General features: G+C 45.0%; 2 protein-coding genes across 3 annotated transcripts; one reads left to right on the top strand and one right to left on the bottom strand.

The window, feature by feature from the left end:
- Positions 1-13,993: 13,993 nt before the first annotated feature.
- STOM (stomatin) lies at positions 13,994-39,207 on the top strand. The gene is made up of 7 exons (XM_065418593.1): positions 13,994-14,105; positions 25,148-25,251; positions 26,200-26,272; positions 27,815-27,897; positions 32,854-33,057; positions 33,802-33,936; positions 37,304-39,207. Exons 1-7 carry the CDS (start codon positions 14,045-14,047, stop codon positions 37,496-37,498), a joined length of 855 nt encoding a protein of 284 aa, XP_065274665.1. The 5' UTR covers positions 13,994-14,044; the 3' UTR covers positions 37,499-39,207.
- A 2,526-nt stretch (positions 39,208-41,733) lies between these two features.
- GSN (gelsolin) lies at positions 41,734-63,333 on the bottom strand. 2 transcript variants are annotated; one of them, XM_065418879.1, is made up of 16 exons: positions 63,132-63,333; positions 62,042-62,196; positions 60,383-60,544; positions 59,801-59,950; positions 59,153-59,242; positions 57,647-57,779; positions 56,525-56,613; positions 55,528-55,743; positions 53,333-53,466; positions 52,569-52,659; positions 50,896-51,066; positions 49,764-49,938; positions 48,441-48,565; positions 43,673-43,750; positions 42,865-42,925; positions 41,734-42,118 (listed from the first exon to the last, which is right to left on the bottom strand). In XM_065418879.1, the coding sequence occupies exons 1-16, from the start codon at positions 63,322-63,324 to the stop codon at positions 41,949-41,951; spliced, it is 2,193 nt and encodes a 730-aa protein (XP_065274951.1). In that variant the 5' UTR covers positions 63,325-63,333; the 3' UTR covers positions 41,734-41,948. The 2 variants fall into 2 exon arrangements, with proteins under 2 accessions (XP_065274951.1, XP_065274949.1); XM_065418877.1 differs by lacking the exon at positions 63,132-63,333 and having other exon boundaries at positions 62,042-62,154.
- Positions 63,334-71,482: the final 8,149 nt, after the last annotated feature.

Consider the following 71,482-nt stretch of genomic DNA (forward strand, 5'->3'; position numbering starts at 1 on the left):
GTGTTAAAAGAAAAACATATAAAGGTAGGTTAAAAGAGAGAACAGGGCAAGAAAAGGGAAAAGAAAGCCCCTTTGCAAAGGGCAAAGATAGACAGCACATGGTTGAGTCAGAGAGAGAGAGAGATCTTACCCTTCCAACTGTTCCTGGGGAAAGAGGCAACTTCCAAGGTTCACAGCCCCTCAGGCTAGTTATCTCCACCTTTGGAACGGACCAATCTGATGCTGTTCTACAGCTGCATCATAGAATACATTTTCCTGAACCAATCCTACAGTCCCAAGATTTTTAAACAAGAGCCATCTCCCTCCCCCATCCCTTAACTGCCTTATTCTTATCTAAAAAAACCAGCATCTTTCCCACCATGTAGCCCTTTTACATGGGGGCTTTAATAAAGGTTAAAACCATATGCCCTTCGTAACAAACAATTTTTAAAAGATTTCCCCTATGTTTTAGACTAACATTGGTCATTAATTAGTATGGACAATTTGAAGAAGCGTGCTTTTGCAGAAAGCCACTGTCAGCAAAAACAGCCTCTGTAATGTAATAGTGGATCAGAGATAAGAAGGCTGCTTCTTTGCCTGCTTTTCATCAAATACAAGTGAAAGTTATATTAAGTTTTGTAAAGGAATAAACACTTTAAAAGACAAATCTATATGAAGACACATCCCTTTATTTAACATTTTTACAAGTGTGTTTCAATTAAAAAAAAAAAAAAAAAAAAAAAAAACACCCCAGAGTGAAAACCACAGAACCTTAGTAACAGCTAGTTTATATTCCCCTTATTCTGTAACCCAGTGGATCAGAGAGAAGTTTATTTTCCCCCAACACACACACACTTTTTAACAAATCCATGCAAAAGTTATATTAAGCTTTCATTTTCTTAGGACTTTTAGATTTAAGTATGAATTTTTCTGTTGCATTATCAGAATGTCTTTGTTTTTAAATGTTTTTAAATGTTTGCAAATTGTATGCTGAGACACAGGTACATGCATGCAATTTCCCCACCCAACTGTGGCCCTCGGGCCAAAAAGTTTGCCCACCCCTGTTCTAGGGGTGCAGTGTCTTCTAAGTTTCATATACTCATGCTATGGCAGGGTTCTATGTAACTAGGCCTTGCATGTTGTACATAGTTGGTAAACACAGTTATTTCGATCTCACCATGCCTGTGTGGTTCCAGGCCATAAACTACAATGTTGGTCTGAAAAGGACTGTACCTGAGATAACATCTAGGGTGAGAAGTTAGTATTTGTAACTAGATCCTTAGTGTATTAAGTTAGCCTTGCATATTTTGAGTTATTTTACTTAGTAACTTACCTTGTTCTGTCTGTTATTACTTGGAACCACTTAAATCCTACTTTTTATACTTAATAAATCACTTTTGTTTATTAATTGACCCAGAGTAAGTGATTGATACCTGGGGGAGCAAACAGCTGTGCATATCTCTCTATCAGTGTTATACAGGGCGGACAATTTATGAGGGTACCCTGTATAAGCTTTATACAGAGTAAAACAAATTTATTTGGGGTTTGGATCCCACTGAAAGCTGGGTGTCTGGGTGCTGGAGACAGGAGTACTTGCTAAGCCATTTTCAGTTTAGTCTGCAGCTTTGGGGGCGTGGTTTAGACCCTGGGTCTGTGTTGCAGCAGGTTAGCATATCTGGCTCAACAAGACAGGGTTCTAAAGTCCCAAGCTGGCAGGGAAAACGGGCTCAGAGGTAATTTCAGCACATCAGGTGATAGTCCCAAGGAGGTCTCTGTGACCGAACCCATCACACTGTAGACCTGAGTTTTAATAAGAAGCATGGAGTGATGGGAAGCAGGAAACACCCTCAACACTAGCATTCTGGGACTGGATCTGGAACAGGGATGGGTATGTTTAAGATAATATTGCGTTTTGTATATAGTATTAGATCTGGCTACATGAATTTAAGGGCTTAAAATCATCTTCTAACAGTTACTGGGTTGCTTTTTAAAAACATTCTTCCTAAAATACAAATTGGCAATGATTTTTTAAATGATTTGCTTTATTTTTTTGTAAATCTTGAATGTTAATAAATATTCTTATTTTATCAAAAATTGTTAGTTTGGTTATTATGTATTTCTGTTAAAAGGTGTTTTGGAGGTGGATGGTGACCTGTACGACCAATTACCTGTAAACTATCACCTGATGGCTGTCTGTCCTATGTGCCATGAGTTTTTGGGTCACAGTCCATTTCTGACTTAACCAGGTGATCACACCACAAGACTCTCCATCACAATTGATACCCTTACTGGCAATCTCATGGCAGAGGGAACAAAATTTAATAGTCATGGAGACTGAACTACTCTGTCATGCCTAAAAGTGGTCACTCTAGGGCAAGGTTGAAGCACTTTGGCAGTAAGTGATGTAGGGAAACTTGCACTGCTATGGCCTATGCTATAGCTGTTCTCTGGACATCACTTTGAAAAGATGTTATAATATGGCACCTTTAGCCAGCATCAAATTCAGTTTTTTAAGAAAATTAAAATAAACAGGCACTGGTGACTGGTCCTGTTTAACCTGCCATCTTATGGGAAATGGCAGAGGAATATTTATTGCATTACACAACAGTACCATCTAGCTGTCAGTCTGGAAAAGTACACAACGTTTGCTGGAGATTCCCAAGGCCCAATCTTGGGAATTAATTCTGCACCAAAAGCATCCTAGTTTTCCCCCTCTATGCAGATAAGTACTGCACCCAGTGAGAAAATTTTACAGTATTCAATATTATATGCAATGCAAAATGGATGTCAGTACAGTGCTTTGAAATAGCCTGTCCTGCACTGTTAACATGCATCATTGTTTATGGCATCCATAAGGTGACCAGATAGCAAGTATGAAAAATCGGGACAGGGGCTGGGGGGTAACAGACAAAGCCCCAAATATCAGGACTGTCCCTATAAAATCAGGACATTTGGTTACCCTAGATCCATGGCCGAAGGCCTCTGTTGAAAGACTCAGAAAATGTACTATGTAAATGACAGGCTTTCATTGCTCAACCTATATCATAACAATGGGTCAATGGCATCCAGTGTGATTTCAGGTGTGTGTTGCTGTGAATTGTCCTAGTCTTTGAAAATGCCATTAATGACTAAAATAAGCTTTGTATAAATACAAGGTCATAATTAAACCTTGCTAGCATTCGAGTCTTAAGCTTGGGCTACATTACAAAGTTAGCTTGACCTAATTCAATTTGTTTTGACATAATTTTGCATGCATCCACACCTAACTTTGTCTCCTGCTGAAATAAGCAGCCCATTTAATTGATGCAATAACACCACCTCCCCAAATGACGCAGAGCCAAAGTCGATTTACTTCCAACGATGATGTGCTACTGTAGGCACCGCATTACCTCTGTTGACCGTAGCAATCCTGCAGCTATCTGATAATACCCCTGCCCCCGAGACAGGGGTCACTCCAGTAATAATTTTGACCTCTGCTGCCCAGGGGTCATACATACCAGATGCCTGCCTGACCTTTCAAAGACTCAGTGTGATTTTGAAATGTTTTTTCCTGGTTGCTCACGTTGGTGAGCATATCTACTAACACACCTTTGCTAGCATCCACCACGTCAGCTCCATGCACACAAAGCTACCAGACACATTCCTGCCTAGACATCATGGCTCTGTGCAAGCCCAGCTAAGGAGCAGCTGAAGGTTAGAGACATCCATGGGCCATGACAGGGATATGAGCAGCAATGCTGGGTGAAGGCGAAGGAACTTCATCGGGCATATCAGGAGGTGAGTGAGGGCAACAAGTCTTAGGGCTGCCACAGTCTTGCCACTTCAATGACATGCATGTCATAGTTGGGGACCCCACCAGCACTCTGAATGTGACTGCAGACACTTTGTGAGAGCTGGGCATAGTGAGCTGATGGAGGAGGGGGAACCAGAAGGGTGGCTAAACCATGTGATGATCCAGGAATCACCCAACTCCGCCAGCGACAAGCCAGTCCAACCAGTCAAGCCTGGATGAGCCCAGTGATGAAGGAGAAAGGAGCTCAGGTAAGTGTATAGATACTGTATTCTTTAAAAGCATCTCTGTTTCCCTTTTTGGTACCTAAAACCTCCATTCCCTCCTGCCCTTCTTCCCAAATTTAAAAATGGCATCCATCCCATCCATCGTGTTTAGAGAACAAAAGCTTTTACTTTTGATTCCTCACTTTACTTTTTAAACAAGCACTGGGAATACAGTTAAAGTTAATAATTTGGAATGAATGTATAGTTACCACTTCAAGCAACTACTACATGTTAGGAAACACTAATCTTGAATTTATATCAGTCTAATTTACACAGTCCACAACAGATCACTGTCCTGTGCTCGGTTAGAGCCAGAAGAAATAGCCCTGGGTGTGTGGCTGTTTGAATTCAAAAGACAGACTGTCCACCACATTTCTGCATGTTGCCCCAGTAGCCTTTGCCTCAGAAAAATTACATAATACACAATGTGCAGCAATAATGATAGGAACGTTTGTCTCGCTGAGATCCAGTCTAGTCATCAAACATCACCAGTGAGCTTCTAATCTACCAAAAGCACATTCAACAGTCATCCTGCACCTGCTTAGTTGGTAGATGATTATTCCTTGGCTTGGGAGCAAGGGGTAGGCTGGGTCCCCCAGAATCACCATTGGCATTTCAACATTGCCACTGTTAATGTGCCAGTCAGGGAAGATTGTCCCTGCTTGCAGCTTTTAAAAAAGTCCTGTATTCTTGAAGATGCAAGCATCATGCACCTTCCCTGATCAGCCCACACGGATATCTGTGAAGCGTCCCCAGTGATCCACCAGTGCTTGAATAATCATGGAAAAGTACGTCTTTCTGTTGATGTACTCATTGGCAAGGGGTGAAGGTGTCAAAGTAGGAATCTGCATCCTATCGATTGCTTGAAATCTATCTATTATTCTTGCACATTGCTGAGAGTCACAGTCTCTGTGCAACATAATATACTTGATGGCCTTGCATGCTTTGATGACAACAGCCTCCACTGTGGATTTTCCAACTCTGAACTGATTCCCCACTGATCAATAGCAATTTGGCACTGCAAGATTCCAGACTATGATCTCTACTTGCTTTTCCACTATCAATGCAGCTTGCATTCCAGTGTCCCTGCACTGGAGAGCTACGGCAAGCTTGGCACGCAAATCCAGGAATGTGCCTTTTGCATCCGAAAGTTCTGCAGCCACTGCTTGTCATTCCAAACCACCGCATTACGATGTGATCCCACCAGTCAGGGCCCAGAAGCACCAATTCACCATGTTGAGTTGCTTAATGAATGCCAGCAACAAGCTGACATTTTGATTCACTGTGTCCATTATCCATTCCTTGTGCTCAGGCATCCCATTTTCATCACTGCACCACCAATTGTAGCACAAGTTATTGAGGTTCCGTAGATGCAGGAGAATCTTTCATTTTGTATCAGCAACGGTCATGAGAATTGTGCTGAGCTGTGCAGGGTCTGTGCTTCTGACAGAGAGATAGCAGAGACAGAGAAGCAGCATGTGGGATTGTGCAAATTTTTAAAAGTGTGAAAATGGAGATGGAACAAGCATTATGGGATGGAGAAAGTGGGACTGTGGGAACTGACTCTAGTTCCTAGAAACCTCTGTGCAAATTGCTGGTATTTCACAAAGTACGTGAAAGTGACCCACAAGACATTGTGCTGGATGGTGGCGCAGGGCATACTGGGATACTTACCGATGGTGCACTGCATCTTCTGTCGACAACCACTCCTGGGTCAGGACACACAGCACTGACGCAAACAGCCATGTGCAATATACAAAAGTCAGCAGCATCTTAATCCCCTTTAAAAGGATTAAATTAAGGTGAACAAAAGCCACTTTACTTCTGAAGGAGAAAGCCCACACAGGGATTTAATGCACTTTAAGTTCACACCTACAGTTAGTTCATCTTAACTTTCCTGAGTGTCCCCATGCAGACACGCTCAAGAACAAATTTCCCTACATTTGGCTAATACCATAAAACTTACAAAAAGATCAGAGTTCAAAAAGATGTTGTGATTCTGTCAAAGGAAAATGCAGGGGGGCATTGCTTAGAGGCTAAGTTATAGATGATGTGCACTATATATGACAGGTTTCAGAGTAGCAGCCGTGTTAGTCTGTATCCGCAAAAATAACAGGAGTAAAATTTGTTAGTCTCTAAGGTGCCACAAGTACTCCTGTTATTTTTGCACTATATATAAAATTTAAAGATCAATTTATCCTACCAGACTAGCTTACTGGTTTTATGTACTGCCATTTGCAAATCATAAAATATTTGGCGTACAGCAGAACCCCGTTTATCCAATTATTGGGACCAGGGCCAGATTGGATAATCAAAAATTCAGATAAACTGGAGAATGGGAAAGTGCGAAGCTGCAGTGCCATCTAGTGGCCATAGAAGAGATTGCCCCCTTCTGGACCTGCGTGCGCTGGTTGTTCTGTTAATACAGAGAGGCAGATAATGGAGGGTGCTACTTTATATAGGGCACTCATATTATGTGTCTTGCAACAATATACAATCAAAATAAAAAATACTACCCACATTGAATTGCATCCCTCCTTAAAGATCCTTTTTATTAGCCTTCCACCACTGTTTCCTACATACTGTAATGATTACATATTAACATAAAGTAAGAAGGCAGTCACATGATCTTTTGCTTTTGTAACCCTTGTCCTTCCCAAGCCGTCCCAGCCTTTGTTGGTGTCCCTTTTTGTACACTAAGGGTATGTCTGCACTGCATACACTAAGGGTATGTCTGCACTGCATACACTAAGGGTATGTCTGCACTGCAATTAGATACCTGTGGCTCGTTCATGCCAGATGGCTTGGGCTAAGGGGCTGTTTAATTGTGGGTTCAGGCACAGGCTGCAGCCCAAGTTCTGGGACCCTTCCACCTCGCAGGGTCCTACAGGCCGGGCTCCAGCCTGAGCCCCAATGTCTACACTGTAATTAAACAGCCCCTTAGCTCAAGTCTGAGTCAGCTGGCATGGGCCAGCTGCAGTTTTAATTGCATGTAGACATACCCTAACAGATTGTACACTTCCTGGGGCACCTTGCTTTTTTATATTGAGCTATAAACCATCACACACCTACAGTGCTACAGAAACACCTTATTACATATATAGGTATTGTTATTGAGTGATATTGCAAATGTTAAATACATCCATTTCATGTATTAAAACTCTTCTGCCTTTACTCTGTATGCCCCAAATCATGCAAACTCTTACTGATGATGGAGGCGGTGGGGGGGAGAGAAGGGCTCATGATGAGAGTGGGATGAAATGTTGATATAGCTCAGTGGTTTGAGCATTGGCCTGCTAAACCCAGGATTATGAGCTCAATCCTTGAGGGGGCCATTTAGGGAACTGGGGTAAAAATCTGTCTGGGGATTAGTCCTGCTTTGAGCAGGGGGTTGGACTAGATGACCTCCTGAGGTCCCTTCCAACCCTAATTTTTTTTTAATGGGGGGAAGGATAGCTCAGTGGTTTGAGCAGTGGCCTGCTAAACCCAGGGTTGTGAGTTCAATCCTTGAGGGGGCCATTTAGGGATCGGGAGCAAAAAGAAAAAAGCTTGGTCCTGCTAGTGAAGGCAGGGGACTGGACTCGATGATCTTTCAAGGTCCCTTCCAGTTCTATGAGATAGGTATATTTATTACAAAATGTTCAACAGTGATAGTATCATCAGGCTCATTCTTACAAGGTATGGTCTTGAGATACAGAATCCACATAAAAACCTTGTATGGACCCAAGGTTGATGAGAGTGCCTGCTGGTTGACGAGAGTGCTGCTGTGCAAAAAGCACTACTTCTGAAATGCAGCTGTAACTGAGACGAGACCCGATACCACTACAGTATAATAGTAGCAGCAACACTATGCTATAGTTTAGGGACACACAAAGAAGAATAAGGAGTCTGGTGGCACCTTAAAGACTAACAGATTTATTTGGGCATAAGCTTTCGTGGGTAAAAACCTCACTTCTTAAAGAAGAACACTATTTCTAATCAAAGTAACAGGAATTTCAGCAAGAAGATTGCACACCAGAGCCAACACCTCTGAACTAGCAAAAAGAGCCATGGGATCTTTAATGTCCACAAGAATTCAGAATCTGTATTATGCCACATCCAGGTCTAAAGTGCCAATTAACTCTATGCTTAGCACTGTTTCATTCCTTACTCAGAAAGGACAAACATCATCTGTGCCAGATAGCAAGTCTTTTAGGTGAACACTGGAAGTGAAAAGCTTTCACTAACGCTCTTGTAAATCAGCTCCCATAATACTGTATTTGTTTAGACCTGAGTTTTCTGGGTTGAAATTGATAGTAGTAACAGCTGTAATAAACTCACTTGAAGCTTAGCAATTCCAGGAATACCTGCCCCATAAAGGCTTCCCCCACATCATACAAATAGGCTTCTGGATACCAGTGAGTGAAGAGTAGTAACATTGGTGGCAAAATCCAATACTCTATAATAATAATATTAACCAAGGGGAGCTTCCTTCTCATACCCCTGTCTTCCATGAATCTCAGATTTTTAAAAAGACCATTTTTTCCAGTCTCAGAGCTGTTAAGTGTGTTAGGATTATTTAAATGTAGATGGTGCAGGTAGCAATGCCTATACTTAAGGTTGCTCAAAACTTTGCAGAAGACCCTCTTTTCAGTTGCCAAACTTTAACCATTTAAGCTGATATTTCCATGTCAGCGGGCTGCTTTGGAGTGAATTGTTTTGGAAAATTTCAGCAAAAACTGTTCAGCTGCTTCTCAGACTGAGATTAAGGAAAAATACATTGTTTTGCCATGTTAAAAAATTCTTACAACCATTTTGTTGAAAAATTCTAGTGCCCCCATGACTGGAAATTTACCATAGTGACAGGGGTGTGCCTTTTGTTGCCTCCATGAAAATCTACCCAAATGTGACTAAGTTATGAGCCTCTGAAAATTTCAGTTCACACATGCTCAGAGATATGCTAGAGTTTAGCAGCCAAATTCTCTGAGCATTCTGTCTGAACTGAACATGCTTAACGCTTCACATTGCCTATGTGTGACTGGACTGAGTATGCTCCATCCTGGGGCTGCCGGGAGGCAGAACATGACTTTCCTTGCAATTGCTCCTCCAGCTATGACACTGGGTACTGGAAATGCAGCAGGGAGACTGACTCTCTGGTGGCCTCAAAGTCCCCTCCTCCCCCCCGTGGCACCCAGGCAGCACAAAGAAAAAGGATGACGCACTCTTACAGTACCCAGACAGCATCTAGGACTCGAAAGCAGCCTTACTGGAATGCATAGGAGTGAGCAGAGCCGGCGCTTCCATTTAGGGTGCCAGGATTTGGGGGGGCAGCAATTCAGCGGCGGGGGGTCCTTCCGCGCTCTGGGTCTTCGGTGGCAATTCTGTGGCGGGTCCTTCACTCGCTCTGGGACCCGCCGCCGAAGTGCCCCAAAGACCGGGAGCACGGAAGGACCCCCCCCGCCTCAGAATTGCCGACGATGACCGGGAGCGCGGAAGGACCCCCGCCTAGGGTGCCAAAAACCCTGGCGCCGCTCCTGGGAGTGAGGTTAGAGAGGGGTCTGAAGCCAGAGGGTGGATAATAGGAGATGGGAGAAAGGGACAAGAGCCACGGGTGAGGGAATAGATAGGAATGGCGGGAGGGGAAGGAAGCTGGGTGGACTTGTTGATTTTCAGGGTACTCTGCCAATTGTTTTGATTTTGGGGAGATTGTTGAATGCTTTAGTTCACACAGTCAGATTTTAATACTAATTAATATGTCCTTAAAACATATATACTTAGAGAACATGATAGATTCTTTTTAAAATTGAAATAAATTTATATTTGTAAAAATCAGTTTTAGAGAAAACAATTCCTACTTACAAACATCAGCAGCCTTCTTCAAATGAATCTAAGGAGAAAGGATAAGTGGAAAGAAAGACCTATGTATAGATAGATGGAAGTAGCTGGACATGTTTATTATTGCATGCCTCTCTTAAGTATGATAGGTTTAGGAAGGATGAAAAAAACATGATATTTGACTAATATGATAACATAAATCACCGCTACACAGTTTAAAGAAAAAACATATACACACATAAACAAACTATTGATTAGACTGGTTAACTTTCTAGCAATTACATGGATGTAATGCATGGTAGGGGACACTCGATGGCAGCAACCATCCACAGAACAATACCTTTGTGTTCATCCCCAAGTTTTTCCATCACCAGTGAGTACCACTGAAGTGAATGGCAAAATTCCCATTGACTTTAACAGGAACAGGATGAAATCCTCTTTAAGAAATCAGATAAAAGGCTTTCTACTCTAAAATTCTTGAGCAAAATGCTGAAATAAATATATATTAGTTTGTAGCTAAATGCATGAGATGTTAGTGAGACTCCATACAACAGCTTGATACTTTAGTGTTCATGAAGTGATTTTTTTAGCTTTACTAAGGTGAAAATGCCCAAGCCTTAACTACTGATATAGAGGGGCTAGCAGTTATCTGCTTACTATTCATTGCTGAAACTTGGTCTAAAGTAAACCATGAGCTCACAGTATGTATTCCTTGTATTTCAGGGGCATCCTCCTTTACCTCTTAACCTACTGAGATTACCATTAGGAGTTGGCCTTACCACTGGACAACACTTTCAGCACAGTGATCCCCCTATAGCAGAGATAGCTCTATTTTCTCAAAAGAGATCAGCACTGACAACTTGTCAGAAGTCCAAGGCACTGCACTTAATTTGTACAAACAAAATAGAGAAGACTGCAGTCTCCTTCATCTTTAATATGGTGGTGTAGCCTCTTGATACTAAATGCCTTAATATGCAGTGTTCCAGTCTGCTGTAAGATCTGTTCTGATCAAGAAGCAGTAATGTATGTTGGGACTTCTGGTCTCCATATTAAAGATGAACACAGTCATAGAACTCTCTGCCCTAAACTGTTAGGCATCTGACTACCTCGTGTTGATATCCTGCTGTAGCTGCTCTCCGGATAAAGAGACATACAGTTTCCAAGGTTGTTTGTCTGACATCTTTTGCAAGAAGAACTACAGGTAAATTTACACAACAGTAAAATGAAAAACAAAGCATAGAGGCACTACCAGCTTGAGAACCTCCCTAGGTGACAACACCTATGAACATATTAATTCCAGCTCTCCACAGACAATATTCTTAAGCATATTAGTAGTGGTGGTCAGAAAAGGGAGATTTGAAAAAGTTTATCAGGACTCAAGGACCATAAAATAGATTTAGTCTTTGTTTTCATTTATCCCTGATTTATTCTGAGGATTTTTTGCTACTTAGAGCTAGTCTGGAATCTGCTAGCAAAGTGATGCAATTAGAAATTCATGCCAATAGATGATGAGAAGGGCTGTTTATCAGGCGTCTTAGGCCCGGTGGGAAAGAGTTTTACCATTATGCTCTTGCAGTGATGCTGTTCATATCATCTTGGGATTCACTTGCTTCTGAAATAAGGTTGCAGTGGACAAAAAAATCTTTCATTTTAACTAAAAAAGAATGTAATTTCCCTTGCCCATAATATAGAGGAGAAGCTTACATATCACTTACCATGCATTTGTTTTACTTAGCTACAAATCGCTCTACATAAACAGGAAACTCTAGTCCCCATGGCTTTATTAATCACATAATGGAAAGCAAAAGCCAGGGCATTTCCAAGGGAAGATTCAAACAAAGAGGAATTATTATATATTATAATTCACATTAAGCTTTTGAATCACACTAGTAACACCTAGCTACTATATAGCACTGTTCATCCATATATCTCAAAATACTTTCCAAAGGAGCTAAGTATCATTATCTCAGTTTTGCAGATGAAGAAAATGAAACAAAGTTACCCAGTAAGCTAGTGATTATAAGCTGTAAATATAATGATGCCACACAATAAATATATGTGTATGTTCGTTCCCCACTTTCATAGCTGTGGAAAACGTTTATTCCCCATAATCCAAGAGTGGTTAAAGAATAGTCACAGGTCACATATAGCCCTCTAACAACTTCTAATGCCAGGACTCAGCCTTGAATGTTTACAGGTGTGACACCTTACACAGCAACGTTGCTACAGTGCAGCAGCTGAGTATGTAATTACCTGCTTCTGTGGCTCTATTGTTGTTACCATGGGAGGAATCTCATAGGAAAGCTGCAATGGCTCTGTTTTCTGCCAAAAAAAGGGGGGGGGAGGATATAGAATCAGCACTTTACTAGGCTAAGCAAGCAGTGTCTCCAGCAGCATCTCAGTAAGAGAGAGAAGCAGCAAGAGCCCCATGGGCCACTTAAGGCCAAGACCCTATAGGTGGAATTTTCAAAAATGCTCAAGCTACCTTAACTCTCCTCCCATTTAAGAAAATGGTAAACTCTTTTTCCCTCCCCCCCACCCGTCCGCTGACTTCAACAGGAACAGTGTTACAATGCTGAGCACTTTTTTTTGAAAATCCTATCCTAAATGGCCATGGACTCTAGGTAAAAGAGAGACTGAATGACCTAGAGCCCACTCCCAGTCCCCACGAAACACCTTACTTCTAGCAATATCTCCCCTGAGCCCATTTATCCCTCCACTGGAAACAACATTTACTATTAAACACCCAGAAATTTTCATATTCAAACAAACTAGAGGCTCACTTACCTTCCCAGGGAATTTCACAGCCTGTTTGCTTCCAGTGCTCTCATATTCTCTTTGGATTGGTTGGTTTCTTCTCTGTCCTCTCCCTTTCTTATCTTTTCACCTCATGTTCATGTCCCTGATTCTGCTCCTCTCACATACTTAAGCTTACACCCTGTCCAATTTAGCTCACTTTTTTCACCCCTCGTCAAGGGGGCTCTGCTGTTGTCACTGCACTTTCTTAAGAATCTCTCCTCTTCTTATGGCCCAGTGCCCATATGCCTCTCCTCTTCCCTTCCCCTTAAGGCCCATTTTCCAACTGCCTCATCCGTGTCAGTGCCTTACCATGCCCTATGGTCCCTTCAGTCCATTTCCCAGATAACTCACCAGCTGTCACCTCCCCCATCACATCCGAGGGCCCCTTTGCCCAATTCCAACCCAGGGAATCGTAACCACCACAGAACATTCTGGCCTGAACAATTCCATCCCTTCCCACGTCACAGGGCCAACGGTCACCCCAAGTGCACTGCCCGCAGTGTGAACAGTAAGAGGGGGTATTAATCTACCCTCACATCTCAATAGCAAAATGATTCTTTCTGGCTGCTCCCTGCAAACCTGACTCAGCCCTGCCCTCCCTTCCACCCTGCACTGGGCACCGACAGTGACTATCCAACACGAAAAGTGAAAAGCGGAAGAGATAACTTTTAACAGAGACATGGCTTCAAACCCAACCCCAGAGCCCCCAGGAGATGCCTCTCATATCCCTGACAGCCCCATATTCCTGTGACTCATATCTCTGCCCCAATATCCCTGACACCCCCATAACCCTGTGTCTTGTCAGTCTCCACCTATACATGCCTCCCATATCGCGGTATCTGTCTCCCCATGTCCCTGCCCCTCATATCTCGGTATCTGTCACCTCATATCCCTGACACCCCATATCGCAGTATCTGTCTCCCCATGTCCCCGCCCCTCATATCCTGTATCTGTCTCCCCATATCCCTGCCCCTCATATCCTGTATCTGTCACCTCATATCCCTGACACCCCATATCGCAGTATCTGTCTCCCCATGTCCCTGACCCTCATATCCTCTATCTGTCTCCCCATATCCCCTCCTCCTATTGCCCCCCCTCCCTGACACCCCCATGTCCCCCTCCCCATATCCCTGACACCCCTGTGCCTCTGCCACTCCATAGCCCCGCACATCCCCTCACCGCAGGGGGAAATGCGGGGCTCCCCCCCAGGGGAGCCGGAAACCAGGGGGCCCCGCGCTCCGCCCCGAGCCCTGGGGGCCCTGCTGAGCGGGGCCGGGGCGGGGCCTGGCGCAGGGGGCGGCCCCGGGGCGCTCAGGGCGGAGGGAAGCGCGGGGCTGGCGGCTAGGGTGCGGTCACTCGGCGGAGCGGAGGGTAGCGGTTCGCAGCGGACGCGGCTATGGCGGACAAGCAGGGAGCGAGAACTGACCGCAGCCAGCGGGTCCCGGACACCTTCAGCGGTAAGGCGCGCGGCGGGCAGGAGGCGGGAAGCGCCCCTCAGGGCCCAGCCCGCTGCTGGCAGAGCCTCGCGCTCCGCGCCCCTTCCCTCAGGGCGCTGCCTGCCCCCTGGCCGGTCAGGAGGGGCCCGTGTGACCCCGGGCCCCGCTTGCCAGGGCGGGTCTCGAGGCTGCTCACTGCGGGCCCGAACAAGGGCAAAGTTCGCTTCAGACTCTTCGCAGCTTCCCGGGCAGGGCAGGGCACCCCCCGTGTCCGGTTACCCAGCTCGCCCGTTCCCTTTCCTTCGGCTCCCACCCCCGCTACGGGCACCGATACATCCTGCGCGCAGCTTCTGTCCCAGCCAGGTCCCCCCCCCCGTGCACAGGAACAGCTCGCGCTGGAGCTTGGGGCCGGGGCAGGCTTGAACTTGCCAATGTTAGTTGGACATATTCCTGGCGGTACCATCACATGACCTCTTTAATTAAACATTGATCATTAATTCCTGGAGACTCCAGGACAGTCCTGCAGGGTTGGCAACCCTAGGTTGGTGGCCTAAAACAAGACAAGCTAGACAAGCGCCCAGTGTCACCACCGTACAGTACAACCTCAGAGTTAGGAACACCAGAGTTACGAAATGAACAGTCAACCACACACCTCATTTGGAACTGGGGTGACCAGATATCCGGATTTTATACAGACAGTCCCGATATTTGGGATTTTTTCTTATATAGGAACCTATTACCCCTTCACCCCCGTCCCGATTTTTTCACATTTGCGATCTGGTCACCTTAACTGGAGGTACACATTCAGGCAGCAGCGGGGGGGGGTCAATACAATACAGTGCTGTGTTAAACATAAACTACTAAAAAAATAAAGGGAAACAACATTTTTCTTCTGCATTGTAAAGTTTCAAAGCAGTATTAGCTCAATGTTCAGTTGTAAACTTTTGAAAGAACTGTAATGTTTTGTTCAGTTACAAACATTTCAGAGTTATGAACAGCCTCCATTCCCAGTGTTCGTAACTCTGAGGTTCTACCGTATGTCCAGAAACAAAATGTGTGGCACAGGCCTCTTATAAGATTGGCTACTCAGAATGGGGTACACAGCAAAAATGGATGAGGAGGAGGTTTGAAATTGGGTTAAATTTTTAAATAAGTCTAAAGTTTTCACAGTTCCTTGTATGAGGTGTCAACTTGTAGTAATGGGAATAAGAAGGTAGGGAAAGGGGGTTCATTTCATTAGCAAATGACCTGATGTGCAGTTTTCTTTTGGACAGAAAATAACATGGCTGGATCACTAAGAAGTGAAACTCCACATATAATTAAGATCCTTGTCAACAAAGCTAGTCCCCTTAGGGAATTCTAACTGTAAATGAGAATAAGAAGAACTGATTTGTTTACTCCACTAAATGTGTTTGGTATTAGCAAAATGTTCAATGGATGATAGTGACTAACCAGATTATTCAGTATAATAGTGGATTTTAAAACAACAAACTGTTCTATTAAGGATGAGATGGTGAAAATAGCATCATATGCTTATAATTTAGGAAGTGGCTGATGGTTCCATAGTAGGGTGAGCAGATGTCCCGATTTTATAGGGACAGTCCTGATTTTGGGGTCTTTTTCTTATATAGGCTCCTATTACACACACCCCCGTCCCGATTTTTCACATTTGCTGTCTGGTCACTCTATTGCAATGGTTCCCAAACTTTAACAACTTGTGAACCCCTTTCATTAAAATGTCAAGTCTCGCGAACCCCCTCCTAAAAATGAATATTTCCAGGGATTTTCTCCTTTACCTGACTATAAATTATAAAAGCAGTGGTCTTGGAAATATTACACACTATTTATTATTATTTATCATGACAGTATTTTTATTACTTTATTGAAACAGCAACACACTTCCAAGATCTCACTTTCGTAGTTTGTATCACTTTGAATAAGCCTGTTATAAGACAAGGCTCCTATGTTTCATCAAGGAGTATCAGATGTGAAACAGCATGAAGGTATTTAAAAAGCCAACTCAAAGAGTTCCTCCTACACAAGCATTCAGGTCTTGAGCAGTCCTGGCAAACAACGCACATTACAACAAAGCTTAAATTTGTTCTTTATAATAATTTTTAAAACAATACTAGCTGCCTATTTAATTTTAAAAACAGCAAAAAATATCCACCTCCCTTTCCATTTCTTATAAGGAGTCTTGAAGTTGAAATCTCCTGAGTGTGATAGATATGCTTGCATTGATCTGCTCAGCTCTTGGAAGTCCAGGGGTCCAGGTTGCTGGCCCCAGGCTGCCCGGGGTCCCTAGGGACAGCTCTGTCTGCCATTAGGGATTTTTTTCCCCAAGAACCCCCTGTAACATTTCGTGAACCCCCCAGGGATAGTTCACGAACCCCAGTTTGGGAACCACTGCTCTATTGCATAGGATTGGTGGGATATGAAACAACCCTGACAGCAAGATTTTCAAAATAATCATAATGGAAGTTCATAAAACTTTATTTTAACCAAATATTAATTTGTACGTACACACATGCATGCTTGCATCACTAGACACAGATCACTCTTCTTCAATTTCCACTTTTTTTTTCTGTTTCTCAGTGGTGCTTTATACTAGCAGTTTGGGCTATACTAGAAAAAGTTGGACTATCCAACATTCTTTGGTCTTTTGGGTGTCATGTATTATCTGTTCTTATCACTTTAACATCTCATATGACTTCTCGGAGTTGGTTTTCAGAGGATGAACTCAATATAACAGATATTTTCCATGTCTATCATCCTACAATACTAATTTGACTACTGAAAACCAGTTTATTTTGCCATTAAATACATGATGTAATGGAGATTGAGACAGCCAGAATGCGACTAAATATAGGTTTGTTCTGTGCTGTAGTCAGTTTGGGGTGGAGGGAATTTTTCATAAGATTGTTTAAATATAAAGGTTTAGTTGAGCAGCTTGTGTTGTGTAAATATCAGCATGCCTGTTTGTATTGTTAGGCATGGGGCCAATGCCTAGTTCTGGTATCCACTAAAAGATCTATATATCATTCTTTGTGTATCTTGGATATTAATAACTAAATCAGTCATTTTGAATAAGTGCCTGGAATAAGATTAAGTGAATTTCTCTCTTACCTTTTCACATTCCGAGTTATCAGTCATTCAGAAGTTGTTGTATGCTTTGTTCTCATGGAGGCTAAGACACCGGCTGTAAATTATTTTTGCCATAGTAGATGAAGTATTCATACAGTAAATTGATACGGCTTACTGATGTCTATAATTATTTTGATTCAGTACAATTTGCCATCATTAAATCCATTCATCGCTCCAGCCATTAATGCAGAATGGAGTATTAATTGCTTATAAGGAGATAGTTGCTTAATTGTAGCCAAGGAGAAGTAGAGAAGCTTGTGTAAAAGGTCTGTTGCTGGCTCTAAGGGTACGAATTTGTCGCTGTCCTTTTGATTGACAGGATCCTACCCAACTGGCTAGGAGAGGATCAGTAGTGGTAATAGTTCACTAGAGACCAAAATAACAAACTTGCACAAGGGAACAAAGAACAAACCCAATAGTTATCAGTGGGTGTGCCCCAATAGGATGGAAGCATCCTAGAGGGACAGATACTCAGTCCTCATCCCGTTAACTTTTTAAAAAATTGGTATTAGTGAAATGTGTTGAACTGACGTATCTGGAGAGTTAAGTCATCTGTCTTAAGTACAGGTACAGCATGGGCAGTATAAATACAAGTTTCTGCCCCAACACTGGCTTATAGAGAGACTTTCTTTTAGGGATGAGTGGATAGGTCAGTCCTCACTTTTCTATTCTGCCTTGCTGCTAAGGGGGTAAATCAGTGCCAGTGGTGGTGGCTTTTGCAATATGGACAACTCTCCATTCTTAGCTGGACTGAGACTGCCAAACTTGTTATATTGTCTAGTGGTCAGAGTATCTCTGTTCCTGAGGGGATCCTTAGATCTCTGAATGCTGACTTGACTTCTTAATCATGTTTACGATCCCATAACTCTATATACAAAACCCAGTTGTGATGTTACAAACAGAGGGTGACTGATTTTTAAATAGGGACTAAGCAACAGAAGACCAACTGTTAATGAAACAGACCTTGTTTTCTTGTAAATGTCTCTTGTAATAAACAATAGAAGGAATTAAAATACAAAACAAATGGTATTGTTTATAAATAATATGTATTTTGAAAAGTTACAGGAGACACCAACAGCAAGCTAAGAATGCTAAACAAGTGATATGGTATGGAAGTGGTTCTCAACGCAGAGGTCTTCCTGGGGGGTACATCAACTCATCTAGATATTTGCCTAGTTTTACAATAGGCTACATAAAAAGCATTATCAAAGTCAGTACAAACTAAAATTTCATACAGACAAAATGAGAAAGTAAGCAATTTGTCAGTAACAGTGTGCTGTGACACTTTTTTGTATTTTTATGTCTGATTTTGTAAGCAAGTAGTTTTTAAGTGAGGTGAAACTTGAGGTACTCAAGACATATCAGACTCCTGAAAGGGGTACAGTAGTCTGGAAAGCTTGGGAACCACTGTGGTATGATATGGCCCAGAAGCTATTTAATTGGGTATGCAGGATCTGCCTTTCAAAGAATTGTCGAGCAAGTTTTTTTTTCTCTTCACATGCTGAAACAGAAGAATTAGAATTTGTATTACAACAATAGGTGACGTTTCACCTGTGCTAAGCTGCTAGCACACATGGGACTCAGATATTTCTGCCTATGAAAACCTGCTCAGAGCTGAGTTAGATAGTACTGTGGTAAACAGCTTGCTGTTGCTGGTAGTTGCTGTAATACAGGTACTGACTTTTGTAGACCTTGACCGCTCTAGGGAGTTACGGCTCTGAAAAATGATGCAATTCTGTAAGTGGTAGCAGTGGTGGAAGCTGTAGTGTAGATGGGACTCAGGCGTTTTTACCAGCATGTAACACTACTCTGTTTTTGAGTCTCTTACTGTGGAGGAATTATCTAATGGATTTTCTCTTTGTTCATTATGATTATTAAAGTCAGTTTTTCAGCAGTTGCCTAAAAGATTCCTGTATATTAAAGCTTAAATATATATCCTGAGCAATAAATGTTAGTGATCATGCAGTGTGCGTATATGACTTTTTCTTCTCCTGAGATGGAGTGGGAAAATATTTGTCCCTGTCAGGTTTGACTATGTAGCGATATGGAAATGTTCGTTCCTACTAATATTTCATATGAAGTGCTGTTGAAATTTGTGTATGATTGTGAAATATATGGTTAGTCTCTAGAGCACTCCTTTCCTGATGAATTCTGTAATAAATGCTAGGAATTCCAAAATGATCTAATTCTGTAGAGTTCATTGGGTGTAAAAAGCCAAGCAGGGCATGAACTATCTCTGTTTTGAATGGCATCTTGAGCTCATCCTGACAACTTCTCTTGTGATCTCATGAGTATCCTATCACTGAAATATGTTATTAAATATTGATACAGCAATAAAGTACTGACATAAACTACATTTCTGCTCTCACAGTAAAGGTGTGTTTGTTCATGTGAATTCCATTAGCATTGCAGAGCTGTATTCTACCGAATTTTATTTTGGGTTTGACTTTGGATAAGTGAATTGAAACATTCTGTTTTTAAATGCCTTTTTAAAAAGTAGGCTGAACTCTCAAACACATGTTAAACAACTTCCGTCCAGAAAAGATCTTTCCATTTACCTCTTTATTGGTAGCTCTGAGAAGCAGCAGTGGAACAGGAAGTCTGATTGTGAGGAAAGTTTCCTGGGATTTGGGAAGGGTAAAAGCTTGTTTAGCCACTGAAAAATCTGATTCTATACAACAACAAATTGCTCCTTTGTAGGTTTAAGCCAAAACCTTTTATTATCCTTTTCAAAATCTGAATACTCACAAGCAAAGACTAAGTACACTGGGTCAAGACACAGTTGAATAACCCAGTGATTGCCCAAGAACTACAGGAAATTGTTTGCTGATTTGGCAAACTGTATTTCCTTCCTGAATATACAGGCATTTTGTGTCCATTATACACCATTTCTTTGTGGAGGAGAAGGAAGAGGAAGATACAGATGTTACATTTTGAAGGCTCTTAGAAACCAGAAGGCCCAAATTTAAGAAGGACAGATTGCAGCACTTTAGCTGCTGACATATATCATATCTACATCCAGTTTTGCATCTCCAGTAAGCTGACATAAATGACCGTGAACATATGGATATATATTATAGTCATTCTTTGGTAACCTACTTCTCAATATATAACGAAAGTGATAATATAGTAAATAGAGTAACAAAACTGCACAAGCTGATTTCCCCACCTTCCCTGTCTTAATAGAACAGATAATCAAATACACCAGCTTTACAAATTGATTGAAAATTAAGGTATTCAGCATAATTTGACATACTGAGCGGGGATTTATGTAATCAATTAATCTAATAAATTATTATTGTAGATACCCACACATAATCACTGCCACAAGTGTATGTTATGAGGACCACAAACCTGTAAAATCTGCTTCTAGCTGTGTGTGTTTTCTGTCAGATTTTGGAGTCTATGGCAGCTTGTGGAAAGGCAAAATCCTCCTCATATCCATATGATAGTACTCCCCTTTGGTATTCTCCCCCTCTTCCCCCATGCAAGAGTGGCTATCCCCTTGGCATTCCTCTCACAGGAGTTCCAAATGTGTAGGGAGAGCAGAATATTGAAGTTCAATACAGTGACACTTGTACAGGAACTCATCCTTATTAGGCAGCTACTTGGTATAAGATGTGGCCCAAAATACACTAAATAAATTCTTTTCCACCTCCTGTTTTAAGCAGCCAGTTTTTGTCAGTTCCTTGATTGGTTGCATATACCAGATTTCACTGAACTATTTTGTGGAAACAAAGATAAACTTGCTCTGAATTTGCAGAATTCAGTATCTCTCTGCTTTCCTGTTTCTATTTGGGAAAGCCTCCCTCTTATTTACTAGATACAGTATATCCATTACTGTACAAATACATTTATCTGACCCTTCATTAACCAGCTCTCTGCACTAACCGGACAACCAGGACTTCAGGGCCAGAAGCGGGTGATCTCGCCTGTGGCCGCTAGATGGCACTGCTGCAATTTATTTTCCAATTCTCCGGTTTATCCGGATTTTTAATTATCCAATCTGGCTCCGGTCCCAATTAGATTGGATAAATGGGGTTCTGTTGTACTGAGGTTTGAAGTATGGATTTCCATATTTTGTATGATAAAGCTAAATCCTTTATTTTAGGTTAGGTTGCTGAGGCCACTGCCAATCATGTTGACCAATATTGTTTCCTTCTACCCCCCTGTCTGTAGCCATCTGTTGACTCTTATTTTATGCTTAGATTGTAAGCTTCTTGGGGCAGAGACTCTTTTTGTTCTGTATTTGTACAGCACCTAACACAATGGGGTCCTGGTCCATGACTAAGACTCCTAGGCCCTACATTAATACAATTAATAATAATTTGTTTTTGATGAGCTTTTGTATGGTGCTCACTGGTGTAGTATCAGGTGATCTCATGGACCCACAGGTTAATCTTCACAATATGCTTCTGGGATGGGAGGAGTGTCATTTTACAGACATGAAAGTGAGGCACCTTCAGTCACACCAGGACGCTGTGGTAGGACAAGGAACAGAACCCAGTTCTCAGAATCCCAGTCCAGTTCATAAACCATTCTTCCTCTCTGCCCATTTCTAGCTCATTCTATTAATCTGTCTTGATCTGATTCTCTTGTTCCAGTGGAAGTGGAACTCCATTCTACAGTTACCTGTGCTGAAACCGAAACATGTGTCTTTATTCATCTGCTGCTGCTTTCATCCCAGAACCTAGTATGCTGCACACCTGTTCTCTTAGCAGTTCTATTGTCAATTATTTGGTGGGCATTTAGTGAAAAGAATGATTTGTTCTTTGTCACACTCTGCCAAGCACTACGGTACTGTTAAAATCTGTTAGAAGTGTTAGAATCTGTTAAAAGTGGGTGGGAGGTGGACTGAGCCCAGGAGTGAATGCTGTATATAAAGCTGTGCGAAACCTTTTTTTAAATATACTTGATCTGAGGACATGTAGTGTCTGTCCAAGCAAAAGGCACGGGGCTGAGATGGGGCACCAAACATATTACAATATCCTCTTTCCTTTTTTTTCCTCCCAAGTGACTTTAGTGCCAGCAAATCGTATTGAAATCACTGTCCCGGAGACCCAGTTCGAGCCTGACCACCTACACTGCAATGAAACAGCCCCTGACCCTGAGACTTGTGAACCTGAGTTAGCTGGCACGGGCCAGCTGTGCATTTTTAATTGCATTGTGAACACACCCTGAATGACCAGGTTTTGACAGCTGGTTGCTTAATAGTTTTGTGCACAATCGTTTATCATTTCCTTGATTACCAAATTGCAGCAATAGTTTTTGTCCTCTGTATGTCCCAGTTACCCACAAATAACCTTATTACTAAGGAACAGGTCATGGGGTCTTTCCTTCAAGAAGCCCTGAGTTGGTATTGTGAGCACATTCTTGAGCTTGAGCTAACTTGTCTTTGATGTTTCTTTTCATTCTTGGCAAGGACAGGAGGCTAATCAGTTCGTCCTACCTCTCTGAGTAATACTGGATTGTGACGTCCATCCCCCTTCAAGATAAATTACATTGTCTTAGCTGAAAGGCCAAAGAATACCTCAGAGCTGATCTGTTGACTGAAGGAGGAAACTAAGCCTCAGGGCTTCTTTTACTGACTTCTTGTGTGAGGTTGGTCAGATCAGTTTAGGCCTAAATTTTCAAATTTTTGGTGTCTCAATATGAGACCCTTGGAGCATGATTTTTTGTAGGCACTGAATAGATGCAGCTCTTACTGATTTCAATTGGGGTTGTGGGTGCTCAGCCCCTCTAAAAAGCGGGCCCTAGTTGTCTAAAGTTAAGTGCCCAAAATCAGTGGACACACTTGAAAATATAGACTTTAACCTCTCTAAGAGTGTCCCCATCTATGAAAGGGAACCATACTGACCTGCAGGACTCGATAGAGCGGGGAGCAGGGAACATGCGGGTTAATCCTTTGTGAAGCAATTGAGTTACTTTTTTATATATTATATATATATAAAAATAAAATAAAAGGGGTGGCCAGCCTGAGAAGGAGCTAGAATTTACCAATGTATGCTGCCAAAGAGCCACAGCCCCCCCATCAGCTCCCACCTACCAGCAGCCCCGCTGATCAGCGCCTCCCCCACCCTCTCTGCACCCCCCAATCAGCTGTTTCGTGGCGTGCAGGAGGCTCTGGGGGGGAGGAGCGAGGGCACTGCAGGCTCGGGGAAGGGGGTGGGAAGGGGTGGAGTGGGGGCAGGGCCTGTGGCAGAGCCAGAGGTTGAGCAGTGAGCACCCCCCAGCACATTGGAAAGTTGGCGCCTGTAGCTCCAGCCCCGGAGTCGGTGACTATACAAGGAGCCACATATTAACCTCTGAAGAGCCGCATGTGGTGCCGGAGCCACAGGTTGGCCACCCCTGATCTAGGGAATTGTAATTTTATTGAGTATCGAAAACAATCAGTTGTGTGTTTCCTGAGGGGGAAGACACAGAAGTCTTCAAATAAAACCCAGCTGAAGCTGATAGGTTCTCTGACCACTATTCCTAGAACTCCAACATCTGGTTAGCACAGTCCATTGCTTAATAAATCCCAGGTCCTGTGAAATGGATTGAAAAGCGGAGTTTGCGTAGAATGGCAATTATGTCAGGATAAAAAGACTTTTTGTTTACAGTTGAGCATGCACCATCTTGATGTTTGTGGAATATAGCAAAACCCAGAAGCATGGTCCAAAGGAAAGTCTTATAATTTAGATGTTAAAGTATTGTGTTATGTGTATCTTAGCAGACACATCTTAGCATTGTGATTTTTTTTTTTTTAATTTCATTATTTATTTTTTGAATACATGTTCTTGTACTACGTCAGAACTTTTGTTTTTAAGGATTTTAACGGGCTAAGGAGTGGGGGTGATGGTGGGGATGAATTTCAGTGGCATGGTGGTGGTTTTAATCCCCTAGTATCAATGCAGCTTTTGCCCGTGATCAGTTTCACCCTGGGAACTCTACAGTTGGCAACAGAGACTTTTGGACGGTAGTTGAGACTCTCTTAGCTGGAATGATAAGGAACTTCCTCTTCAATGAGTGTCCATTTTCATGTCTGCACCTGACAGCTCAGCATCACCCTGATGGCAGTTGGCAGACTCTTCTCAAGCTCTGAACCATTCAGAACTACTGGCTCTTATTCTTCTTTGCTCCAGGAAACCTTTCTTGTGGAGTCTGGGTGAGAGAGAGGGCAGCCATTTCACAGCAGAGGACTAGCCTGTATTCCTCTAATATGAAGACCCTTCAGCAGGAAAGTGCTGAGCAGGAACATGTCCTTTGCTGAGGGGCCAAGCAGCTCCCTAAGCATTGTATCTCATCCCACTTTCTAGAATTTTTTTTGATAGGACAGCTCTGAGAATGGGCATCTTCTTGGGTCTTCAGGTGATTTTTTTTGTGGGGGGAGGGGGGCAACTGCAGCACTTGGCACCTTCTGTGATAGGTTGCTCAGGATTCAGTGGTGTAAATCACTAGAATTATTTGCAGAAGCAACTGGTATTTTACCTCTTTCTTGGGCAAACATAGCGATGTGTTCTTCTTGCTTCTAAATCAGCCTGACAGACAGGTTTCTACTATTACTTCACAATCTTTCCTGGCAGAGAGAGAGGAAACTGATTTGGGTAAAATATTGCAGTGTCTTAAATTTATATCTTCATATCTTTAAGGTATGTGGATTACACACTTCAATTCTGTGATTTCATTCACTTGCCCCAATTCTGCTCTCTGAGGTTTACAAATGCAGCTTTAGAGATGTCAGTGGAAGCAAAAGCAGAATTAAGTCCATAATGTGGCCAACATGCTCTTATTCTAATGAGTTTTGGCTTTGTCCTAAGGGATGTTTCTCATGATGATTTATAGCATGGAATGTGTAGTTGTATCTTTAAATTTTAATGATTTAATATAACAAAGATGGTTCTGTTTTAACTATTAAAATATCTACATTTCTCTTCCAGAAGAGACCAACGCTAGCCTTGGTGTGTGTGGATGGCTGCTAGTGATCATTTCATTCTTCTTCGTCCTTATTACCTTTCCATTCTCAATCTGGCTGTGCATAAAGGTAAAGATGTTCACGTGAAAGTTTGATCCAAAGTTTAAAAAGGCGCAGATTGTTTCCTAATAGTTTAACAACATTGTCCAATTCACTGTTTTGTCTCAAAATCCAGCTGGCCCTGATCCCTCTTACTTGGACCATAATACATGGTTAAGGACAATCCTTAACATCTCAGTGTATTCAAGCCCAGCACACAAGAGTTGCCATGTTTCTGTAATATCAGTCAGAAGGCTAATTTCAGTGGCATCTCTATTACTACTCTGTAGGAAAGAAGAGGAAAGGGAAAACACTGAGAGGTTGCGAGAGAAGAGAGGAATCCCAAATTTTCATCCCTGTCTAAACTGCATTGGAGGGTCAAAATAATAGCAAGAACAAGTATTAATTTTGAGGAGCCACTCCTTACATTTATAATGGAATGACAAGCACTTACAAGTTTGTGTTATCACTCAATTCCCTGAGCTTGGGGTTTCTGGACCCTGGGAAAATGCTTATATTTTGGCTTAATCTCAGTTTTTTGAATGCATTTCAATTGGGGCAGAGAAAATTATAAACCTTTTATTAAAAAGAAAAAAACACAACACAACCTGAAAAATTAGAAATGGAAAGGCCATTAGACCCTATCTAGTCCATTTGCCCGCCTCAGTGCAGTAGTGATCCTGATAGTGTATTTCCAATGTTTTGTCCCCCTTCAGGTGACAGAGCTGCCATCTCTCTCCTTGGAAAATTACTCCACACCCCAAAAGATTTAATCCTTTAGAATATTTTTCTGACAGATAACCCCCTTTAGTATTTGTTGCTTAGAACAGCTGGGGTGAGGACATGAAAAGTGTGCATGTTACGTTCTGCAAGACCAGAGACTATTCAGAGTTATCCTTAATATATTTGGAAGCCAAGATATTGTATCTAAATTCTTGATGGAGACTTTTGTATTAAACATCTGATTTCTCATTACAGATCATAAAGGAATATGAGCGAGCCATCATCTTTAGACTTGGACGCATCGGAAGGGGTGGAGCAAAAGGACCAGGTCAGTCCTATGTAGGATCCAGCATAAGGCATGTGATTCAGTTATATGATGGTCTGCAAGATGAAAGCACATTGGCAGTGTAAAGGCACTTTATTAGCTTGGTACTTTTTTTAAATGACTCACCAAATGAATGAATGGATTTTGAAATTTAACCCAAACAAATAGGCATCGGGTGGCCTATCTTAGCTTAAAGTAAACATTAATTGCCTAGAAAATAAAATATTTCAAAATTATATTATATGTCAGGTCCCCTCAATATAAATTGGAGTTTAATGGTGGCAATTTTCTGAGCAAAACTGAAGAAATTTTTATTTCCCTCTCTAATTTATTGGAGGGACTGTATGGTTTGGACGTGTCTTTCAAACTAATTTCAGTAAAACTCCTCTTATCAAGTAGCCTCAATTATATTTAGTGGAGGTAATGTCTTCAACTTGCATTGGTTACATCGAATAGCTCTTTGTTTATACAGTGATTCCCTGTCCCCCAAGCTATTTGGATATATAGGATTCAACTCTTTACACCGGTTGTGATTTCTTTTGGAACATGCTCTACCTTTAGGGTGCTCAGGGTCTGAGGGCTAACGTGCCTAATAAATACATAAAATTATAAATTGTTGTAATTTTGTAGGGAGTGATAAAATAGGAGTCCTCGTAGTTTAACCTTAAATGAATTACATTAAAGGCACTGGATTCATAGCCCTTGAGAATGAAGGCTTCTGCTTATCCAGTGAGTAGTATGTTACAGGCAGTGACTGCCTAGCTTCCCTGTCCCCTCCCTATGAAGTGAGTCTCATCCAGCCCTCCTTGGGCTATGCATATTTTTTAGGGGAGAATAGGGAACAATGTATGAAACAAGCAATCTAATCAAATGAAGGCATTTTTTTTTAAATTAATATGTGGGGTAAAGTTTTCAAAAATGCCTACATGACTTAAGAGCCTAGATGCTTTTGAAAATGGGACTTAGGTTCCTAAGTCACTTAGGCTCTTTTGAAAACTTTATCTGTGTGCTTTAGAAGTGGTGCCAAGACCTTAAAGGATTACAACATTGATTTCAGCTGTCAAGCCTGATGCTGGGAATGAGCAGCAGAAGCACTAATTTCCTGTCATATTATCCCACGATCTTGGTGCTTCTGGAATGTTTCCCCATGTCTGGACATGGGAAGTAAATAATGACATCCCCTCCCCAGTTCCAAGTAGCCACTTGGAACCAGATTTTCAAAAGAGCTCAACTCCCTAAAGGAGAGTCAGATTTTCAGAAGAGCATTGAATGCATTGTCACACATTGTTGATATCTCTTGAAAATCCTAAGTGAGAGTGCTAAGCTCTTGAAAATCTGGCCCCTGATAATGTCTGAACCCAATTTAAGATCCACTAACTGCAGTGCAAAACCCTGGTAGTAAAAAAAAAAAATCAAAAGCTGCCAGGATCCTGACAAACTGTCTAGAAACATTGAATTAGGATGAGATGATCACAAATTGCTGCTAAAATAAACTTGTATAAATGGTCCACTGTCTCATTATGTGGGGTGGATTTTTGTGTACAGGTCTATTCTTCATCCTGCCCTGCACAGACAGCTTCATCAAGGTGGATATGAGGACAATCTCATTTGATATACCTCCCCAGGAGGTAAGTTTTTCCCTTTTTCTAAGTAGTGTCTTCACTTATTATCAAATGTAAACAGAGTTCAACACTCTGTACCCCTTTCTTCTCTTTAAGGTTCTCTGAACCCCCTTCTACTTCCTGATTTGCCAGGAGATGTTTTCCAAGGAATTCTCTCCAGCTATTGCCCTATTAAAATCTGTTGGTATTGACCAAATCAGTTTTGTAAAACATGCCAGTGGAACTATGTGTGTTTGGATTCTGAGCAGTGTGATCTGACACATTCAAAACTCTTTCCTTATGAGGTTACTGCTCCAACAAGTTTGTAACTAATGTATTCTGAGGTGTAAGAGCAGCAAGTGTAGCTGGCCAAGCAGACCACATGCCCCCTTCTCAAAGGCCACAATCCCTTAGACATGGACTCTACTTTTCCCAGCCCTGCACACTATAGTGTGTTTTTATTATCATATTAAAAGGAACTAACATTATAAGCAGCCTCATGACTTTATTTTGTATGTCATTTTCCCTTGCCAGAGATCACCTCTCCCGAAGTCACACTTTGTTGTATCTATCCTTGACTATAAACTCCTTGGAGAGAGGCGGTGTCTTTGTTCTCTCAATTAAATGCCAAGCGTGTCTCTTGCACTGCTTACAAATATTAAATAATAATACAAACATAATAGATCATTAGAACTTGGCTTGGAAAGTCTTTGCAGAGTACCATTCCCACTGCAATCCAGCTATGACATCTTAGTCCAATTAAAAGCATGCAGTGGATGCTTGGCAAATCCATGTCTCATTCCCTTATCAACAGCCATAAGAAAAGCAATAAATAAAACTGGTGTCAGGCCAGATGAAATCCATTAGGCCTTCTCGCTGGGAAAACTAATTTCTTAAGTAGCCAGCTGATGTGAGTGGTTACTCACAAGCTTTTCTAGAGTAGTTTTGAAGTGTTTTTCCCCATTCCTCCTGTTTACCAGGAGAACCAAATTCAGTGCTTTAACAATAAAAAAAAAAAAGTCATAACCTTGCTGCTGCTTGGGAAGTGCTGCTTTTAAGCAGTACCATTCCAGCTATTCTTTTCATCTCTGTGGGAGCATCTGAATGCAGAGCTGTGTGTTCCTTGGCAAACCACAGTATTTTCCTCTCTCCTTTGAACCCGTTAAGAAGTGATATAAACATTCGGTCCTGAAGAAGAGAGAGGGCTTCTGCCCCAGAGTCTGGTTAAGTTATCGTATGAGTGTTTGCAGTTTACGTTGTATTTATGCACATCGAATAGTAGAGCAATTTAAAACCTCCTCATCCAGCCAAAGTCAAAACTGTCTTATGCTCAGAGAGGGAAGAGCACAGTTAAGTATTGTGTTGAGCCTTCCTATTCCTATGTATGTACTTTTGTAACATGTGCTTTAAAGAGGAGAATGGAAAAAATCAAAGTCCTTTCTCTGTGTTAAGTAGGTGATGGGGGTGTTATAAACTGATGTAAATTGGTTACCTCTTGCTATACTTGGAGTGCTGGATTATGCAACATGTAATTAAGCTATTTGTCTCCATAATGTCCTACAGCAATAAGATTGCAAAAAGGATTATTCAGAAGAAAAGCATCTGCAGTTGCACGTATTGGGGAAAATACTTGCAAGGCTTATCAGTGCCTCGGGCATTAACTGGCAGAAACCTCTCTCTATTGTATAACTTTCTATGGCAAGGTATCTTATTGGGGGGTTTACACTTCTCTCTAAAGAAGCTGGCATTGGCCACTGCTGAGACAGGGTCGCAGGCTAGATTGGTTTATATGGCCATTTCTGTTTTGTCAGATAAGCACTGACTAATTTCAGGTTTCAGAGTAGCAGCCGTGTTAGTCTGTATCCGCAAAAAGAACAGGAGTACTTGTGGCACCTTAGAGACTAACAAATTTATTAGAGCATAAGCTTTCGTGGGCTACAGCCCACTTCTTTGGATGCATATAGAATGGAATATATATTGAGGAGATATATATATACACACATACAGAGACCATGAACCGGTGGGAGTTGTCTTGCCAACTCTGAGGGCTGGTCCACACTAAGCCCCCAGTTCGAACTAAGATACGCAACTTCAGCTACGTGAATAATGTAGCTGAAGTCGAAGTATCTTAGTTCAAACTTAAAGGTACTTACCGCTGGTCCACACGCAGCAGGCAGGCTCCCCCGTCGACTCCGCCTACTCCTCTCGCGGAGCAGGATTACCGGCGTCGACGGCGAGCACTTCCGGGATCGATTTATCATGTCTAGACAAGACGCGATAAATCAATCCCAGAAGATCGATTGCTTGCCGCCGAACCAGCGGGTAAGTATAGACGTACCCTGAGAGGCCAATTAAGTAAGAGAAAGAAGGGAAAAAAACAAAAAAAAACCTTTTGAAGTGATAATCAAGATAGCCCAGTACAGACAGTTTGATAAGAAGTGTCTTATTATAAGTATTCTCACACTTCTTATCAAACTGTCTGTACTGGGCTATCTTGATTATCACTTCAGAAGTTTTTTTTGTTTTGTTTTGTTGTTTTCCTCTTACTTAATTGGCCTCTCAGAGTTGGTAAGACAACTCCCACCTGTTCATGCTTTCTGTATGTGTGTGTATATATATCTCCTCAATATATATTCCATTCTATATGCATCCGAAGAAGTGGGCTGTAGCCCACGAAAGCTTATGCTCTAATAAATTTGTTAGTCTCTAAGGTGCCACAAGTACTCCTGTTCTTTTTGCACTGACTAATGGCATTGTCTTCTGTTTTACCCACACCTACATGGAAATTCCTGTTTGAGGCATTCCTTTTAAAGAGCAGAGTAAAAATACCACTTCCTTTTTTCCTATCTGGTTACTAAGTAGGTCATCTACTTTGTTCTTGTTGTATATATTGACACACATAGTCAGGTGCATCTTATCTGATGAGTGTGATCTCATAAGTAATGTACCATGGATGTGAGAATCACAAGCACCCTATATCTGCTATGAGATGGCACCCATGTTGTAAGTGACCTCCCCACATATACAAATATCAAACAAGTCATCTGTCATTATACATTATTTTGATTGTCTGCTTTTTTGCTCTTAACCAGAGAGCAATCCTTAACCACGTGCGAATGGAATGGTCCAAACTCCTACCTTTGCATTTAAATAAAAACCATGGAGTTCTCAGCCCTATTGCTTTCTGAATGTTCTCAGAGCCTCCCCTGCCAGAAGGACCTAGGGATTTGGGCACTCAATGATGTACGCTGCCTCACACTGCTATTCAGTCCAGGGTGCTAATATGAGCTTTTGCCCACTCTCTGATATATGGTATCTGTCCTTTTATCTTGCCACTTTGCTTATGACAGATTAGTCTGTTCTGCTTCTGTGAAATATTCTGGAACTAGCAAAGTAGGACAGGTATATTTAGTGTAAAAGTCTCTTTTTACTGAGGGTTTTTTTGTTTGTTTTTGTTTTTGTTTTTGTTTACCTATATGGGGATTTTTAACACCTCATGACCTTGAGGTCAATAACACCTTATTGCAAACCTAGCAAAAAGTTACTTTTCAGTGACAAGCAGCTTGACCCCAAATTCCTCCTAGTCTAAAGGAGTTTAAGCCTGAGATGGTTCATTCACATATATGCGTATATGTAAATATACATACACATGTGTGCCCCTACGCATTGTATTCTTTTGAGATAGAAACAACCTACAGTTTTAGGACTACCCCCTCCTGGCAGACTCAGGATTGTTCCCCATATGGTATTACCAGCATATAATTGTGAGGGATAAAGATATCAATTTAGGTACAGAACTGTACCTCTTAAATACTTTACTAAATTACCTTTAACCCTGGAGAAAATGTTGTGACTCTCTTGTTGCAATTTTGAAAGAAAAAACAGCTTTATTATTTTTATGGATTTTATTACAAATTAAGAAAAGGCAACCTTAAAATCAAAACTACTAACTACTATAATTTTTACTGAACTAATTAAGGATTAAACAGCACAAGTATCAAATCAGAATTACAGTTAAAATGGAATCAACTATTGATTGTGTTCATCCAATGAGCCGATCAAGACATGACTCATGAAGTTAATGTAACACATGATCAGTTTTATACATACACTCCCTGGAAACCTAAGGAGGTGCCCTGTTACTAGGTGACTTCTACAGCTGACTCATTCCCTGACCAGTTTATTTCTGCTATGATACGTAGTGATTAACAACCCATAAGTTCCCTTTGGGAGCAGAGTAGTTTGCACAGACACATTTGTATTGTCCATGTTAACACAAAGTGATTTAAAGTAGGACTTAAAATTTGGATACGCATATGCTATTTCTCACACACACACACACACACTTGCTCATTCACATCTTAGAAAGTGTTAAAGGAAAAATCATAATTAGGGGTGATAGGCTTCCCTGTCAAACCACAATAGGAAAAAGAAAAAATTAAAATAAAAAACAAAGCGAGTGACTGGAGTTCACTGGTCTTCAGAATGTCAGAGGCAGGACTGCAATTCAGGGAACCAGAGGATGTTGTCTCTGCTCGATAGTTTAAACCTTGTCTGGGGAGTTACAGATTGTCAAGTACCTCTGGGTTTCTACATGTTCTAGATGTGAACAGTGATAGAATAGCTTCTTGTTTCTTATTTCACTCATACTTAGACTCATCCATATTTCGTTCTCTTAGTATTCCTTAAAATATTCTGGGCTTTTTGCTGGCAAAGAATTGGAGCGCTAGACAATTGGTGCCTGATTGGATGAAGGTCATCTCAGAGCAAAAGACCTGTCAGATTCTATTAATATAAATCCTACTTAAGCTTAAAAGAAGAAGAAAAAGTTTACAGAACCTAAAGAAAATAGAAACTTGTAGACTAGGCCCCACTCAAATAGGCCCGTTTCTCTCTCATAGTAGTATAATTAGTTTCTTCTGTTGTCTCTTTCATTCGTCGTTGTTGTTCTGCTTAATTATTAGACTTCTTACCTCCCTATAGATCCTTACCAAGGACTCTGTGACAGTTAACGTGGATGGAGTGGTTTATTACAAAGTCCAGAATGCCACCCTTGCTGTTGCAAATATCACAAATGCTGACTCGGCCACCCGGCTCCTGGCACAAACCACCCTGAGGAACGTTTTGGGGACCAAGAACCTCTCTCAGATCCTGTCTGATCGAGAAGAAATTGCACACAGCATGCAGGTATGAGCAGTGCTGGGTGCATTGCTTCTCTAATCAGAAAAGCTAAACTATAGGGCTATGAGCACCTTGCAGGGTCAGGCTTGTACACCAGTACAGAGAAGAGCCGAGCATATCTAGGTGAACCTTGGATTTGAGGTTTTGTATAAAGCTTCCATGAGAGCTGTTGTGACAGCATATAAATATAAAAAGGAGCAAATGAGGCAATAATGGGCTAGTGAGCCAATGAGATCTAGTTTTTAGCTTTAAAAATTGTAGGTGGCAGGGTGGAGTAAAGAAAAATAATCCCAAAGAGGCAAAACTACTGCCTGACTCTAATAAAAAGGTCCTGCCCTGAGCTGTGAAGACTGCTGCAAAGGGATGCTAGAATCGTGTTCATGGACCCTTGAGAAGACCCTCCCCAGCTTGATGCAGACAGAATCTTGGGACAGAGGGAAGACCACTGTTGCCTAAAGGGTGGGTTGCACCAGTATTTCAGGCCGATGTTCTAGTTCGAAGAGATGACCACCAGCTTGTGTTCCCTTCTCAAAATGTTTGATATTACATGGTTCAACGATGACACAACCATCAGCTAAGTGCATTGAGATCCTCAGGTGCAAGGAGATGTCCAAATATTAATATTATTTATTGACTCAATTCATGTGTTCTGTGCCTTTGTTTAAACACTACATTATTTTTTTTTACCCATGATTTTTGTAATGTAGCCAAGTAAATGAATCTAGCACCTTTGTCTTGCCTCATTAACAGGTCACACTCGATGAGGCAACAGATGAATGGGGAATTAAAGTGGAACGCGTGGAGATTAAGGATGTAAAGTTGCCAGTCCAGCTACAGAGAGCAATGGCTGCTGAAGCAGAAGCTGCCCGGGAGGCAAGAGCCAAGGTAATACAGTAGCTTCAACATACTTTGCGTTTTCATCAATAATGTCACGTGACGCTCTCTCTGAGGATGGAGATCTCCAGCCAGAATAGCATGGGGTATGCAGGGCAAGATTCTGGTAGAGCTGTCTTTGGAAGCCAGCACTCATCCTGGGTCACACCATCTGTCTCACTTTTGTGAACCCTGAAATCCCAACCTTCCCTACCTTCCCCCCAAGAGCAAGTTCTGAAAAACTTAAATAGAATGGAGTCTTGAGAGATCATGTGACCTAGTGGCTGAAGTGTGAGACTGTCATGACTTCTGCATTGTTTCCAGCTCTTCTGTTAACTTGCTGTGGCTTTAGGCAAGTCCCTTATACTCTCTGTCTCCATTTCTCCATTTGGGGGGGGGAAAGAAAAAGAAAAGAATGCATTAGGGAGCTCATGAGGCTAAAAGTTTGTGAAGTACTCTGCATCCCTCTTCATCCATTTGGTGGTGTTACTCCCTTTTGCTTGTAGTGTAGGGTGAGAAAATCTGATGTAAAACATTTAAGATCCCCTGAGACTTCTGGTTTTGCTAGGTGGAACTCAGCCCTGTTGCTAAGCTCTGGGAAGCTCTCTCACTGGAAAAGACCTTGTGCTGTGGAACTTGCTCCCTCTGGTGGTTTCCAGATCCTCTGGGGAACCCAGGAAGCATTTTGTGTGTTTTGTATTTACTGAATTAGCTCGAGTGTGAAACTGCAGGTTGTGTTTAAGAATTCCAGTCTGAGACAGGGATTCAGAAGTTTGTCTCTCACTAGTAGGAACACGTTAATAGTCTGCTCAGAGCCTCATCTGATCAGAAAAACAAATCTTTGTTGTGAAACCTGAAGATCACCATTCAGCAATGGGAGGTTTCATCATAGTCCATTTGATGCTATGGAACTTACATTTGACTTAAGGGTATCCTTTTATTTCCCTTTTGACTCTTGGCATCCAACTTCTTATTCATTATCGTTAGGGCTACGTGTCTGTCACAGAGATTGCGGAAGTCGTGGAGTCTGTGACTTCCTGTGACCTCCGTGACTCCTGCAGCAGCCAGTGTGGCTGACCTCAGGGCCGCCCAAGCAGCTAGCCCCGGGGCCAGGTGCTCAGGCAGCCCTGGGGACAGCCACGCTGGCCGCTGCTGGAGCAGCTCTGCAGCCAGCCACTCAGGCGGTCCCGTAGCCAGCCGCGCTGGCAGCCCCGGGCAGCTGGCCCCGGGGACTGCCCAAGCAGTGGCTGATGCAGCTGGCCCCAGGGACTCAGCAGTCCTGGGGCGGTCGGAGCAGCTGCTGGCCCCCTAGGCCTCCTTCCTCCCCGCGGGAGCCAGAGCGGCAGCAGCCCCCCCCCCCCCCCCGGTACTCCTCTCCCACTAGTGGGGGCCGGAGCAGCAGCGGGTTCCCCCCCACAGCGGGCCCCTCCAAGATTCAATCATGAGTATTTTTAGTATAAATCATGGACAGGTCAGGGGCTGTGACTTTTTTGTTTTGTTTTGTTTTGTTTTTGGCCCGTGACCTGTCCGTGACTTTTTTACTAAAAATAAATCACGGCCTTAATTATCATATACAGACAGAGGAGAGACCCACCCCGAGGGAAATAGTTAATGAGACCTCTTGAGCCACTTGTATATTCCTGTTTAAAAATTGTTCAGACTCTCTTATATTTCTGTGGGGAAATAAAAACAAGAGCAGATCTGTATTTCATTGCTAGGAGTTATGGAAGGTGAACTTGGGAGGGCAGCTAGAAAGAGGCCTTGGTTCTAGGCAGTAACTTGTATTTCCAAATGGTAATTCCTAGACCTGTTCTGGGGTAGCTAAACAGTATGAAATCTGCAAATAATTTCACTTAGTCTGATGGTTAAAAGGATGGAGACCCATTGCAAGAGTAATCCGAGTGGACTATATTCTATAGAAAGAAGTATCCTCCACATACCTACCTTGCCCCACTCAGGAACCAGTACACTATAATTCACCATGCCACCACCCTCATCCTATCCAGTCTGGCTTCTGTGGGTTTAAAGGGATCTGGTATTGATGCACCGTCTCAGATCTGGACCCCCAGTGGGATTACTAGCCGGTGAGATCTATAATCATGAGTTCTGATGTTGGTTTAGCTGTTTAGTATGTTGCAGTCACCCTTAAATCTGAGGACAACCACTTTATATCTACCTCCCAGCTTGTTTCATAGCTTGATATTCAAAGTGAATCTTAGGCCACTGAAATATGAAGATGAGTTTATTCCTCTCTATCCCATCCCATCCCTCCCAGGGTGTAGCAGTAAAGTCAAAGAATATTGTGCTTTGATTTAGCTTACAGTAGAAGCCATGTTTAATGTATAACTTTGTTGCACAGCAGTGGATTCAGGTTTAATTGGCCCCTCTGCTCAGGTTTCTGCAGTACAGTTTCCACTAATACCCACAAGAAGTGCCTACAAGGTGCAGCAGCAGCGTTTGTTATAGTCCCTTCTGCTGGATCCTAAAGGGGGTTGTTTGGCAGGGTCCTGGCAGCTATTTCATAAGTACTAAATTCACGGCCATGAAAAATGTGTCACAGACTGTGAAGTCTGGTCTCGCCTCATGAAATCTGGTCTTTTGTGTGCTTTTACCCGATACTATACGGAGTTCACAGGGGAGACCAGCGTTTCTCAAATTGGGGGTCCTGACCCAAAAGGGAGTTGCAAGGTTATTTTAGGGGGGGTCACGGTATTGTCACCTTTACTTCTGCGCTGCCTTCAGAGCTGGGTGGATGGAGAGCGGCGGCTGCTGATCAGGCGCCCAGCTCTGAGGGCAGTGCCCCACCAGCAGCAGCGCAGAAGTAAGAGTGGCAATACCATACCACGCCATCCTTACGCCTGCACTGAGCTGGCGGTGACTCTGCCTTCAGAGCTGGCTCCCGGCCAGCAGCCATCGCGCTTCAGCTGCCCAGCTCTGAACGCAGCGCTGCCACTAGCAGCAGTGCAGAAGTAAGGGTAGTAGTACTGCACACACACCCCCCCCCACACACACACACACAATAACCTTGTGACCCCCCCACACACACACACACATACACACAACTCCTTTTGGGGTCAGGACCCCTACAACACTGAAATTTCTGATTTAAGTAGCTGAAATCATGAAATTTATGATTTTTAAAATCCTATGACCGTGAAATTGACCAAAATGGATTGTGAATTTGATAGGGCCCTATTCATAAGGTACAAATCTCTTAAGTTGTAAACCAAATCTGCACAAAGGGTGCCCAGAACTTTTGTTTGAAGCTCTCTCATTTGAGCACTGTCTTGTCTTACAACGGAAGAGACTGAAATAGTCAAACTAGCCTCCATTTTAGCACTGTGCTAGACCTGCTGTTTCATGCATTTTTCTTCCTCAGGTAATTGCGGCTGAGGGTGAAATGAACGCCTCCAGGGCCCTGAAAGAAGCCTCTATGGTTATTTCAGAGTCCCCTGCTGCCCTTCAGCTTCGCTACCTGCAGACTCTGACCACCATCGCTGCGGAGAAGAACTCCACCATTGTCTTCCCCCTGCCCATAGACATGCTGCAGGGCATCATGGGTGCAAAACGCTAAACTGTTGGGATGTAGTGGGAAAGGGATCTTCCCCAGCAGGACTGGTCTGTGAAACCAAATTAGCTGCTAAAGCTTAAAGCAATGTTAGCAGAGGGGATCTTTAAAGGGGCCTTTTTTGTGTGATGCTTGTGTGTATGTGAGTGTGACTGATCAAAATCTTCTGCAATTTATATAAACAAACTCTGCTCTTAATTTCAAATAGATGCTTGTTTTAATGTTCCTGTGGGTCACAAGCGTTTCTAACCTGCACACACATCCCGTTTGCAAATTAGATGACCACTTTGTGTGAAGAGCTCACTTCTGGAAGGGCTGTGAGATGATCACACACCAGAGAAGTGGTTACCTCTCATCAACCACACACACTCTCTGAGGTGATGTTCCCTTTAGAGAAAAGGGTCCCTGGAGCTGGGTGTGGAGGGAATGTAAGCTGGAGTCTCTTGGTAGCCACACACTGTTCCTTCAGTTCTGCCCAATTGCTAAAGTAAAACAATGTGTATACTCGATCTCTCTGAAAATCAGGTCAGTGGCTTCTTAAAATGCAGTCTTCCCTCTTGCAAGATGCAGCAGTTTGCCAGGACTGCTGAAATTAAACTTTCCACCCCTGCCTTGCTGTAACAGCGGAAAAGGTATGAGCACACTGTAGTTATGGATACAGTGTTTGTATACGCTATCCAGTTGTCACGGTTTGTCTGTCTGTATTGATTAATGCCTTTTTTAAAGCATTTAAAATGTCTCGATCTGCCTTTATTTGTGCATCCGCTTTTTAAAGGAATGTTCCTTTTTTTTAAAAAAAATCTGAGTTTTGTTTGTAAATAAGTAGCCTTTTTTGTCTTGATTTTAAATCTGCTTGTAAACAATTTGAAGTGCTGTATGTTAGTCCTAAGACTTGCATCTCTTGCAAATAAGGTAATTTTAAAGTCTTGTACATCATTTTTTATAAAAGATCTATACACAGCTTTTCTGTCTGTTAGAGGAAATTGGTGACTATTTTTACTTGTTTTCTGCTGAAAAGCAACATTTGACATTCAACACTTACCGTTGTGATTGCATACTGTGTGAAGATTTCATAACCTTTTACCTTGTTAATCTTAGTACAATGTATGGTACAAATTAAACAGTTCTGTGTTCCAGTTTTAAAGAATGATGCAAGAAAAGAGAATTCGCTATTTGGTCCACTATTTCAACATTCAGGCAACTCCTCTCTTTTTCTGATCTCAATTGGATTACTTATTTGTAGTTTGGATTCTCTCTGACTCCCTTTCTAGTGTAATACTAGAAGTTTCATTGCTTTGATGTATCCAATTGATATTGCTCTGAGCAGTGCTACTAGTTTTACAAATCTCTGTCTCATCTGACTGGAAGCAAATGATCATAACAGAGAGAGCAAACAGGAAATTAAAATTCTCACGGTGATTTGCATATATAGCTAACCCCAGAAGCATGTGGCTTCTTCAGTTCTGTTCAATCCTCGCCTTCACGTGCTTATCTCTGAAATGCACAGCCATATCCTGCACCTGTTTAGCGGATGTAATTAGAGAGTGTGGTGAGATGTTGAGCCAGATTCTGCACTGGAACAACTCCACTGAGCTGGGCCCATCTTTAAGCACGGGGTAGTTGGAGTGGAGGACAAAAACAAACCTAAAGACAATGATGGATTCCAGAAGTGCCCTTGTTATCATGCTGCCCTTAATAAAGTATGTATTTTCTTGTTTAATCACTTCTCGGGTGTGATTCATTTTGTGCTTACATCACTTCTATTTAGTAATGGAATGAGCCAAAAAGCACCTTTTGTTCTTGACCAACATTTTCTGGATGAATTCTTACTGCCCCACAAACTGATTATGTGCATTAAGAACCGTTCCTGCAGCACTCCATTCTCCGTTGTCTGTGACTACTGGTCTGTCTTGTTCTTATACCTACAGGCTATGAGTCAGGATTTCCTGTACGACAAAATGTAGTACGCAATCCTTTCATGAGGGCTTCTTAGCTGTAATACGGGCGATGTAAGAGGTGCTTATGGTGGAAGAGTCCAGTTTTGGTACCGTGTAATTAAGCAGTATGCACCAGCTCCTTTCACTTGTAATGCACAACATAAGTGACTTGAACCACACAGCTGCTGTTACCTCTTTGGGAATACAGATGTGAGCCTTTAATTCTTTCTACTGCCATTTGACTGTCACCCATAGGGATACTGTTGACAAGAGCTGGACAACTCAGCCCTCCTCTTGAACAAAAAAAAAAAAATCCACATTCCTCTCTGATCTATCCATTCACTTTCTCAAGGACTTGGACTGTTTGACTGACTAGGATATCGGAACATGCAAAGTCTAATTTGAATGCTCAGTGCACTGGAGTGCCTGGCATTTGTTCTGCAGCTGTAAGAATTAGCAGTTGAGCTCTACTTGCCCATGCTAGTTAGTAGGGGATGCCATTAGCTCTGGAGTCCAGTGAGATAAATCACTGTGGGCGGCTGGGAAAAGGTTTTTAGGGATTTGTGAAAAGACCCAGAGAGTGGCTGCACAATTACAGACAGTAACTTGGGGCCTAATTCTAACCAGCACCTTCTTCTAAACCAGCACTGCTCAACGTTCTGTACTAAGGCTGTGTATGAACCTTTGCTTGCACCTTTCCCCTTAGCTCACTCCATTGTTTCATACAAATGAAAAGCCAGGGCAAAAGCTTTCTCTCTCCATATAAACCACTTCTTGTACATGTTGATACCTGGAGGTGATACCCTCTTAATTTGCTGCTAACAAACAATTTGCTTAACTTGTAAGGAAACACACAACTTTTCTGTGTTTTACAGTGAGTTGAAGCCCAGATCATTCTTTTAATAAGGAGGAAACACAGACCAAAAAAGCTGAATATAGTTCTACTGAGTAGCAGTTACTATGCTGTTTTAAAAACTAGAGGCCAACTGTGGTGTATCTGCCTTCAAAACTAAATCCTTATAGGGACTTTATACTGTTCTCATGTAAAAATGACAATAGATTTTTCTTTGAGAATTGAGAGGGAGTGTCCAGTCTGATACAATTACAGCCTGAGTGAAACTATCATTCCCAACATAAGAGCATCTGCAGACATGCCAGCCTACCCTCCACTTAATATTCTGCTAGGACACTTTGCATTTACAGACTCAAGAACAGCTGTGTGAAGGGGAGCCATGATAACACAGCACCATTCCTTTCTCTCTAGCTGAACGGTCTTGGCTACTTTTTTATTTGTACTTTATATTCAGAGATGCTGTCCTAGCCTTGATTTTATCAGCAGCTGCTTTTAGCATTATCCTCTATTTTTTCTTCCACCAGAGATCTTGCTACAGATTTCCCCAATGGCGCATTCTTTATGGAACCATTATGCTGCTTTATTATTTTTTTTAAGAGGCCTTTTCTGAAATACCAGAGTGCTGTAGGCTGAAACCTGCAGAGCATCTCTTGTGGCAGAAACAGCAACATGCTTTTGCAGGGCAGTGCTGCTACCAGCTGTTGATGATAAAAAGCCCAGCTCAGATAATTCAGTCTCACTCAGGTAGTAATAAGGCCAGAGTGGTTATTCCATTCAGCAGAGGAAAAGCGTGCTGCATTTTATAGCAATGAAACCAGCTCTCCTGGGAGTACCAACGAGTAGCAACACATTGGATCCATAGGTAGTTTCATGATATTGCTCTGTCTGCACAGTGCAAGCCTCGGCCCCTGGGATTCAGCATTTCATTCAATCCCTGAAGCTGCTTTAGCATTTAGTGCTGGGGTTCCAAGCCTGCTACTAGCAACAGGTTAATAAAATGAACCATTTCCTGCAAGGATCTAGCGTTAGTTCATTAAAACATCTAAAGCAAATGGACCAAACCTCAGTTGCTTCTATGATCTACTGTAAACAAAAGGCAGCTTCTAGGTTATTGCTGCATTCCGTAATATATTCCTCCCAATTCAGTCCTTTTCCACACACTTAGAAGCACTGGAATAAAAAAAAAAACGAAAAAAAAAGCCGTAATTTGCTTCCCAATCATTGGCTAGTTTAGTGCAATAATAAAACATTAGTAACAGATCTGCACCAACAGGGGAACCTCAGAGGTGGCAGCTAATGTGTTTGTGACAGTGGCACAAGGAAGATAGTTTGGGGTTTTTTAAGTCTCTATTTCAAGATAGTCCAAAGTTTAGACCAACGCTGCTATACAATTTCTGTTTAACCCAGTTTTCTTCCAAGTAGCTGAAACAAAACAACCAGGAACATTGTTAGTGTTCGCACGTTCCATGTAAGCTTTATTGTATTAAATACCATGTTCAAAGCAGCGGGTAGAGTGATAGGACTCATCCTGAATTTCTTTAATTATTGCACAGCTAGTGGGCTATTAAAAACAGTTGCCACATTAATGTGTCTCCTGCAGGAGGACGTAGCTCTGTAGGCATTGAAGGCACCAAACTTGCTCTATTTAAAAAAGGATCCTCTTTACTTAGGCAGCCAGCTCTGCCATTGCCCTCTCGAGAGGATCAACAGTCCAGTAATCGTCATCCCAGCCCAGGAACCAGCCAGAGAAGGTGGGAGGTTCGAATCCTTGCTTGATGATCGCGATAGTAGTTCTCTTATCTCGGTTGGCAGGATCAGTCTCAATGTACCTTTTAGCTGCAAATACACAAGTAAGAAGAGCCCATAAAATCACAACATCTCTGTATGCAGCAATCAGAGAAAGAGGCTCTGGGAAAGCTAAATGCAAAACAGAGGCATAATGTCAGGCTGGCTCTAGTTTCTAAAATGTTTTTTTAAATAGGTGATGCCGCTAGTGGGGTTTTATCTAGGTCTACTGGCAGCCTGTCCCAGGAGCTGCTTTCAATGCAGCTGGCAGGGTTCAATCAGGGATATAAACTGCTCTTTTCACATGTGATTTACATGACTGCCCCCCTAATGAATATTACTATTTAAACAGCAAAGCACCATCCTAGCCTGTCAGACACAAAGTGATCACTTCACTCCCATTAGGAATTTAACCTTCCATTAAGAACAGTTGTTTACCCACTGTACTGCTCAGCTGTGCATTTAGGTGTACGGCTTAAAGGGAAGGCAGCGGAGACAGAAAGTGATGGGTTGTTGTAAGTAAAATCATTCATTTCTCCTAAGGGTTATCTTTTCACTGCTGGAAGCTGAGTACAGTATGTCTGACAACCAGTAGCTCCTGAGGCAGAGCTACAGGGATCCTTCCAGACTCCTAAGTCTTCCCCAGTGACTCCTTGTAAATGTACTAGTCTGTCCATTTTCTGCTGTCATGAAGACCCCTGTTTTTCAAAACGTTCAACCCTCTACTCCAAGTGATCAAACTGGAGGTGAGGATCAACAGAGAAGAGTTATTTAGGAGAGGGGCATGTGATTGTTACCTGATGTCATGGCCTCAGTCTTTTCCTCTTCATTAGCCTCATTTCCAATCCAGACAAAGACCTACAGATTAAAAATCAAACCAACAGCGTCAGCCTCTATCTGAAGTGAAAGCGAAGTCTGAAAAATGTCTCAGGGAGCATGATACAGAACTAGAATAAATCCATGCTACTTTGACTGAATTACTCATCCCAGTAAACAAAGTGAATACTACTGCTGGCGAAGTTTAAGAGAGAACTTTTGGCCAGTAATAAGTCTCCAACGTGGGAACAATTAGATACTAATCTGATACATGGGAGAATGAGCTGGTGTTTGAACTGCATCTTTACATTGAACAGCTATAGCATGCCCCTCTCCAGACTGCCTTTCGGTTGACCGGAGCAAGGCAACCGAGGAGCCGTCTTTTTTCCTTAAGAAACCAGTAGCCGATATAATTATTTGTTGAATGCTGACAACATGCTCAGTCATATACAGACAAGGCAAGAGAGCAACCCCTCACGAGCTTACAGTCTGAGCGAGATGACAGACTATGCTGGGATCCACCATAGCCTATCGCCTTTGGTCCATCATCTGACCAAAGGAAGTGGCAGGAGCCCAACGCCACCCTCAATCCTTGGGTTAAAATGAATGTAATTTAATATCTGATCCATCCTCTGTTGGGTGACTTGGTACCAAGGTCGTAGGGGGGTGCATTCCATGATCTTTTCCATTTCTAATTATTGTGACTGTCAGTCTCTCAGCCTAAAGCCATATGGCCCATATGCAATATCCTCTCTTTGCTTCCCTCCTAATAAATATATTCGGAGGTACCTGGTCCCATGTGTCAAGGATCATAACATCATCTGTAGCAAGGTCATCTTGGGTTAGCTCTCCAGGAACCTCTTCAATCTGAAAGAATGAGGTTAGAGGGGGATCAGATCCTTCAGGGGGAGCCACACAAATTTGTATCATTTTGTGTCACATGGGGAAACCAGTTCATGGAGGCACTATTACCACTGGGGAATGAGGTGTGTGATGGTACAGTCTGTCCCCTTACGGGCAGTGGAGCCTAAGCGTCAGCCCACCCCAGTCACGCGGCCTGGCCCTTTAAGATTTTGGGACCTCTGAGGTGTAAAAACGTACATTCGATCTGTGTTAAAGTATGGCTGTGAAACATGGACATTCAAACAGCCAAATAATAAAGAAACTACAATCCTTCAAATTAGGGTGTTATGGAAGAATTCTGAAAATATCATGGATAGCCCACATAACCAATTAAGATGGACTGGGATTTGTAGGGCACATTTTAAGAGGTTCGGGGGCGAGATGCATGCTTGCAGACACTGCAAGGGAAAGTTGATGGCAGAAGAACACAAGGCAGAAGATGATCTTGGCTGGACAATGTGGTATCCTGGGTGGATCAAAAGGTGTATTCATCCACAAAGAGATTAGTGGAGGATCATACAGAATGGGCTACCATGGTTACAAACCTCCAATAATGGACATATCACATAAGAAGAGGTGTGCCAGGACCTAGGACATATTGGAAGACAGGAAGAGATCCTGGGAATAAATAGAATTTGGGAAGAAAACCCATTACTGTCTCTTTAAGGGTCTGGGACCAGGGGCCCTGCAGAGTGGGCGAGGCAATGCTCCCCTCTCTCCCAGCCAATTGGGATGAGCTTTGGGAAGGGGATCAGCATATATGCTGCCTCCTCGCACATAGCAGGGGAGACCTGGCAGGAGAAGCCTGGCCCACCTGCCTGCTGAATCCTGCAAACTTGAGATCTAATTGGGGGCAAGGTGTCAGCTGAAGGAGAAGCTGGCTAAGGCCCTACAGCTGGCCTAAATCACCACTCCAGCTCCAAGGAGAGCTTGGGGGGAGGGTGGGCTCCTGTTTTAAGGAAACAGAAAGGGAGAGAAAAAGGCTACCTGCCTGCCTGAAATACAGCCCAGCTGCTGCCATCGAAGCTGGGAAGGGCCTTAGGAAGCGCCTTGGTAGCCGGTTGGGAAGAAGTTGCATGAGGAGACAGAGCTCTGCGTGGGAATAGTGGAGTCTGCAGCCTTGTGAGGGACACGGACAAAGAGGGAAAAGGCAGGAGCAGCCCAGGGAAGTGGCAGTGGATTGGAATGAGCAGCCCTTAGCTGCCCAACACAGGGTCCCTGGGCTGGAGCCGAGAAGAGAAGGTAAGTTCCCCTTCTCTCCCAGTGAGAGAGAGTAGCCCATAGGGCTAGCATAGCTTTTGCTGTAACACCAGGAAACTACAGGCCTGTATCCTGTCAGACAGTAGTTTAAGCAAGTTTTCATGAGTATAGTCAGGTAGAGTAAGCCCGTGACCACTGATAAATGGCCTAATAGTAACGCTTCGATTTTAGACTCATAGACTCATAGACTTTAAGGTCAGAAGGGACCATTATGATCATCTAGTCTGACCTCCCGCATGATGCAGGCCACAAAAGCTGACCCACCCACTCCTGGAATAATTCTCTCCCTTGACTCAGCTGTTGAAGTCCCCAAATCATGATTTAAAGACTTCAAGTCGCAGAGAATCCTCCAGCAAGCGACCCCTGCCCCATGCTGCGGAGGAAGGCGAAAAACCTCCAGGGCCTCTGCCAATCTACCCTGGAGGAAAATTCCTTCCCGACCCCAAATATGGCGATCAGCAGAACCCCGAGCATGCGGGCAAGATTCTCCAGCCAGACCCACATTGACCATTGATACTAATTACCAGCGATGGCACGTTATTGACCTATTGACTAAAATCACGTTATCCCATCAAACCATCCCCTCCATAAACTTATCGAGCTTAATCTTAAAGCCAGAGAGGTCTTTCGCCCCCACTGTTTCCCTTGGAAGGCTGTTCCAGAATTTCACCCCTCTGACGGTTAGAAACCGTCGTCTAATTTCAAGCCTAAACTTCCCGACGGCCAGTTTATATCCATTTGTTCTCGTGTCCACATTAGTACTGAGCTGAAATAATTCCTCTCCCTCCCTGGTATTTATCCCTCTGATATATTTAAAGAGAGCAATCATATCCCCCCTCAGCCTCCTTTTGGTTAGGGTAAACAAACCGAGCTCCTCGAGTCTCCTTTCATACGACAGGTTTTCCATTCCTCAGATCATCCTAGTGGCCCTTCTCTGTATCCGTTCCACTTTGAGTTCATCCTTTTTAAACATGGGAGACCAGAACTGCACACAGTATTCCAAATGAGGTCTCACCAGTGCCTTGTATAACGGAAGCAGCACCTCCTTATCCCCTAGAAATACCTCGCCTAATGCATCCCAAGACCGCATTAGCTTTTTTCACGGCCACGTCACATTGCCGACTCATAGTCATCCTGCGATCAACCAGGACTCCGAGGTCCTTCTCCTGGGTTCTGTTTCTAACTCTGCTACTGCCTCATTGTGTGACCTCAGACAAATCCCTGTGCTGGCTCCGATTCCCCTTCCATCCACCCACAAATCAGCCTCAGGTCAACAAGCATTCAGGACCCGAATCCTAGGACCCTGCTAGGGGGATGGGTCAGAGCTCGGGTCCCACTGTCATTTTGGTCCAAGCCCTGTCATTTGGCAGTGCGGATGGAGCTCAAATCCCAGCCCCGAGGGCTGCATGGTGCAGCGTGGGTACATTAGCCTGGCTGAGCGACCCACGCCCAGCAAGTGTGAGCCCAGGTTCACAACGCAGCACGGACTCCACCAGCCCAGCTCCTGCAGGGCTGGGGTTACAAGGCAGGGTGGATCGTGTGACACCTCCCCCCCAGCCCCGGCTCCGTCCCAAAAATGTCTGGGGCAAGGTCCCGCCAGTGGGGAGGGAGCTTTGCCCTCTTCAAAGTGAGCCCACACCAACCCACGTGCGGTTTTTGTCTCAGTACTGGACAGGGGTCAAACCCATGGAAAAATGGACCGTCCGGCTTAAAACCAGGCCAAGGGCCCGGCTAGGTGTAGACGCTCCCCGGGAACCACGTCGGCTCCAGGGGCTGAGAAAGGCCTGTGGGATCAGGAGTCAGGAAAAAACCCTCCCCCAAAACCAGCCCCTGGGCAGCCCCCAGCTGCCAGGCCAGGGCTGCCTGGCCCAGCCCTAGAGCAAGGACAAGGCAGGACACATGGTCACGCCTTCCTGGGTCCTGTGCCCTTAAGTAGTGAGCCTGCCTAGTTTTGGGGAACTAGGAATAGTTTGCTTAATAGCAGGAGTTGAAACCTAACGGTAAATGGCAACGGCAAGCTCATGGAAGTGATAACTGCAAATCTGCTTGGGCAAGAGGTGACTAATATAATGAGTTAAATGGTATTAATATGTATTAATATGTTAACCTATAGGATAAGTAACCCCAATATTGTGAGGGTGAGGAAGTTAGATTTGGGCATGGAAGGCTAAGCCTTCGCATGAATATTCATGATGAGGTTCAGACCCTATAACAGGGCAAATTACCATGTAAAAAGGAGCTTTTCCCACCATTGTCGGCATTCCACCATTTGTCCCTTCTACTCTTGTTCTCTACCACCAGTCTTGGGCATTGAGAAATCTGGACCATCAGACGCATTTGGCATGCCAGCGACAGCGCTGGTCCTTTGTCTCTTACCACCAGGGCCTTCAGGAAGGGTGTCGTCATGCAAATCTAAGAGTTTATGCAAAGAATGATACCAGAGACATCCCCAGTATTGTAATATTCTTATCTGTTTATGTGGCTTGGAGCTTTTCTGACTTTAGTCCTTATTTTAATACAATTCTCTAAGGCTTGGCTTTGCCCTGAGTGGGCGTGTCCTTGCCATATGCCTAAAGGGTCCCTACAAGCTATTGAACTCATTGGTTTTAGTTCTGCGTCACCTGATTCTGGGACAAGAACCCTATTGCCTTCGGATCAACTGGCCATCACTACACGTACTATTGACTATTCAAAAGGATCGGGCAACAAGAGGAAGCACAAGCATCAGGATTTAAAGAGGCAAAAGACAGATTAGTCCCAGATGGGGGCTGAAGGCCTGGCATACAGAGCGTTCGGCTTTGATTTTTTCCTGTTACCCCAGAGGGCGCTGAACTGAGAGAAAACCAGCCCAGAGGGCCAGGCCATGGAAGCTGGAGACTGCTACAGCCCAGGATAACAGATGACGGGGATGCAGCACTAGAGAAGAAGCCCGGCAATGCTGCATCATGGCCCAAAGGGGTGCTCTGGTGGTGACAAGGTGCAAAGTTCATTCACAGTTCACCCCGGTAAACAATAGAGTTTAGGCTCTGGTGCTGCTTAGTCATTCACACACCCCATACTCCTAATCCTAACCCCTGTCACTCAGCAAGTGCTGGAGTTAAAGCCAAATAGCCTGCCTGCTAGCCTCAGGCAAAGGAGACCTAGCTCGCTGCTGCAGGGATTCGGTGTAGTGAGAACAAGGCTGTAGAGCTGGCTGCTTTCTTTGCAGCAGGGTAGCGCTAACACGCTCCTTCTGCAGAGACCCATGGGGAGGAGCCCCCTGTGTGTTTGTTGGGGAGCGGCCTGGGAGGCAGAACTGTACCCTACTGCCTGGCTGAGATGGGTTTCCCCAGTCATGGCAGCTGGAGGCTTGTTTCTTTATGAAACGCCGCCTCTTAGTCCATCACACACTCACAATGAAGCGTCCGCTCTTGTTTGAGCAGGCAAAGAAGCGAGGGGGGTTAACGTCCATCTTCCTGTCCTTCAGCCGGGGGGAGGTGCGATACGCTGCTTTTCCACCCAGAGCTTCCCAGAAGCTATCTGCAAGAGAGAAGGGTATGCTGACACTCCTTCCATGTACACCCGACGTCACGCCACTGGGGGGGCTACCCATCCTGGGACCTCGCTAATCCCCTCTGCTTGTCTGAGACCTGGCTGGACAGAGGCACATACTGCTCATGCACACAGTACGGCCAGGTGTTTGCTCTTATGCCTATAACAAAAATCCCCAGTGGCCGCTACACATGAGTGTAAAGAAGGTGCTTTGGAGTAGCCATTCCGTGCCTGGGCAATGCACCAGACTGTGCCCAGCCTTGGGGCTGCAGTGGCAGGGGGACAGGAAAGGACACCTCCTGTGCTCCCTATAACGTGCTTTATCCAAAACACTGGGACATCAAAGGTACACCCCTTGCCCACCCGCAGACTGCAAGGGACTACGCAGTCTGATCATGAACTCCAGTGACTTATGCAATGGTGCTGCTTCAGTGGCACATCTGCTCCTGAATACATCTGTGAGGGAAGCAGCCGCACGTGGCGATGACGCTAAAGCAGCCTCGGGAGTCGCACGGGATCCTTGACGTGGGAGGGCAATGCCACAGACAGGGAAGCATCATGAAGTACAGCAGAATCAGAGCACATGATATCCCCAGCTTCCTGCTTGACCCTTGATCAGGTAGTCAGGAGGCTAGAATCTTTGTATCTCAGGGAAGGGGTGGGGTTGACTTTGTCCCCTGATTGTTCTCTGGCTGTTTAGAATCGGCTCCAACCGTGACTCTTCCCCTAGTGGCTACCAAAGGCAGCAGGAGGGGAATCAGTCTCTAGCAGCAGTGAGATGCGTGGAGATGGGGTGAAACAAATATTTAGGTGCCTGCCTGCTAAAGTGACCTGATAACTTACAATGGGTGCTCAATGGGTCCCCAGAGCAACCTTCCCTCTTTCGGGTGTGTACGATTTTAAAACCGCTCCTACTCCCATTACCTCTCCCAGATAAGCCGGAGGCCTCTTAACCTGAATACCTCCTGCTGAGTGGCTGGACTCCCCCCTGTATGACATACCCTTATCTCTTTCAGTGCAGAGCCTAGAAGAATGAGCTTCCCAGAGGCGCAACCGCTGGTCACCTCTTTGATTGGCCTTGATGTGGGAAGCCCCAAGTAAATACCCATTGGGCAACTGCCAAGGAGAGCAAGAAATTGCAGCTACAATGTAAGGAATCTGCGAGGCCCAGCCAGGCCTCCCTCACCTGGCTCGCTTCCCTCAGCAATTTGTACTGGGCGAGCTCCCAGAATCTTCAGCAGCTCTTGTGCCCCAGATAGCTCGGTGTCGCTGGCTGCTTGGCCAACCCAAAGGTAAGCAGTGGAGGGAGTTTTCAGGACAAACGCATCGTTGGAGTTCAGTTCACTGGCAACAGCATCCAGCTGGAAAGCAACAGCACCATAGCTATCAAACGGGTCGGTACTTTTGCCACTGATAGTTATATAAGGACTATGATCAGCGCCCCCCAGCACTGCTGAACAAACTTTAACCATCCACCATACAAACACCAATGACTCGGGGATAACATTACGCTGCCAGTTGCAGTCAAGTTGCTGAAGCGGAAAGATTCTATAACAAGCATGAGAAGATTAAACAGGTGTGTGAGGGCGTGTATGTGTGTGGGCGTGTGATGACCTGCAGCCAGAATAGGTAGGGCTGGGATCTTGCCAAATCTCACTAACGACAGCAGGATACTTAAGTACTCAGAGGGGAGACCTCCATAGAACAAACTCCATGCTGCTGGCATTGGTGATTCTGGAGTTGGCATTTTCCCCCTGGGTCAGTAATGAACCAATACCCTAGCATGGAGCTAGGAGGCGGCTGGAGACACCATGTATTTATGACTAATGAGCAGGATTTTTTTTTTTTTTTTGCAAGAATAGGGGGATGAACCCAAGTCCTGGCTCAAATTCTATTTGGAGACAAGATACTTGTCACTTCCTGCCTTTAGCTGTTAAGTACCATTGTTGTGTGCTGTTAAACCAACTGCTGCCTCCCACCCCAAAAGCTGATGCTCTTCAACGGCGGGTGAAAGTCTCACTTTATATTCATATGCAAAGTCCTTTGGGAACTTTGAAGAAAAGCTCTTAACAGCATAAAATGGTATTAATAAACTCCTGGGAACAGGGTGATTATTACTACTTACCCATGGGAAAAGGGGAAGCTCTTGATAGCTTATCTAGACTCCGAAGTTTGTTTCAATTTAGCACAAGTCCGCCAGAAAGTTTAATCTGGCCTTGCCTCTGCTCTCAGAGGGAACGTGATGTGACAAGAACTTACATTCCAACTGCTATCTGTGAACCCAATGTTCGGGGTTAGCTGGCTTTCCCATCACGTACCTCCACGGCTCTGGTGGCTCCGGAGGTGCTGGACCGGACCTGAAACAGCCGTGTTGAGGCTGGTGCCGTCTGGCCTCCATCCCTGGAGGTTCCACCCTTGTAGACAATCAAAGGTTTCTTGCCAAACATGCTCATCAGATGAGCTGGCTCTTTTCCCTGCACCACTCGTTTCTGGGGGGAAGGAAACTCAGAGTCACATATGAGATGATGCAGAGCAACCAGGGATTCCCAAATAGGCTGCTCCTTTTCTCCCTCAGAGCATGCCCCCGCTGGGAGCAGGGAACCAAATCACTGCTTCTCACACAGAAACTGGTCTGGGGGTAAATTAGGCCCTCAAAATTGCATAGCAGGGACCCCACATGCGGCAGCCTGACCCAACTAGCAGCAATAAACACTAGTGTAAAGAGTGTTCGGTGCCTTCTGGCTAAGCAGCTGAACAGCCACCTCATCTTTACTATTCTTTGTCAAGTCCGTTGCGTGGGGCCGGGGCCACCTGATGTAGATGCAGCTATAAAAGTCCCTTGTCACACTGCAGAAACCACCTGAAAAGGTGGCTTCTGGCACCGCAACTGGAGAAGACACTAACAGGAACTCAGCTAATCATAACAGGAAGCAAAGCTGGCAAGGGCTGAGTCAATAACTTTTACTAGTCCATGGGTTGGGCTCCTGGTTTCGCTTGGCATAAAGCCTCTTCCAAGCAGCTCTGGCAGGGCAGGGTGTGCAAAGGCTGCTGCACCATAGCTGAGGTCTGGCGGCAGAGAACTGCACGGGGAAATGAATGTGCAAACAGGCCTGTTGCCATCCAGTATCATAAGGGGAAACCGACCCTCACCACAGATGTGACATTTGCTTCAGGAGGATCCTGAAACCATCATGGGATTTCAGTCCCCACCTCTCCTTTAGAGTCACGAGAAATCTACGAACCACACGCTCAGGGATCTGATGAGTTACACACTTTTTTCCCCTTTAAAGACAAACAAACTGCATGTTTAAGCTTCCTGCTGCAAAACAGTCACTTCCCTGAGCCCCTCAGGCCTTTCACTCTTGGGGGGCAGTAGAGAAAAGGTTTATCAAATCTTACGCTGCCTGCACTGCCTTTTATAACCCTCGAACAGCACCTACATACTACAGAAAGGCCAAATTTATAGCTATATGAGAGAGATGCTGCCTTGAGCCTTTGTGCCATCTCCTAAAGATATGGCCCTTCTGGACAGGTCAACCTCACTGTGGACCCAGCTTAGAAACCCTGGAAAATTTATTCGGCTCTTGGGAGCTCTTTGCCTCTTTCTCCCGCCTGCATTTACCCTCTGGTGCCAGAGGCTCTCCTCTCACTCACATTTCTTTTCCCTTGCGCTTTGATTTTTAAATACAGCCAAGAACCAAAACAGATGTCTACGTGGACTCTGGAAGTTTGCACTTCAGATCAGTACAGCGGCCTACGGAAAGGGAAGCTAAATATATCCAAGGTTTTTCCTCTCCTCCCTGCCAGCAAGCAGTGTCAGCTCCCGACACTTTGCACCAACTGTCATGATGCGAAGTTTATTCATCCCTGAGCATTATTAACAGTGAGGCGCAGAAGGACGGTGTCTCTCACCGGAGAGGGGTGCAGGTAACTGGCTTGCCATGGCAAAGGCACACATGTCATTAGTTACAGAAGCAGTGGTTTTATCTACCTGCACGGGGCTGCCTCCCAGCTCTTCGTCCAGCTGGACACTGAGGAATGCGGAGGTTGTAATCTCATCCTGGGAGGAATCTGCACCCTGCCTGAAAAACACAGAACAAAATCTAACAGCCTTGTCCTCAGGTCACAGTGAAATTTCCTAAGCCCTAGAGAGGTCAGGAAAAGGCCAGGGACTCCTGGTTGTTAACCAACTTGCACAGCATTTCACTGTAGGTATGGAGGGGAATCCGCTAACATACAGAGAGTGGAATGTTTAAACAGGGAGATCGATACCTTTTCAAGGTGAGCAGGGTTTTCTAAGTATCCACATTCTTCCATTGTGCCCAACCCTGTGGTAGCTGATTTAACAACACAGCTGCGGTGGCTGTTAGCAGGAGCCACGCACTCAACTCCCACACTCTGAACACTCCCTTAAGATTTCAGCTACACAGCCCATGATGATGTACGTAAGCCACATGAGAGAGCTCTCCTCCCCTGGCTGTGGCTGATGCTTTCTCGGCTCCACTGGGGACTGCCCGGAGGGCCCAATCACTGTGTGCCTGATTCCTTTTTGCACTGACCCCTTCTGGCCCTCCATCCCCCTACTAACATTTGGCCTGCAGGGGGAGCCTCTCCAGGGAGAAATCTAATTCTGGTTGGCTCCTGGGGTAAGCGGCAGCCCGTAATGATATGATCTCACAGCAGTGGACTCCAGTCCCATGCAGTTACAGTGCAGGGCATTGGCTTTTTGGCTCCTCTCCAGAAAATCCCTCTTACCAAGTGTAGATAATCTGTCCCGTTTTTCCACTGTGCTTGTAGTCGTACAAGATAATGTAGCTGTCCCCTCCGTAGAACTGGCCATACAGCGAAGGATTCACGGGCACTTTAGCAGAGCCTTCTATTCTCCAGATCTACAAAACCAGCAGCAAGAAGGGGGAGAGGAAATACCCCAAACCACAAAATGTGAGAACAGAACAAACTGTGCTACATTAACAAAGGACTTTTTTTTTTGTTTACTTCACATATTCAACCTCCTACAAGCCATGGCCCTGCAGTGCCACCTGCTGGGGAAAGGTGGTAAAACAACGAGCCCCTCCCACAGCCAGTGACACACAGCCTTGTGCAAAACCTTTCCAGAGAGGCCCGGAATCAAGGCAAAACTTGCCTGGTTGGGTTACAAACCCCAAACCTGGGCCAGGTGCACCAAAAGGCTCAGAGCCCTGGGGGTAAATGTGAGTCAGGGGCCGGGTGCCTGTGGGCTGGGTGACAAGTCTTCTTGCTGGCTTGGTGGTACCCAAGAGTTTCTCCAGCCTAGGGCAACCTTGTGTAAGCGGGGGAATGGGCCCGCTATTGTGGGGAACTTTCCTGGCTTCTGCACTACCCCGGTGAAGTGGGCTAGAGAAAGGATCCGAGTCCTCGCTCCCACTTCCTTTACCCAGAGGCCTCCCTGCCCTTGAGGACTCCCCTTCCACTCTCCTGTCTGGCAGAGTCCTCGTAAACCCTGACAAGGCTGGGCCCAGGATTCCTGGGGGGCTCAACCCCCAACCCTGCTGTGGTCACCCAGGACAGGGGCTAGGGTGTCCCCACTCCGGGGTACTCTCTCTGCACTGGGCACCTCCACTGATCATTTCATACAATTTAAAGCAAATACAAGTTGTTTAATTAACAATTACTTTTAAAAAAGAATAAGGAAAAAGGGAAAGTGTAAAGGAAAACCCATCACCCTGCTCTGTGGCAGGGGACATCACAAACAGTGTCTCTGGAATGTCAGGGCAGTTCACAGTCTGTTCCTTGTAGGTCCCAGGCTCCTTCTCAGGCCCTGGCTGTGCTGCAGAGACGCTGCGGGTTGGACACTTGCTCTGGCGGTGGCCACACACTCTCAGGCTCTAGGTGGCAGGACCCTTTTTCCCAGCGTCGCCCCTGCCCGGTCGGGGTTATGATCCCCCTCCAAGTCTGGCCTGCAGAGCCTTTTGGCTGAGGCATCTCCCTGTGCTGGGCCCTCTGCCCAGGGTCCCCCTCCCTCTCCCCAGCTGCTCACCGCACCCGGCTCCGGACTGCTCCAGCCCCAGCTCCAGCTCCACTCGGCCTCAGCACGGCTGCTGCTGCGCTGCCTCCAGCTCCCTGGGCTGCTTCTCTGGCCTCTGGGGCTCTGGTTGCTACAGCTCTGCCCCCAGGACAGGTCGGCTCTGCAGGCTGCTTCTGTGACTCTGCTCCCAGCTCTGACCTGCTTCCTGGCTGCTTGTCTGGCCCCTCTGGCTCTGGGTGCTGCAGCTCTGCTCCCAGGGCAGGTCTGCTCTCTCTGGGCTGTGCTCTGGCTTTGGGGCTGCAGCTCTGCTTCCAGCAACTTAGCTCGGGCCCCTGCTCTCTCCTTAGCTCGGCCCCACTCTGTCTGACCCAGGCAATTCCAGCTCACACGGAGGACGGGACCCCCCTGGCCTCCTGATTCTCTGATTAGCCTGCCCGCCCTGTCAATCAGGCTGATCTGGAGCATTGGCCTCTCACCATTGTTCCTGGGGACTGTCAGTCTCAGTGTCCTGATTTCCCATCGACCCCTCCCCTTTTAGTGCTGGGAGCTAGCCAACCAAAACACCCCCACTGAATGGTAGTAAGGGGCACCAGTCCCCTTACACTTGGGCTGAACTTTCAGCCCTGCTGGCCCCCCAGATTTCCAAAGGAGCAAGCATTGGCCAGGACCTCTTTTCAGCTCAGAACTGGGATTGCACAGCAGAGAGAAGAGGAGGCCTCAGCGTTTAGCCCTTCTGAGCACAACCACAGCATGGCTTCTTTGCACAAACCCAGGCGTCCAGGTGGAGAGGGGAGACGCTCCCTTGGGCAGTCCCCCTGCCCCTAATGCACTCCCAGACCGTCACCCTCCCCTGCCAGGAGGCAGATAATGGAAGAATCAAGAGGGGACACAAACTGGCCCCTGCAGGTGCTGGTGCCGCCATTCTCTCTCCGCGTCACCCCCCTACCTGTTTCTTGCCAGAGCCATCGTCCTCCATGCCATGCTGGGCAGCCATGGCTGTGGAGTTGTGCAGCGTGGCGGCGTCGAAGGGCACCTTCTCGACCTGGGCGATGTTGCTGGAGATGTAGGCTGTGCCTAGCCCCTCCGTCTGGTCTCTGTCCCGCCAGTTCTTGAAGAACTGCTTGAACAAGGGGGTCTCGCCGCTCTCGGGCAGGACTTGGACCTGAAATGAGGGAGCCGGCCCATCAGGGGGAGTCTTGCCCTGAGCCTGGCTGAGCTGCAGTTCTAGCCAATCCCAGCTGTAACACGGGCATTGGCTTCAGGATGACACGAGGCCATATAAATCCCTAGGGCGACTCCACAGCAGATGCCCCAGGGAGGGATTCAGCCACAAAGAGCAATCCTGGGGCAGCCCTGAACTGATAAGTCGCAAACTCGCAGCCTCTGAGGTGCCCGCAGGTCTCACTGGCCCCATAAGGGGAGACTTGGCAATCATTCCCTCCCACTATCCCCAGGAGAGAGGTACTGTTCTACACACCCACTGCTTGGCTCTCACAGCGTTTCCACCAGCAAAGTGACCACTGGCTGCGAAGCATTAGTTTGCACCCAGCCCATGTCTGTTCAAGCCTGTTTTAAGCACAGATATACCTGGAAAGTCTGTGCTACCGCAATAAAACCATGGACCTCAAGAGCGTGTTCCACTGGTTACCACCGTACAGTGGGGCTGGGAGAGGAGGAATCTCTCTTAAGAAAATGCTGGAGAAGCCATGGGGCAAGTCATCCCCTAGGGACAGGTTAGTCAGCACCTCTTCATGCCCAACGGGAGTCGTTCTGAGTCCTTCCTGGGCAGTTTCTCTCTGTTTCTCCTGCTGGCCCTCAGACAGACTGAACCACCACCCCAGGTGTCTGGCTGAGGAGTGTTTGAGGTACACCCTCAATGGTGTCTGAGCGTCAGCCCGAGGGCAGGGCGTGCAGCCACCCAAGCCCCCGCCAGCGCTGCTTACCTGGGTATGTTTGGGATACTGCATCTTGGAGATGAACTCGGAGGCAGTTTTCAGGGCTGCCTTCTTCTCTTCGGAGTTGGCCTTCTTGCCTTTAATAAGAACAAAAAGGGCAGTGTTGATGATTGTTAAATAACACACTCTGATGTAAAAACAAAACACTCCCCCTGATTTCCTTCATGCCCAGAGGGGAAAGCGAGTCACCCAGTCCACAAGTTAAACCCCTTTCACTGCTGCACTGCAGTAGGGCTCCACGGAGAAAACAACAACCATCTGTGATGTAGTGAATGATTAGGATCACCTGGAATAGCTCATTAAATCAATTCTCTGCCATTTCTGGGGGCCTCGGGCACTGGAACTCCTCGGTCCCTCCTGTCCTCTGGCTGTGGCACAGGCTAGTTTAGTCTCCTGACGGCAGTAATACTTTGGTCTGATTCTGGTGGCTGGTCTGCGTGTGGAGGTGGGTGGACGGTGTTGGTGGCCTGTGATGTACAGGTCAGACTAGAGGGCTCCTGGTTCCTTCTGGCCTTGAACTCTATGACTCTATAATTGTATGTGCCAAGTACTGTAGCATATGGCCCAGTGACACAGTCTAAACCCCCTCCCCCTTGCACCATCCCAGTCATCCATGATCCAAAGCCACGTCAAACATTTGTAATGCTCTGACGGGCCGGAGATCCTGCACTGGCTACACCCTGCCTTGCAAGCTCCAAGAGAGGGACAGTCAGCAAGACACCCTCCCCTGGTGCTCAGGCATCAGGATCGCGCAGAGGGAGAGAGGAGATTGGCATAGCTAATGGGGGAACCATTTCCACATGAGCGTCCCCACTGCCACATGCAGACCCGCATCCCTGCCAGGGCGCCCTACACAAAGATCCCTGCACGGGTATCCGTGAACTTAAATGATCTTCCCTTCCACTCAGAACTTCTTAACTTTTTCTGCTAAGTCTCCCGAGATGCCCTTCTGAGCCCGTGTTCTGTTCCTTAATTCCCTGGAGAAGCTGTAATTGACCGGCACCATGCACTCCCTCCCCACCCCCTACTCGCAGGAAGCTGGGACCAAGAATCGAATATAGATCCCGCGCACAGCTGCCTTTATCTACTTCTCCTCCCTCCCCAGGGTACCTTTCCAAATGAAGATTTTCCCATCAGAGCCATGGTCCAGAATGAAGCAGTCGTTGGAGTCCAGTGCGGCCTGGGAGAACGGATTCTCGTCTGCCACCAGAGAGACAGCCATGTTCCCTGCACCATTGGAGACCTGGGATAATGCAACACAAGGATCAGTTCAGAGACACTTTGTGGAAGAACCTGGAGTCCTTCTCCTCTCAACGTTCCACAGCTACATGTAGCAGTTGGAGGCGGACATCATGACTTGGGTGCACTGGTTTCCTTCACGCCTCCTGTCCTTCAAACGTGATGTTCTTGGCACAGCAGTGAGGTGATACAAAGGGGTGGTCTGCCCCAAGGATTTCAGGGATTTCTCCCACCACTGCAGCTTCCTAGGAGACTAGAGAAATGGTAGCACATCTTTCCAATGTCCTCAGTGCAAATGCAGCCAAAAGGGCCTTGTCAGCAGAACTGCCCTGTGCCCCAAGGACTGGAAAGGGCTATTTCGGCATCCCGATGACTATACTGAGGAAAAGCCACTGGTGGGTTTGCTGGTCCACATCAAATGCGTTTGGTGGACTCAGACTCTAGAGTTACTAATGGACAAGTGTTGACATCACAAAACCACGTCCATACTTGTTTACTAAATCACCCGTCAGTGGATTGAATGGCCACGGACACTAAACTTCCTTCTCGCCCCTTGAAGTGATCGCTCCAGGGCAGGGCTGAGGGACACTGGCAGGTCCCTGTGGGCCAGTCTGCCCTGCTGTTGCACACACTGTGGCTAGCTAGGGATAGCTCAGTGGTTTGAGCATTGGCCTGCTAAACCCAGGGTTGTGAGTTCAATCCTTGAGGGGGCCACTTAGGGATCTGGGACAAATTCAGTACTTGGTCCTGCTAGTGAAGGCAGGGGGCTGGACTTGATGAGTTTTCAGGGTCCCTTCCAGCTCTATGAGATAGGTAGATCTCCATATATATTAGCTGTCGAGCCAGCCTGCACGACAGGGGCAGAGGAGTTAACAGAGTTGGGTCCCAAGCTCCTTGATTCTAGTTCATTCCTGACAGCTCCCTGACAGGACACTTCCCCCACTACATACAGCTGCTAGGCTGATTCATTTCACATTACTTCCTTCTCTCATGGACAGCGACTGCAAGCTCTCCCAGCAGGCTGGCATGTGTGACATTTCACCTCCATTCCTGACCATTCCAGCTGTCACATGGGAGTCAGTAAGGCCTGGGCAAGGCAATAAAGCAATGGTGGCTACTTAGATGGTCTTGCATAAACTTTCTTTGCTAACACTTCATAGCTAGCGACACGAGTGAGAATCAGAGCGCCTCTGCTCCGCTCCAGCTCTGTCTAGTTAGAACAAGTTAGACAAACACCTTTCAGCGATGGGTTTACTTGATCCTGTCTTAGCACAGGGGGCTGGACTCTCAAGGTCCCTTCCAGCCCTACATTTCAATGAGTCTATGATTCCACCCTTTGCAGGGTTCCTCTGTCAGGAGCCATCTGCTTCTTGTTACCTTATACAGCTTAGCCAGCTTTCTATTGGATGCGTCAGCTTTGAGGTCATCAGCGACTCCTTCTGGCAGATCGGGCTTAGGTCCCAGAACCTGAGAGACAGGAAAACAATCTGCTAGCTATGTGTGTTGATCCAAGAGAATTTCTGCTCCCCAGATGCTTTGACCACAAAAACACACAAGAGAAAATGTAGGTCAACTACATCAAAACTGATCTGTTCCGATCTCCAAACTGGGCTCAACACCCACTGTTTTCTGTCCCTTGCACAAGAGAATGGCCAGCAGAAACATGAATAGCCCCCTCCCTCTGAGGATCTCAAAGCACTTCACTCACATTCATTAATTCTTACACTATGATGCGGGAAACAGATGGGGAAACTGAGGCACAGACAGGCTATACAATTTGTCCAAAGCCACACAGCAAGTCAGTGGCAAGGCCAGAGTTAGACCTAGATATTGTGACTCATAAGCCTGTGCTGTAGCCATTCGACGGCGCTTCTCCTGCTGCTATTGTGTATCAACACACACAGTCTGTACTGCACATGTGCGTGCAGGCCGTCCTTTCATCCACACGCCACACTCATCACCCCAGCAGCTGATTGCACAGAGAGGACTTTGCTGTGACGTTCAGTGAAATACAAAGAAAGTGACCTGCAGCATTTGCTCCCGCTCTGACCCTTCCTCCATGACGTAGACTTTGCCACGGCCACTCCGCTCATTATCCCGGATCCCCTTAGCCACCTGGGTGGCCTTCAGCCGCTCAAACCGATTGCTCTTGGAGCCGCACCACTGGTGGATGTCCTGCAGGGCACAGACAAAGAGTATGGCATTTCAGAGAGCCCCATCCCAGGAACATGAGGCTTCTTTAGGCAGCATAATGCAAAGAACACACCAATGGCTGGGTTAACAGGCCTGAGCTAAGCAGCAGCGGTGCATTAGGGCCTTTTCATGCCGGTAGGAAGGGGCAGCCTGCAGCAGCAGTTGGTGAGGGGTTGGGAAGCCTGGATCTAGGGGGCTGGAGTCCCACAGCTCATCAGACCAGGAAAATACAGTTCACTTTCCACCGTGGCAATAGGAGAGTTAATAGATCGGCTGTGCAGTTTGTGAAATCACTGGTGATCTGGGGGAGCCTCGCACAGCTTAACACAGACTAGGAAGAAAAACAAATGGCCCACCAAGACATCTCCCATTCCCCAAAGATTCGCCGAACGTGTGTTTAACTAGCAGACTTACACTGCCCAGATCAAGGATGAAACAATCTCCGTTGTTGAAACTGTCCCAGCTCACAGGGACCTCAGTAGCTCGAACCACTCGTCTGCCTTTGATCTGAAGGACTCTTTGGACAGTCACCTCATTGGGAACCACATGCTTGAAGCCAGAAGCAACTCCACCAGTCTAGAAGAACAAAGAAGAAGGTAACTCCTACTCACATGCTTGCTCTGAAGGAACTGAGAGTCTGAAGTTGTTGTGTCTGTGCCAGAGGCTCTCACCTCCCAAGGGCAAGGGGTCACCCACAGCTGCCTCAGAGGGCAAGCTAGTCCCGAGTCTCTGTCTGTACAGATCACTACATCAATCATCATGCCAATCCCCGGAGCAACTTCTCCAGCATACCCAGGGAAACAGATGCAAGGGATCCTGGGACACACCCAAGCTGTGCAGAGCAAGCCTCTGAATATGAATATAAAGGGGGTGAGCGGGAAGTGGAGGAAGCCTGGTCTATGTTGGCCTTTTTATTGCACTGGGTGTATTAGAGTAACATGCCCCTTCGCTTACTCCCGGCTACCCAGACTCCATCTTTCACTCTCACGGCTGCTAAGAGAAAGAGTGAACAGAAAACAAAGTGAATTCAAACGAGGAAGTGACAAAGACCATATCAGTGCCGAGCTGGGAATAGTACTCGCACTTCCTGACCACCCAGCCTATTGCTCTAACCACTACAACAGCTGCCTCCCTTTGAGCAGTCTGTCTCTGGACAACTGCCTCTCACACATTCTTTCACTCTCCATACAACACGCAGTAAGAGAAAACTCACTTTTTTGCTACCTGTCCTTTTCACTGCATTTGTCCAAGGTGAGATTTAAAACACTTTCAAAAATGATACATCCACAGATTAAAGGTCTGTATCTGGCAGAAGCTTCTATTCTATTCTTGGACAATTTAGGCAGTAGGTTTCAGTCATTCTCCAAAAAGTGAAACCAAATTAAAATGAGAAAGGAATGGAAAATACTAGGATTACGAATAAGCAAATAAAAAAATTGTAGGAAAATCCTAGACAAGGAAAAAAATAGCCAACTGTGGAAGAGTCTGGGGTAATGTTGCTTTGCTTGTGCCAGTGGATAGCTAATGTGGATGACTATGTCTGGACAATCTAATTCCACCCCCTCCTATCCCACCATTTTGCACCACTATGGAAGAATGATTCCCCAATGCTTTCCCCCACCTTCCCGTAATACTACCGATGATCGATGCCAAGAGAACTAGCAGAGGAAATGTGGTGGGCATAGAAATAGAGACACTGTAAAGGCCACAGCTAGTTGAGTAGATGGGGAAGGGCACAATCAATGCACAGGGCCAGGCATCTGCCATTAACTCAGATTTCTATTTCCCAAATCAGCTGCAGACACCTTGGGGCAGCTCCCTTCTTCCAAGAAAACAAAACTGCAATCCCTCCAATTGCCTGGGGCTTTCATTTCTGTCTCATTGAATCCAGCCCGGGCTCTCTTACTACGAGTTGCTGTTCTGTTCCCTGTCATTGAAAACAGCTGGTGAGGAATTTATTCCCTGTGATCGACAAGAGGGCAATCCTTACTTCTCCTCGGTGACGTGGACAGGCTGGGAAACCTTTCTACTCAGATTCAGACCTGCTAGGCTGGATGTCCAGCAAATACATACTTTGTACTTCAGGCCAGATTTGAAGTATCCCAGGAAAGTTGAAGACTCGTGCCCTTGCACCTCCCGATTCTGGATAGCCTTCCCGTGAAGATAATCGTCCATCTGGACAGTGAATATGGCAGCTGCACCGCTTTCATCCTGACTACAGAAATCCCCTAGAAATCAAAGGAAGACACCGCAGAGTGAATGCAGGGCCTCTGCCGTCTCATCCAGCTGTTTCACCCTGTGCAAACAATTCCTTGGAGGGCTAGTTTCCTGGAAAACCTCTACTGACAGGTATTTGATTACAGCCAGGTAGGGACTGAGTCTCAGTTTCTCCATCTGTAAAACAGCTTAAGCAACACTGACCTCCTTTGTAAAGCGCTTTGAGATCTACAGATGAAAAGCTCCGGATAAGAGCTAGGCGCTCCTACCACTGACAGCCTACCCAGCTGACTTGGCAAGAAGATGCATTCAGTCTGCCCAAAAGTCAGGCAATCTAGCAGACCCTTAGGGGGCACTAGTGCATTGGCAGCCTGGCTCTGCAGACTGTCAGGAACCCTTGAGAATCCCTCTCTCAGGAGATCTGGCATTGCTACAACATAGATATGACAACACACTGAACTAGTATAGAACCCCATTGATCGTTAGCAGGCTACTCCACTTTACCGCACCGCAGAGCTGCGTGTTTTGTATGAGAGCTCAACTGAGGTCCCGTCTGCTCCATGTGGGCATTAAAGACCCTGTGGCACTTTACAAAAGTGTAAGGGTTCGTTGTAGAGTCTGAACAACATTTTCCCTTCTTGTGGTTGTGCAGGGCAATGATTAGTTGCTGCCCTCCACCCCAGAGGTGGCTGCATGTCAGTAGTGCAGTGTTCAGAGAAAGTGTGAAACACTTTGGGATGAGAGGCGCTATGGAAATATAAAATTACATGACCTTAACAGTGCCACTTTTGCCTTCTTTTCCCTTGTGGCAGTACAGGTTTACCCAAGAGTCCTGGACCAGCGAGAGGAACACAGTGTAAGAACTTTCACCTTCCCGGGTTTAGCTCCAGGAGTTGGAAGAACTGCCAGTTTCCATTAAGACAGAGACAAGCCCCTCGGACCTTACCTAACCAGAAATGCAGGTCATACTGCAGGTTCCCACTCCGCTGTTTGACCGTGTTCAGAACCAGATAAGCATCTCCAGTGAAGAAGTCTCCATACAGGTTTTTTGGCACAGGAACCAAATCAAATTTCTCAATCCGCCAGATCTGTAGGCCTGGCTCCTTTCCAGCCTTCAGAAATTCAGCGTGTTCCACCATGCTGACAGGCTGGGAGAGGGAAATGAAACAGAGAATTCTCTTAGGCTTGCCCAGTACAATGAAGCTCTTGTTAAACTAAGACTGCTTCTGGACTCCTAATTACTGCGGTTCCAAACAACGATTGGGAAGTTTCCATTGGCTCTCGCACTGAAATCATCTAAGAAAATCCTTCCTGACCTTTATTACTTTCCATGTCCACCCACCTCCATTTCCTGACTTCCTTCCTAGCCTCTTTTTGCCTCTATTTCCTGTTATCTGATTACTTTCTCCCTATCCATGCAGCTTTGCCGTTCTTTCTTCTCTGCTGATTAGTCATTTCTTTGTGTAGGAAGGGTGTAGGCAAAAGACACGGAAGTTCCCTTTCTATCCGTTCCTTTATATAAACGTTCCATAAGTTGGAAGGCTCCAGGGAATATATATATATTTTCCTTTCATCTATATATTTTACGTGGTTTGCAAAGTCACTGTTATATTTCCCTATAACATGTGTGATCTATTAGTCTCTCACAGGCCAACGCTGGGAGTCCCATCATTGCTAGGCTGGGAAAACCATGACAGAGGACAATCTGACATTGGCAGGGAGGTGGATAGGTGACCTAACAGGACTTCTACATCCCTAATGGCTATGCTTCTATGATATTATGATGCACTATTCACTCCCAACGCTTTTTTGTGGCTTCTAGGAATTACACTAATAAGTCACTACTCCTGACGGCTGTTGACTCCCTTCAAACTACCCTGTCCCTAGCAAACTTTGCAATTCGAACTTGCCATTCACTGACAATGTGTTATCACTTCTTTTGAGACAATAAAGTTCTATGGCTACAACTAGAAAGAATTCAGGATAGCAATATTAAAAAGCAATAAACCAATCCTGATGTATTTTAGATTAAAGGAAGGGCCTGTGTCCCTCTACCAGGGCAGGCCTAGCAGGCCCCTGAGTACTATAAACTAATAAAGGCGGAGAAGAAAGAAATAATATTACATCATAAACATCCAGTACTTCGACAAAGAGGAAAGTTCACAGCAGTTAATGGACAAAAATAAAATTTATGCTCCGCTCACAAGGCAGAAATACAAAAGGCTGCAGACTAGAAAGCAATACGGCAAGTTAGCTGCTGAATCCAGATCTAAACTGAACCCTGTCATCAAATGGATATTTCAAACAGTGCCCTCTTACAGTTTCCACTCCACAGGCTGCATAGCTTAGTTAGGGAAGCCTTTTACGAAAGTTTAAAGCCACGCAGGAGAACACGACCCTTGTAAGTATTTTCTTAGCACAGGAAAAGTTTTACAGTGTTTAATTAGACGATTGGTCACTTACCACAGCTGAAAGAAGAACAGCTGCTGTAACGAGATAGCCGAGCCCTGCGACAGATACAGAGCTTGCGTAGCTTAACCTCAGAGCCATTGTACAAAAAACTGTGAGCAGAATGCAACTCTAGCTGTGTTTGCACTGGAATTTAAGAAGCGTTTTTAACAGCAAAGGGTTCTTCACTCTTTCACCTCCAACAGAAGAGGTACTGAGGAGCCCCAGCTCCTTCTTTGTTTCCCTGTCAATAAAGATGTGCTGCATAAGCTGGTGCTTTATCACAAGGAAATACACCCAGCTCCCTCTGAAATATAAGGGCGTAACATGCCTATGCACACGGTCCACTTGGAGGCTACACAGATTTATTCTGTGCAGTCATTTATGGAGGCTCAATCCCAAAAGACAGTAATAAAGGACAATATGGTATTCATTACAGCAGGCGGTGCAATAATGGACAAATAAACTAAATATTTGGTCAAAAGGCCAATAACAGAGAGAGGCATCAGCCATGGAGACAAAAATGTATCAGCTGAGAATTGGAAAGAGACGGAGAGTTGATGAGGTGCTGAGGAACAGAAAGGTTGTTCCAGATGGCAAAGCCTGTGGAGGAAAAGATTCTCAGACCTACGTCAGTGACCTGTGGGAAAGGACAGAGAGTGCTAAAGGGAGCCGGCTGAGTGATCGGCGGGTGAGGATGCTGTGTTCATATTTCCCTGTACATATAGATAAGCAAGAAGCAACATTTGGCAAATGCTTTGGGTCTCTTGCACATGGATTTAAGCCTCTACACAAGCTACAATAAGAACAGGAGTACTTGTGGCACCCTCCTGTTCTTTTTGCGGATACAAACTTACACGGCTGCTACTCTGAAACCAGCTACAATGAAATTGGTGTGAAGCAGAGGGGTTCTAGGTACAACAACGAAGGACCACTCGTCTGCTGGCAAAAGGATTTCCCTTGCCAGACAAGATGGGAGAGCAAGAGCTAGCTCAATAATTTCACACCGTATGCTTTTAGGGATTTAGCAAGATAACTGTGACATGCATCTAGCAGTCTTTGGGCTTATTGAGTTCAACGATAACAATGTAGAGCTGACGTCAAAAGACTCGAGAACCAGGCCTACTGTCTCCTGCCATGAGGTAAAAAAAGCCAGCAGTGAGCCTGCTTCATCCAAGTAGTGTACAAAACAGTAAGTGCCCTATAATAAGATTTCTCACTGATTGCACCGCTGGGCCACATTAGAACTGTGTGTGTCATATGCCCCTCAAGTGGCTAGTCCATTAGAATATAATAGCCTACTATCACTACCACATGATGGAGTTACTCCTAGAGTTCCAAGCACTACAGGTGGTGCTGAAGGTTCTGGATTCAAGCGCTACTGAAAACCCATGCAGAGGTTTATTGTACCATGCTATACAGTCTGGGATGGTACGTCTACCCTAGGAGATCAGACAGAGAACACTGGTAGGGAGGAAATGAATCTCTCTATGTGTTTATATTGCAGGCTACATGTATCTAGAGCGGAACTGAGTGGAATCTTCAGATTCATTACCCGACTTTCTGGGAAGATACTTAAACAAGTCTCTGTTGCTCCTCCCACCCCCACTGAAGTCAGTGGCCAAACTTCCATTGACCTCAATGGGAGCAAGATGAGGGACACACACACACACCCCGCAACATAGGAAAGCTTTCTCCTCTCCTCATGAGAATCATTTTCGATCTCTCTCTGTTTTGCTAGAACACTGTGTTTTTCGTTCCATAGTTTCCAAGCTGGTGCTCTGTGTCTGGACATTTGGCTATTAAGTATTTCAGATCTTGGCAAGCTCCTGCTCAGTTAATAGACCTTTGACAATAAGTATCAAAACAAAATTTCCTTGGAAGTTCTCAATTTTTAACAGAGAATAAGAACAATTTCTTCATCTGGCTGGGCTTGAACGGGTTTTTTTCCCGTCCCTGGGGAGGGAGCTCAAACAGAGCATCAAGGGTCTAAAAAGCAGCAAACATTTGCTGGAATCATAAGTGTTGGCCAAGGTAAGTTGAGCAGTGCTGGGAAGCCATCAGTGAATGGCTCTTACAGCTGTTACATCTGTGGTCCACCCAAATCCAGAGGACTACACTGAAAAACAAATTAGTAACAATGTTGGAAAGAGAGACAAGTCCCTTGCAGATGGAAAGAGAGTTTCAAGTATTTATTCATAAACATTTATACAGTGCCAGAACTTTGCATGCAACTCCACTGAGACTGAGGGAAAAAGACCCAGGGCAAAGTGCCTAAGTAATTCAGGAACCTACATCCCATTTTCAAAAGTGACATAGGGTCCTACATCCCATAGACTGAGACTCCTAAGTCACTTAGGTGGGTTTGAAAATGTTATCCCCAGCCCCTGCCCTGCAGAGCTAACAATATCAATTAGACAAGTGCAAAGCATGAAGGTAGACAAAGGAAAGGGGTAAGGAAGGGAGAATGAAACAAAAATAATGTGACCAACATAGTGAACAAATAATAAATTATGGTGCTCTTAGGACATAAGGTGAGGAGTACATGTAATATTCATGTGGCTGGTCCAGCCTACTACTGCTGTCAGCAAATGTAGTTACCTTTTTAACTGGAATGGCAGAAAACTGAGCTTTGGTGTGAAGGGCTCAAAGCTTGTTGCTGACATGTGGCAGAAGTCAATACATAGATTATAGAGAAGAAGATGTCACTGGTGGAAAGCATGACAAAGAAGTGGTGTGAAGAAAATACTAGTATAACTATCCAAATCACCCTCACAACTAATGCAGAGTAAACCCAACATCTTACACACAGAAAAGGCATTCAAGGAGAGCAAAGCTCCAGAAACACAGGGCACTGAATACACAGTTTCAGTGCTGGGGGATTATCTGAAGGAGGCTTGTCTGCTCAGGGATGAAAACAAAAGCTTTTAAGGAAAGAAGCCCCTGTGTTTTGAACAAACAGTGGAAGACAACTGCTTATTATGGAAGCCAGCTGTGTGATTAACATCTCAGTAAGCAGGACAGGTCTATTCAAGAACATCTTATAAATGTGTACCTTCCTACTGAGATAATTATGGGGATACATTCACTAATTACAGCACACAGTGCCCCAGACATATAGCAAACGAAAGTAACATCTACAAGGAAGCTTGAATTGTCTGATTGCTCAGTGGCAGGGTACATCAGTCTTCCAGTTTGGAGTTTGCTTTTTTCAAAAGAAGTTTTCAGTGAACTATGGTGAGGTGTTCACCCTGCACAAGTAGTGAAAGGGTTAATGTGGGCCCAAAAAGGCCAATTAACCCACCTGGCTGAACCTGGAGGGTGCCCCAGGCCTAATGAAAGATGAAGCCCAGCTGGAGAGGAGCTGGGTGGAGCTACAAAGACAGAAGGTCTGACACAGAAGGGGTTGTAAGGGAAGAACTGTGCAGGTGCTCTCTGGGAATTAGAGACAGGCAAGAGCTGTGGGAAACACTCCTGCAGGGTAAGGAGAAAGCCTGTATGGGGAAGATACCTGAAGGCACAGGACTGGAGCAAGCTCCTATAGCGGACGCTGATACAAGGGCAGAAAGCAGACCTCTGGGGAAAAGCCCTGCCCAGTACAAATAGCCCAGCAAGGGGCTGGGGAAAGGGCCTGAAGAAAGGCTCATGGTAGGATGGGGTCCAGGGAGGCTGAGGCAAAGTGTCTGATAGAGCAGACTGTGGCTGCTTCCAGGGTCCCTGGATTGCAACACACTGTGCAGGGTGGGACTGGGTTCCTCCTTCCACCACTGGGAAGGTGGTGTGAAGCCCCTGACATAGAGGGATAAGGATGCTTTAAAGCCCTCATGTACGGACTGTGGGTCTGAGGCCCCAATGTGAGGACGCTGGATTTGTGTTGGACTTGCTGTTACCCCAGGAGGGGTGGAACTAAAACATGACCTGGCTGACTTGCAAGAAGAGGCAGACCACTGCAGCGGCCATTGCCTAGGGCACTAGAGAGGAAAGAACTGCTACGCTACACCCAGCCGTGAGATGGGGGACGCTAGTGGTGAGGCCACTCCTCTACAGTATGTGATTGCCGCTGAAAGGTAGGCTGTCTGCCCTGGGTACCAAGGGCTTCTGCTAAGCACCAAAGTGATGCAGATTAGGCTCCTTTCTGCCCCACCCCCTAACACTGCCCTTGCCAGCATGCCCCAAGTCTCTTCTGAACAGACTCCCTCCAGGGAAGGGGCATTCAGTCTCCTGGACCCACTTAATTCTTGGCCGCTCCTAGTGGCTAGGAACCAGGCGCCAGTTGCAGTGGGGCATTGAATGAGGTGGGTGTCTGTGCACTAGCGACTGGACTGGAAATGCAGGACTCCGGTTACAATGTTACTATCCCTTCTAGTAAAAAATGTGACCTATCCTAGAAGTTGAGGTAACGAACACTTGTTAGCTCATTGGCTGAGGGGGATGGGCTCAATGTTCCCCTACTGTATATCTTCTCTGGCATGCTGTCCAGTCTCCTTTCAAAACTCTTATGGGATGCAGCTCCCACCACTTCTCTCCAGAGACAATTCCACAGAGTAAAGTGGTTTGTTTGTTTTTTTCCTTGTATCCAACTGAAAAGTTCCTTTTCTTAAGTCCACCCCACTACTCCTAATGATACCTGCTTTTTACCTCCCTAAACAATTCTCTCTCTGGGTATTTAAGCCTTTCAGATATTTGCAGACTGGCATGCTTCACACTCAGCTGTCATGCAGCCAAGCTACATAAGAATGGCCATACTGGGTCAGACCAATGGTTCATCTAGCCCAGTATCCTGCCTTCCGACAGTGGCTGGTGCCAGGTGTTTCAGAGGGAATGAACAGAACAGGGCAATTTATCAATTGATCCAACCGCATTTGGTCCACTCCCAGCTTCTGACAGGTTTAGGGACACCCAGAGCATGGGATTGCATTCCTGGCTAATAGCAATTGGTGGATCTATCCTCCATTGAGGATACTCTCATACTGACCCCCATAAATCTGATCTTTCTGCACCTTACTCATTTTTGTTGCTCTTCTCTGAATTCTTTCTAACTTGTCTCTGTTTCTGGCAACGTATCTGGAGCTGAATGTAACATTCCAGGCACAGTCTCACCAGAGCTCTTAAATGCTTCAATTACGCAAATAAAAACAAAATGGATAGAGAAGAGCTATCCCTGCCCAGGTCCATGACATGATCTCTGGGCACATGTAGTCCAGACTCACATCTGCTCACTTTCCCTGCTGTATCCCATTGCAACGTCAATTACAGGGAATCGACTTTCCGATGACTCTAAACTGACCTATCCCGGCACCGCTAATTCAAACACCTCCCTACCACCTCACCGCAAACACCACCTACAACTCCTACTGCTGCTATCCAAAACCTCCTTTTAAAAGGTGGCAACAGGCACTGGAGAATCATTTGGTGCTTAGTGTGAAAGGGGAAAATGCTGCAGCCAATGCATGAAACAAGATAGTTTTCCGCTAGACTCAAGCTTCTGATTTACATTCGACCACAAACATTCCAGCAGGCTCACCACAGCTTAAGGAATGCACAAATTCTACCAAAACATCAACTGATTGGTGATATTGCCAGAGCACTGCAGAGCACAATATGTGCAAAATAATAAAAATATTCTAACAGTTTCCAAATTAAAATTCACTGAAGTGAGATTCCAGTTTAATAATTACACTAGAATAAGGGGACTGGCTATTCAAAGAGCCAAATACTCAGGTTTATGAAGAAACAAACATTTGTACACAGGTCTTTCCTCAGAACAGCTGCAGCTATGAAAGCAGTAAGACTAGAAGAATGGTACTTCTACATCTCAGCCATTCCACAAAGATTAAGGCTTTTCGCTGCCTTTATTTACAGATAATGCATGGTGAGGGAGGGGACAGAGGTGGAAAATTACTGTTCCACATCTGCTTATAAATTACATTATTGGTAAAAAGAGTGTAAAACAGGGAGGGAGAGCACATCTGTTTGTTGGTGTATAGATTTAGCTGAGAGAAGTGTCTGTGTTTCAGAAAGAGAGAGGGTGTGGGGGCTGAGTAAACAAAGTTGGAAGTGGTGATATGAGTGTCAAAATTAGTTTTCCCAAACAGGTAGGAAAACAGTCAGTTGTTTCTTAAACAATAAATGAGAGAGAGAAACCAACACTCCTTTAGAGTTAAAATGCTTTGTGCAACAGTTTACGTTACTATTCCAGTGGGCACCTACCACTGTTAGACATTTTTGACGAGAGAGAAACATGCATTTGAAGAAGGCAGGATTTTTAGGTGTTCAGTTAAATTGGACTAGTGAACACCCACATCCCCATCATATCTCTCAACCTCTAAAATGTCTGCTGCTTAGTTCTTTACACTTCTTGGACTGTAGGGGCTTTTAAAAAAAATTTTTTTTTTTTTAAAGAGCATTGAAATGAAATTTCAGTTCCAGTACAGATTGTATTTCTTTAGTGCATCTGGACAATGCATAATAACTGCTCTGCCAGGTGCTACAGTGCCCTCTTCATAGAATACACAGTGATTCATTGTTTGGGTGCATCTCCTTAAGAAAGGGGAGACCCAACTCTCTGATAACCATTCATGGTTGGTTACTCCAAGCAGCTGGAGACAGAGTAAATTGCCACACCATTTCTGCTGTGGCAAGTCAGTAGGACTACCCATGTCAGTAAAAGCTCACCAGCTGAGGGCCGCACAGGCCAGCCCACAATATTTAAAACAAAAGTACAAACAACTTAAAGAAAAGTCAAGTGTGTGGTGTTTTTTTTTTTTTTAATTCTTTACTTGGGTTTTAACTATTTCTAGACTTTGAAAACACAATTCTGTACTGGTCCTAGCAAGCTTCATGTAAATC

This window comes from Emys orbicularis, chromosome 18 (genome assembly GCF_028017835.1).
Source record: "Emys orbicularis isolate rEmyOrb1 chromosome 18, rEmyOrb1.hap1, whole genome shotgun sequence".
In the NCBI taxonomy this organism is placed as follows: Eukaryota; Metazoa; Chordata; order Testudines; family Emydidae; genus Emys; species Emys orbicularis.

Bases quoted from the DNA above. Each gene is read 5' to 3' on its own strand.
- STOM (XM_065418593.1), top strand. From the start codon at position 14,045: ATGGCGGACAAGCAGGGAGCGAGAACTGACCGCAGCCAGCGGGTCCCG. The intron at 14,106-25,147 runs GTAAGGCGCGCG...TTTCTCTTCCAG, and splicing joins GGTCCCGGACACCTTCAGCG to AAGAGACCAACGCTAGCCTT. The intron at 33,058-33,801 runs GTATGAGCAGTG...CCTCATTAACAG, and splicing joins AAATTGCACACAGCATGCAG to GTCACACTCGATGAGGCAAC.
- GSN (XM_065418879.1), bottom strand. From the start codon at position 63,324: ATGGTGGAACACGCTGAATTTCTGAAGGCTGGAAAGGAGCCAGGCCTA. The intron at 57,780-59,152 runs GTAACAAGAAGC...GCATTATCCCAG, and splicing joins AGCTGGCTAAGCTGTATAAG to GTCTCCAATGGTGCAGGGAA. The intron at 53,467-55,527 runs GTAGGGGGGTGA...CTGGTTTTGTAG, and splicing joins ATGGCTCTGGCAAGAAACAG to ATCTGGAGAATAGAAGGCTC.